Source organism: Nicotiana sylvestris, chromosome 2 (assembly GCF_000393655.2).
Source record: "Nicotiana sylvestris chromosome 2, ASM39365v2, whole genome shotgun sequence".
Lineage (NCBI taxonomy): Eukaryota > Viridiplantae > Streptophyta > Magnoliopsida > Solanales > Solanaceae > Nicotiana > Nicotiana sylvestris.
In genome coordinates this window covers 158,816,658-158,888,746 of record NC_091058.1, presented here as the reverse complement: position 1 = coordinate 158,888,746, position 72,089 = coordinate 158,816,658, and the positions used below count along the sequence as shown (strand labels likewise).

At 37.6% G+C, this 72,089-nt stretch overlaps 2 protein-coding genes across 2 annotated transcripts; both read right to left on the bottom strand.

Moving 5' to 3' along the window:
• Nucleotides 1-16,423: 16,423 nt before the first annotated feature.
• LOC138885862 (zinc finger BED domain-containing protein RICESLEEPER 2-like) lies at nt 16,424-44,820 on the bottom strand. Its single transcript, XM_070166850.1, has 6 exons — nt 44,716-44,820; nt 17,881-19,138; nt 17,087-17,764; nt 16,915-16,967; nt 16,720-16,786; nt 16,424-16,599 (listed from the first exon to the last, which is right to left on the bottom strand). The coding sequence occupies exons 1-6, from the start codon at nt 44,818-44,820 to the stop codon at nt 16,424-16,426; spliced, it is 2,337 nt and encodes a 778-aa protein (XP_070022951.1).
• A 16,716-nt stretch (nt 44,821-61,536) lies between these two features.
• On the bottom strand, nt 61,537-62,685 carry LOC138885861 (uncharacterized). Its single transcript, XM_070166849.1, has one exon. It carries the CDS (start codon nt 62,683-62,685, stop codon nt 61,537-61,539), a length of 1,149 nt encoding a protein of 382 aa, XP_070022950.1.
• Between the last annotated feature and the right edge of the window lie 9,404 nt (nt 62,686-72,089).

Below are 72,089 nucleotides of genomic sequence, written 5' to 3'. Positions count from 1 at the left end.
AAAACTTTAATTTTTCAATTTTTGCTAAAATGCACCGAATTGCCCTATGGACTTCCAAATCAAAATCCGGACATACACGTAAGTCCGAAACTACCATACGAAGCTATTGAAACCATAAAATTCTATTCCAGAGTTATTTGCTCAAAAGGTCAAACTCTGGTAAACTATTTTCATTTAAGCTTCAAACATAAGAATTGTTCTTCAATTTAATCCTGAATTATCTGAAAACCAATCTCGACCATGCATGTAAGTCATAATACATATTACAAAGCTGACCGGGACCTTAAGTCACTGAATGAGATGCTAATTCTCAAAACGACCGATCGGATCATTACAATTCTTGACTATATTTTAATATAATTAAGCCTTTTGATTCTCTATTTGTTCAACTATGTGCTTATCTTAGTTAATTGAAGGGAACTCGATTAATGGTGCCCATTTGGTATGTATTACTTGAGATTTAAATTTACAAAGCCGGTATGAAATAAATACACCATCTATTCGAAATGTACATAAACAGATATTTATGAATCTAAGGCTACCATGAACAAGAGGAAGCTACAATCGGAATATAGGTACGTCTTCAATTCTAGCTCCCGGCGATCACAGCAACATCATCATCTAACCTCTGCCCAGAAGGTGCAGAAGTGTAGTATGGATACAACCGACCCCATGTACTCAATAAGTAAGAAACCTAACCTTAGGTTGAAAGCAGTGACGAGTTGGAACATAGGTCGGAGTCCAACACCAATAGCCAACAACAGTTGATAATAACATGATAAAAGTAATAAAAGAAATAACTCAGAGATAAATGCTCAGCTCGTTCACAGTTCCAGAAAATAGGCATATTTTTCAAGTATATCAGTAAAAACCCAAATTTTTTACCGAAATCGCCAAAAATATAAGTAAGTTTGAAAACTGTGATTTTCCTAAAAATCTTTTCAACAAGATAGCAAGAGTAAAATACATCTCTATGCCTATATGTCAATATGTATGAGAAGTCATGAATGACGTGATACCGTACAACATGAGAAAAATACATCTCCATGCCTGTATTTCAAGTGTGTATGTCCAATGCAATGTATCTCAGAGATGAACTCATGTAATCACACTCTCAAAGTACTCAATTTCGTTGTCTCACACTTTTCACTCATCATGCTCAACCACTTGATAGGCTCAATCACTCAGTACTGTATAAGGTCAATCCAGCCTAGGGAAGATCCATCCCGAATATATACACATCAATTGTTAGTCAGTCACTCAGTACTATATAAGGCCAATCCAACCCGGGGAAGATCCATCCCCAAATATAAATGCTTCGGAAAAGATCCATGCCTAGGAAAGATCCATCCCTCAATATAAATCAACTGCATGCTCACTGGGGTGTATACAAACTCTAGAGCATCTCCTTCAACCCAAGCGCCATAATAAGCTAGATCCAGGCATAAATCAATATAACATGTTATGGCGTGCAACCTGATCCCATAATATCACTCACACTCAGGCCCTCGGCCTCACTCAGTGATATAAGATGCTCACAATGCCATGAAACTAATCCAAAATGATGATATGATGTGTCAATAAATAGCAACAGAGACTGACATATGATATGAAATGAATGAACATGACTGAGTATGAAATTGCAATTTAAACAAATAATTCAATAGCACTATGACCCCAGTGGGTCCCAACAGAATAAGCATGTAGCCTAGACATGGTTTCTAACATGAATTACAGGTCAATAGCTCTAGAACATAGAGATTTCATGGTTACAGATAAGATCAGGTAACTACACAGTACTACAAGAATGACGGAGTCACAACTCGCATGGTGCACGCCCACACGCCCATCACCTAGCATGTGCGTCACCTCAACACCAAACACATAACACGTAATTCAGGGTTTCATACCCTCAGCACCAAGTTTAGAAGGGTTACTTACCTTGAACAAGCCAAATCCAATATCGAGCAAGCCAAACAATGCTCTAAAGATGTCATCACGCGCGTACCGACCTCTGAGAAGCTCGAAACTAGCCAAAAGCAACTCAAATACATCAAATAATGCCCAAGAAAACAAACTCAATCAATAAAGGTTGAATCTTTAGTCAAAAACCCAAAATTGGCCAAGAAGCCCAACCCAGGCTCGCACCTCGAAACCTAACAAAACTCATAAAATCCGATAACTCATTCAATTATGAGTCCAACTATACTAGTTTCACCTACATCCGACTCCGAATCGATGTTCAAAACTCAAAAACTCATTCTATGAAACTTTAGGCTAAACCGCCCAACTTCCTCTTTAAAAGTCACCAACCAATTGCCAAAAATTTCACCATCGAACACCAGCTCGTCTGGAAAGAGAGAAGATATATTCATGAAATAAAATCAAAACCAAGTATAGAACACTTACCCCAATCCTTGTGATAATTTTTTTTTCAAAAGTCTCCTCAATCCGACTCTCACATCTCAAAATATGATAAAAGAACCATAACCTCGATTTTATAGTTTTTATTCAGTGGTTTCCGCGTATGCGGTCAAAATGTCGCATCTGCAACCTCCGTTTCTGCGGATAAAATCTTGCCTTTACGAATCCCCATGAAGAACGACCCTTCCGCACCTACGAAAATTATTTGCCTCTTCGCACGTGCAGGTGCGCCAACCAACTTGCGCTTCTGTGACACACGCCACTTATGCGGTTAGTCTTAATTTTCTGTGGACACGTAGATGCGCCCTTGCTTCCACTTATGCGGTCTTCCTTACCAGCTCACACCTCTCTTGTGTGACTCCTTTGTCGTTTGTGCGACCATCGCACCTGTGCAAACTAGCTGCAGGTGTGATCACACCAGATCTGCCACCAGTAAGTTTAGCCAGAAATGATCCCAACAAATCTGAACCTCGTCTGAAACTCACCCGAGCCTTCGGGACCACGTCCCAACATACCAAAAGGTCCCATAACATAATACGGACCTACTCAAGGCCTCAAATCACACATAACAACATCAAAACGATGAATTGCACCTCAAATCAAACTTAATGAACTTTGAACTTTTTAACTTCCAAAACTCGCGCCGAAATATATTAATCAACCTAGAATGAACCCAAATTTTGCACACAAGACCCAAATGACATAAAAAAGCTATTTTAATTCCCAGAACTACAATCCAAACCCAATATCATCAAAGTCAACTCTAGGTCAAACTTATGAACTTTCCAAACCTTCAAATTTTCAAATTTCGCCAATTTGTGTCGAAACCTTCTAGAAACATCCAAATGCATATCCAGGCATACGCTCAAGTCCAAAATCACCATCCGGAACAAACGAAACCATCAAAACTCCATTTCGGGGTTAAATTCATAAAAGTCAAACTTGGTCAACTCTTCCAACTTAAAGCTTCAATAGTGAAATTCATTCTTCCAATTCGATTCCGAATAACCACAAAACCAGAACCGATGATTCACATAAGTCATAATGTATCATACGGATCTACTCATGCCTGTAAACTACCAAAAAAGTGCAAATGCTCAAAACGATCGGTCGGGTCGTTATAAATAGCCAGAAAAATGATAACAACAATGTAAGAACTAGAAAAAATAGATGGAGGAAATTAATAGCACTAACAATAGAAACAAGTAGTAAGCACGACAGGGTACTAGAAAACTGAAGCGGAAGATAGTAAGAAGTAACCGTAATACTAGAAATCTAGGAACAATGACAAGATGCTACCAAAGTAACCCTAAACAACCCGGTAAGGATCAGAAAAATGCTCGACTACCTGCTACCCTTCTACCCTAATTCTTGACCTTCACACCCTCCTATTAAAGTCTATGTCCTTGGTGAGCTGAAGCCGCGCGATGTCTTACCTAATCACCTATCTCCAATACTTCTTAGGCCGCCCTCTACCTCTTCTCGTACTCGCCAAAGTCAATCATTCACACCTCCTAACAAGGGTATCTAGGCTTCTCATTTCACATGCATGAATGATCTAAGCCTCGCTTCTCGCATCTTGCCCTCTATGCAGGCCACGCTCATGTTCGTCTGAATATCTTCATTCCTGACCTTATCCAACCTAGTGTACCCGCATAGCCATCTCAACATCCTCATTTCAGTTATGTTCATCTTCTGGACATGGGAGTTCTTGACTGGCCAGCACTCAGCCCCATATAATATAGTCGGTATAACCACCTCTTTCTAGAACTTACCTTTTAGTTTTGGTGGCACATTCTGTTCACACAAGACGCCAGATGCTAACATCTATTTTATCCACTCAGCCCCTATACGGTGTGTGACATCCTCCTCAATTTCCCTATTCCCTCGGATAACTGGCCCAAGATACTTGAAGCTTCCTCTCTTGGGTATAGCTTATGAGTCAAGCCTCACATCCATGTATGCTCCTCCCTTCACATTATTGAATTTGCACTCTAAGTATTTTGTCTTAATCTTGCTAAAACTAAAATCTTTAGACTCTAGGTTCTTTATCTAAACCTCCAACTTATCGTTAACACCGTCTTGTATCTCATTAATCAGTATTATATCATCAGCGAATATTATACACCATGGCACATCCCCTTGAATATGATGTGTCAGTGCATCCATTGCCAAGTTTTGAGTCTTTGGATAAATTTGGATATTATATTTTGACTTGTTGGTATGATTGGACGGGGTCCCGAGGGGCTCAGGTATGATTCAGGGTGGTTCCAGACCATTTTGGTTGAGTTTGCATTACTAGTTTTCTGGTGCATCTGATGAGCTTTGGGATCACGGAAGAAACTTTGTGATCGCGTAAAGTGTTCTGGTCGTTGGTGATTTGTGCATCGCATTCGTGATGAAGGGCTCGCATTCGCGGAGAGTTATAGGATCTGGCTATCGCGTTCACACTTGTTGTTTCGTATTCGTGGAGCATTGGAGGGGGTCGGGCGGCAGAGGTTTGCATTCGAGTATGATCCTCGCGTTAGTGTAGTGGTGAGGCTAGTTTTCCTTCGCGTTGCACGTTCACGTATCAAATTTCAAGGGCAGTGACTATTTGTCCACGATTGCAATGGTTGTGCCACGATCATGATGAGTACTACTGGGCAGAGTATTTAAGAGGTTATTTCTGGTTTTTATCTATTCTTTCATATTTTGAGTACTAGACTTGGAGAGGGGCAATTTTTCATGGGGATTTTCATGTAAGGCAAGAGGTAAGTGATTTTCACCTATTTATATTTATACCTCAAGAATCTACATGGATTTATACACCTAAAATATAAAATTTTGAAAGAAAATTTGAGGTTTATACCTACACTTTAAGAGAGTGTATTTTGGGGTTTTGACCATGGACTTGGACCCATATTTAAAAATTAATTATATACTTGGATTCGGCATGTTATGGGTTTGATATTGGTTTTGGATTTCAGGCACGTGGACCTGAGTTGACTCTTGTTGACTTTTTGAGAATTCTTCAAAGATCGTAGCTTTATTGATTTGGATCACTTCCTATAATATTGTTTGACTTTCTTAGATAATGTTTGGCTTGTATTTACGTGATTGGAGGGCTTGAGCGAGGTTTTGATGTAATTTGTGGTTCAAGCTAGCCAGGGAAGAGGTAAATCTCTTGGCTAACCTTGTTAAGATAGAAACTCCTAGGATATAACTTGATTACTATGTGTTTAAGATATTGGGGGTGGTTTATATACGTAGTGGCAAGCGTATATGCACTTACCAAGTTTATATCATGTCCAGGGTAGAATTGAGAAACTTTATGCCTTATTTTAATTATGTGCTTATCTTGAATAATAATTTATTTGGCTTATATGACTATGTTCACTCTCTTATTCATATTAGAGATCATGCCTAGGTATATGATTATTCATGAAGGCATGAGAACTTGTTCTTGATATGTTGAATTTCTTGAATCATCCATAGTCATATAGAAATTTCATGAGCACATATTCACATGATTATTATTAAGTTTTTGTGCATCTTTTACCTATTAATTCTTGGACATATGCATATGTATTACATTTGGATATTTGATTTGGACTCAAATTGTGGCACGAGAGGCAAGGTCGTGCTGTTAAAATACAGTTATGGCACAAGACATGATAAGCAAATATTTGATTATGAGTTAAGCTATTAAGCTCTTCTTGCGCTTGGATTTCATTTTGTTCCTCTGGATTTAGGTGAGTACCGATATTACATTAGGCCCTGTGAGTATGATCGATACATGAATTGCTTATTGGGTCGATATATAGATTTTGTATCGGGATACATAGATTTTGTATCGGGTTATATGGATCTTGTACCGGTCATGGCATTAGATAGAGTTTTGAGCATGCATATACATCCTTGATTTTTAGAAGCATCTATTTAAATGCTAACTGTTGCATGTCATGTGTATATGCTAGTTGGGAGCCTCGACTCCGTTGAGTGAAGTATGCTATCTTTAAATATTATATCTAAACAATGTTATAATTATCGTTTGACTAAAAAGGCATGCTTTATATCTTTCGGCTATTGATACCTCCTGATCATGAGGATATTGATTGTTTCAACTCTATGATTGTTATTATTATATGCGTTGTAAGTATCTTGATGCATATAGCCTCATCATTATTTCTTCGAGGTTAGATTTGATACTTACTTGGTACCGACATTAGTATACTCATACTATGCTTCTGCACGTATTGTTCAGGTTCTTAGACTTGTATTATAGTACTCTTTGAGCTGAATAAAAGTGTGCTATTGGAGACTTCATGGTGAGTTGTCATGCTATTTCGATTCACAACACATGGAGTCTCCGTCCTTATTTATTTCCTGTTTATTTTCTTTTTCACATAAAGTTGTAATTATCATGTTCTCACATGTTGTGATTATATCAATATTATATTATATCGAGATATTTTACTTTTATTATGATATAACTTTGTTAATTAAATAAAATTAGATTTTATTCTATTTATTGTGATTGGCTTGCTTAGCAAGTACAACTAGGCGTCATTACGGCCCGACATAGAATTTTGGGTCATGGCACTCACTCTCGGCTTGTTGGAAGTATTTCTCCCAAACAACTTTATCCATCTTTTGGGGTGGGGGGTGGGGGGGAATGGGTGATACCCCTCTTCTAAATCAAATACATCACTGTATTGATCTTTTATGGGGCTGGACGTTCCATTCCCATCATCAACGTAACTAGTCTTGCAATCGACCTCTTCATTAAGTTTCTTCTGTTCCTTCTTCGTTGGGATCTCTGTTGCGTCAGTGAAATCTCTGCTTTGAACCTCCACTACTGACGAAAATTGCATATTTTACGAATATCCAATCAAGAAAAAAATTGGATTTGGATTTATGTTGATTTATCTTTGCATAATTTTTCAAATTGAATTGGAAACCTTGTTAATCCATTAAAAACTCTATTGACAGTCATTAAAAAGTTCCGAAGCTTTAAAATTCGAAAATCAAACATTGCAAAATTGTTATTGTTTGGATTAGGTGTGTGCATATGAATGAAAATATCCTTTGGGATTTATATACCAATTTTGAGAGAATTTTGTGAAGATTCAAGTTGGTTTTGGTTGGAATTTCATATTGAAACTCAAAGAAGAAGATATAAATAAATTGAATATATTTTGTATGTCGGATATACAAACGACATACAAAATATATACGACAAACATAATTATGTATGAGTTATATATAAATTATATGTAAATTGTAGCTTTTGACCGATTTCTGGACAACAAAAAATTGTATATAAATACAAAAAGATCCATATTAGTAATAGGACTAATTAGTGGATGATGACTTGTCATACCCAGGCCCCAGCCCATCGCTGCTATCCTGGAAAGCTAGCCATGCCAATTAAAGGGTTTCTCCAGTCTCCGGTTGTCTGGGCCATGGTTAATTAAGTAGCTTGATCTTATTAGTCCCACAAAATCTTGGAGAACTCAGTGTATATATGTGCTGGATGCCCTTGTATCCACATGCTTATAACAACAGTGAAACCAGATATCGACTAACACTACACACGTTCGTGTTGTTTACACTCTATTAATTAACTATAACTATATGTTCATATTACTTTTTCTGTTCCTGGTGGAATATAATGCAACCTAGCTTATCATTGGACATTCTGGCACTTTCTCCCTTCTATAATAAAAAAGTATTCCATTAAAGAAAGCCAGTAACAACTAAGGGTGTCTAACGGGTGGGCCGGGTTGGATTGGGTAGGAAAAATTTTGAACCGTATGGGTTTGGAACCGGGCCGATTACGGGTTAGAGGTTCTCGGGCTTAACTGGTTCGGATTCATCCGGGTAAAAAATGAACCGTAAGAGTTACGGGTACAAGGGGCCGGGCCGGGTTATTTTTTTATGTTTTTTTTGTTTTTGATTTTTTTATTTTTGTATTTTGTATAACTATTGTAATTTATATTAATATAAAGTAAAAATATAAAGAATACAATGAAGATGGAAAGAAATTGCATTTATAAATTGCAAGTGCTACATTTATTTCAAAATTCAAACTTACAAATTGAAAGGTTTACATTTAACAACAAGTAAACTAACAGAAAAAGAGTAAATTCAAAGGTTTTGCATTGCCTTAGACTCTAAAACCTTAAAAAAATAAAAAAAAATTGAAATCTAGCCTTACAACCGATCTGGGCCGGTTAACCGGTTCTACAAGGATTTTGGTTGATCGAGTTTGACCGGTCCGGTTAACCGGATAAATTAAAGTGAACGAACCAACCCTTAACCCTACTAACCCAGTCCACCCGGCCCCTAAGTACTGAGCCGGGCATGTCGGGGTTTCAACCGGTTTGGACCGGGCCTGTCCCGGATCAACCCGGCCCGTTTGACGCCTATAGTAACAACCATGCACATTTTTTTAAATTTTTCTTTTCGGTGAATGACAGTAAAAATGCATTAGAAACATCTTAATGATCACAAATAACTTATTGCGTAAGTCCTAGCCACTACTTTTGTTCCCCTACGTTAAATATCATTATTGTAATCACGTATCAAATGCTCATCCCAACGATATTTGCCCAACTCCCACCAAAAAAAGAAGAGGCTGAGAAAGTTGCATGTCTGAACAGAAAGATTCGAACACATTTAGTTCAAATATCCCCTTTAATTTGTCTCACTTTAATGTTACAATTTTATTTTGTGAGATCAAAACTTGTTAAAAGTGGAATTATTATTACTCCCTTGAGACGTTAAATGGCGTAGAAATTGTATTTTACTCTCTAATTATAGCACATGAAATGGAAAAAAATCTGATTCTCTCGTAAAAAGAAAATGCTTATTCCATTTGGACAAGTTTAAGGGGTAATAATGTTAAAAATAAATTACTTTAAAGATAAAATCTTTATCTTTTACCCAAGACCTCTCATGTCAAATCATCGAGAATAAAAATTATTAGATGCGGAAGCGTACCTAAATCCATAACTTGTCGTCTTTGCGGTTAATGGTCTTTCAAATCAAGACATAGGAATTGCACAGATAGCGGCTCACACTTTTCCAACGATGGATATTAGAAAAGAACCCTACGTCTGATTTGGGGACTATAACCCATTTATAGTTGCACATATTTATGTAATTCTAATTTAGCCCATCATTAAATTAGAAGTTACATCCGGATATCTACACATAAGACCTCATACTTTAGGAGGTGTCTTATAGACCCATTTAACTTTATACCTTAGGAGATCACTTTTAATTTGGGTTAACCTTTTAATAATAGCAACCAACATACAATTATTTTTAATACCATATATGTGCAAGCCAGTAAAAAGTTCTAACAATCTCCCACGTGGACTACACATATAACTCTATAATTGTATGTCACTTTATGAGCTCAAAATATTTGCTATCATAAACCAAAGTACCTCCGAACAATCTCTTCCATCAATCACGCCAATATTGAACCAAGGTGGCTTTTGTTACATTTATCGTAACTTTTGTTGATCACGAATACCAACATAACCAAATGACATAAATCAAGTATGGATGTGTAGCACGAAAATTACATGTAATGTGATCCAAGCATGCCTATTTTCAACTGGTCCAACTGAAAAATAAGTCAGAGTGAAAAATAACCTGAATACTTTATTTCTGCAGAAATAATGTCAAATGTCCTTAAACTGAAATCATAACCTGAAACCTTAAACTGAAATCAAATTGTGTCCATAAAGAACATTTAAGAGATTACAAACTCCCACTGAAACTGAAAATATCCTTAAATGACATAACACTCATATAAGCAATATGCTCATAAAAATCTTGGGTGATAGTCCCTTAGTAAGTGGATCCACAACCATGGAGTTAGTACTAATATGTTCTACAAACACCTAATCACTCTAAAATCTTTCTTTAACAACCATTTCTTATGTCAATGTGTTTTGACTTTTACCGAACTCCTTTGTTACTGGAATACAAGACTACTTACTTATTGTCATAAAGTAACTCAAGTGCGCTTCCAACTTTATCCATAAACTTGTAGCCAGTGACAAAATTCTCCAGTCATGTTCCATAATCAGATGCTATATAATATGTGATAAATTAACTACCATGGTGAAAAGAGTTATGAGTGTTTGTTTAACACTCTTCCTTATATAGCTCATCAACCAAGTATGTCATATAATATCAACATCTAGTGAAATCGATATCAGAATATTTGATTATCTTTAACTTTTTCGACTTCCTTTATGTAAGCATAAATATTTGTTCTCTATAATTACCTTTTGAATCTTTAACTTGCTTTTAAAAGATAAGTTTATAAATAGTTTAAATATCTGCCCAACATCCCTAAATTAAATGAGATATTCAGACACATACAAAGTTGATCATACATCACACAATAAAAAATTACTCACACTAAACTTGTGGTATACACAATAAATAACAAGATTTATCTCGAAACCAAATGAGACAATAACTTGATGAAATTAATAATACTATTAATGAGACACTTTCTTAAGTCCATAGATAATTTTTTTTTTATTGAAATTTATTCTTAAAGTTGTAAAGTTTGTTTTTTGGGAACTACTTTGAAGGACGGGTTAATGATATTGTCTTTGATCCGAATTTGCTTATTGAATAATGTCAGGTATAGAAAGTTATTCCTGGGCATTGACAATAACAACAAGAGGAATATCACTATGTTCCTGCTCAAAGACAAAATCCTTAACCCCTTCCTCCCGGCCTCCCCCACAAACTCAATATTCTCAAAAAATCTTATATTGTTGGAAAAAGTAGCCTTACTAGTGGGATAAAAATTCTAAAAATTGAGGGGTTAAAAAATATTATTGGACATAAGTCTCTTAATTCTTCTTTAGATATAAGATCTAATCTCTCGTGCCATAAAGAAGTTGTCTGCTGGATGGTTAATTTACCCTTATTACTAGTTATATTAACATGCAAGGTTCATTGAACGAAACAATCATATCAAGTAAGTATAGATTATTGTAACCTGATAAAGAACCGGGACCAACCAATTTTGAATTACGAAAGAGACTTTTTTATATCCAAATAAATAAAAATAACCAGACTTATCTAATATGGAACAAAAATCAAATTCCATACAAAACTGTGTAACATAAGTCTCGTTCAAATTCAAATAAAATCGGTTCTTAACAATAATCTAAAAGTTCTAATTGCTTCGACTTTCATCGACTTGTCGTCACCATCGTAGATGTATCTTTCACTATCATCAGGCTTTCGATACTTTTGGCAACCTTGCACAGACACAATGATGTGAATTGTTATATCGAAATATATCCACCATCTGTGTCTTGGTACCGAAGTCAAATTTACCTTAAAACAAACAAAATTTCCTTTCTTTGCATGCCATGGGTGATAGTTAGTACAATCCTTCTGTTTATGACCTTCAGCTTTACAAAAGAAACAACCATCTGTAGTTGGTTCCAGATGTTGTTTCTTTTGTATTGTTGTATCTGTAGCTTCCTTATTCTTTCTCTCCTTGTCCTTTCTTTTGTCCTTATCCACAACGGCTAAGTGAGCACTTTCTATCTTTTCCTACTTCAGTCTATCCTCTTCCTGAACACAGTGTGAGATGAGCTCATTCAGAGACCAAATCTCTTTCTGACAATTATACCTCACTTTAATCTGGCTAAACCGTGGTGGATGAGATATCAAAATCAAATGCACTAGCAAGTTCTCAGAGAGGTCCAACTTAAGTGCTTTCAACTTAGAAGCAAGATAAGACATTTGCATGATGTACTCCCTGATGTTACCTTTGCCTTAATACCTCATTGAAATTAGACTTGTTAAGAGTGTACCAATCTCAGCCTTTTCACTTTTGACAAATACTTTCTCAATTTCAGCCATAAATTCTTTAGACGTCTTAACCTTATCGGACATAGTACCCCCTGAATATTTCTAGAATGGCTTTTTTCATGATTATCATACACATGCGGTTTGATCTCTCCCATCTTTCCATCTCCCTCTTTTCATTAGAAGTACTCTTATCTGTAAGAGGTGGCGGAGAGTCAACCTTTAACGCAAGGTCGAGATCCACGATTCCGAGAACTATGTTGAGATTCTCTTGCCATGACTTGAAGTTAGTGTCATTCAACATAGAAATTGAATTAATGTTGGCAGTAATATTTACAGGAGTAATTTGAGCTGGATCAGAGATCAACAAACGACGAAATAAGCTCACATAAAACTTAAAACCAAAATGAAAATAAATTTGAATAAAGGTAGACCCCATCTCAAGGTACCGGTCATTCCATTAATATTTCATCTTTGGACAAAATATTAACTTGTAAGTAGTATCTTGGTGTAGTAATCAAACACTGATAATAAAGAACAGGTCGAATATTAAATCTTCCTTTGGGCCGATTTATTATTCACACGTAAAGCCAAATAACTATCACGTGTTTATTACTACAAGATACATATGTAATTCTGTTAAACATTGACCTTTCCTTTGGGCCGATCAATATTCATATAGATTAGACATACACAACATTTTATATTTTAAAATAAATAAATCTCCACGAGAGAGCGACGTCAAACTTCAGTTTATTCATCTTAAATTATATACTGTATTAATATACCAGTATTCAAATTTAAATACACCACAAGAACTATATAAGCTTCCAAGCCTTTCTGGATAATGGTGGGCCCGAACTTTATCCAAAATACTGTCAATAGTCAATTTTATTGGTTGAAATCAAACAAATAAATGAACTAATCATAGTAACTGAAATTAAAACCATTCTGACAGCTATTTGAAGTTGAGGTCAAAACCTCCCATATTTTTCTTTAAATCGAGCAAGCCGCAAATGGTTGCCAGAAACCAAGGCTTCAAGACTTTAACAAAAAATTGTTGACAATAAAACACAAGAATGAAATTAGGAAACGTGAAGGTCTTATTAATTTTCTACAAGATCACGTAATGGGGTATATACTCAAAATTTGCAACCTGAATTTCTGCTGCCAGCCAAAGTGAATTCTCTCCCTCTTTTATTTATTTTTTTTATTTTTTTTTTAAATTCATTAATGTGGCTGTAGGCGATTAGGGACATGTATGATGGGGCTAAGACTCGGGTTAGGACGGTAGGAGGCGACTCTGAGCACTTTCCGGTTGAAATGGGGTTACACCAAGGCTCTGCGCTCAGTCCATTCTTATTCGCCCAGGTGATGGATGCGTTAACAAACCATATACAGGGGGAGGTGCCATGGTGCATGCTATTTGCCGATGACATAGTTCTGATCGATGAGTCACGAACCGGTGTTAACGAGAGACTGGAAGTTTGGAAACATACTCTTGAGTCTAAAGGTTTCAAGCTGAGTAGAACGAAGACGGAATACTTGGAGTGTATTTTCAGCATTGAGCCAGGGGAAGTGGGCGTGGATGTGAGGCTTGAATCACATGTTATCCCAAGTAAAGGAAGCTTCAAGTACCTTGGGTCAGTTATCCATGGGGGAGGGGAGATTGATGAAGATGTCGCGCACCGTATTGGGGTAGGATGGATGAAGTGGAGGTTAGCATCCGGAGTTTTGTGTGACAAAAGAGTGCCAACAATACTCAAAGGTAAGTTCTATAAAGCGGTGGTTAGACCGGCCATGATGTATGGGGCATAGTGTTGGCTTGTTAAGATCTCACATATCCAAAAGATGAAAGTAGCTGAAATGAGAATGTTGAGGTGGATGTGCGGGCACACCAGGATGGACAAGATTAGAAATGATGATATTCGGGAGAAGGTGCACGTGGCTCCCATTGATGACAAGATGCGAGAAGCGCGGCTCAGATGGTTCGGGCATGTAATGAGGAGAAGCCCAGATGCTCCAGTGAGGAGGTGTGACCGGCTGGTTGTGGAGAGCACGAGAAGAGGTAGAGGGCGGCCTAAGAAGTATTGGGGAGAAGTGAACAGGCAGGATATGGCGAGACTTCAGATTTCCGAGGACATGACACTTGATAGAAATTTGTGGAGGTCGAGTATTACAGTTGTAGGCTAGGAGCTAGTTGAGTCTTGCGTTACTTTGTTCCATTGTGAGCCTAGTCTGGTAAGGTTTTAATCGAAAATTACTAGGGGCATTGTCGTGTCTTAATATTTTCTCTTTTCGGTGCTAGATCTATTTACTAGCCATCATTTCTGTCATGTATTTTTCTTATGCATTTTAGGTTCCTATTTTTCCTATGATCTTTATGGTGAAACTAATATTCTACCCTTTTGTTTTTCTGGTTTTTCTTATTATCTTGAGCCTAGGGTCTTTCGGAAACAGCCTTTCTACCCCTTTGGGGTAGGAGTAAGATCTGCGTACATACTACCCTCCTCATACCCCACTTATGAGATTTTCCTGGGTTGTTGTTGTTGTAATGTGGCTGTAAAAGAAAACTACCAATAATTCAAATAAATAAACTAAAGCCACTCCAATAGCCGATAATTAAAAGGGTACCAGCCTGGCAGCCTCCCAAGTCCCAACTAGTGAAATTTATGTGCCACAAGTCGGAAGTCCAAATCTTCATCTATTTATTTATTTTCCTTTTTTGTTTTTTAATTTTGAGCAACACAATAATATTAACAATAATTAATCAGAAGTATTTTTTTTTTGGCAGCAGATGTAGAAAAGGAGGTTAAATCCCAATTCCTTTTTACCGTTAAAAAGAACGGCGCTTCATGGGTTCTAATTCAACAATGATTTGTAATTCCTTTTCTTCCTTCCTCAATTGTCAAAAAAATAAAATAATGTACTGATACACCATAGGGGAAGAATGAATAGATAAACTCAAGGCTTCAATAGCCTTTTGCGAGAACAAATATCAGTTGAGTACAAACTCCCAGATTCTTAACTTGGCGTTAACCAAAAAACGTTCATAGTCAATATATATATATATATATATATATATATATATATATATATATATATATATATATATATATATATATATATATATATATATATTTGAACTTAAAAAAAAAACAAATCGAATAGATTGATCTAAATATGCCATGTTATAAGCCATAACTAACCTTTTCATGAATATGTGATGCCGCTTAGCGGCGTACCTTTTAAATCAACTATGTCAAAAAAATCCCAATGATTTAACATGATTAAGGCTCTGATATCAATTGTTAGAACTAAATTACTTTTAAAGATGAAATCCTTCATCTTTTACCCAAGACCTATTATGTCAAATCGTCGAAAATAAAAAAACTAGATGCAGAAGCGTACTTGAATCCATAATTTATCGTCTTTGCGGTTAGTGGTCTTCCAAATCAAGACGTAGGAATTGCACAGATGACGGCTCGTACTTTTCCAACGATGGATATTAGAAAAGAACCCTACGTCAGATTTGGGGACCATAACCCATTTATAATTGCACATATTTATTTAATTCTAATTTAGCTCATCACTAAATTAGAAGTTACATCCAAATATCTACACATAAGACCTTATACTTTAGGAGGTGTCTTATAGACTCATTTGACTTTATACCTTAGCAGATAACTTTTAATTTGGGTCAACTTTTTAATAATAGCAACCAACATACAATTATTTTTAATACCATATATGTGCAAGTAGGGTTGTGCACGGATCGGATCGGATTTAGCATATTTCGGATTCGGATTTCGGATTCTGAAAAGGGCAATCCAAATCCGATCCGAATTAACATTGGATCGGATCGGATTTTAAACTTTAGATCGGATAATTTTTCGGATTGTCAGATCGGATTGTCACTCATTGGAGTACTTGTTCGAAGTACATAAACAAATGCTCGGAATTACTTTCCAAATACAAATTGAGCAATCACTTTCCAAATACTTGTTCGAACTTAACATTGTTAACAATGTTCAATTTACACAACTGACTGAACTGAGTACTCATAAAAATTAATAATGCAACTGAGTTCAATTTACACAACTAGGTAACAATGTTCGAACTTAACATTTAACAATAATAAACAAAACATAATTCATATCCATTCATCTCCAGTTCTCCACACAACTGTTACTGGACAGTAAACATCATTCATCTCCAAACAAAACCACAATCTGAAATTTACATAATGCAACAATTGTCTTTCAAAGTTCAAACCAAACCAAACTGAAGACCCCAAACAAAACACAATCAATTGTCTTTCAAACCATACTGTCATAGCAAAATAAAACAAACCAAACCTCTAAAGTCCCAACAGTTCTTTAACATATTACACAAAACAAAAGAGTTCCAAGTTTCAACTTTTGGAAAGCCGCAACAGTCAACACAAACCAGCAACCAGGCCAAATGTAGCTCTCAATTTCAGATTCTCAGTAGGACTGTGAGACAAGTTAAAAATCTGCAATTTCAAACAATTCAAAGAGCATTTTCAGAGAAAGAAAAAGACAGCTCAAAGCTTCAAGCTATCTAGAATTCTAGATTCCAGAAACATACAACAAAACAAGGAGCAAGTGTATAATGAAATACCTGAGCTTGTACAACAAATGGAAAATCACTATATGTCGACAATGTAAGGCTCTCTTCCCGTATTCATAAATTCTGTATAATAAGATAGTAACACAAGAAATTAGTTTAGAAGTAATCTAAATAAACATACAAATAAAGTATACATTAAACACAAGTAATAAGATAGGCTTACCAGCTTCAAGTTGTTCAAGATTATCTAAATCTTCTTCAATTTTAACCGGAGTTGTTGATTCATTACGAATCCAATCTTGGACACACACAAGAGCTTTAACCAATCTAGGAGTCAATGAACTCCTAAATGGAACAAGTATGCGTCCGCCGGTGCTAAAGGCTGATTCTGAGGCAACACTAGAAATCGGAATGGCTAGCACATCACGTGCCATCTCAGTAAGAGTGGGAAATCTAAGTGAGTTCAACTTCCACCACCCCAGAATGTTAAACTTTTTATAGTCTTCCTCAACATCTTCACCCAAATATTTATCTAACTCCATTTTAGAATCAACTCCGCCACATTTCTTATGCTTCTTTAAATCTAGCTTGAATTTTGAGAGCAACGATGAAGAAGATAGAGAAGATGGACATGAACCAGAACCACCATTTTTCATTGCATACACATTAAACAAAGTATCCATGTATGTTTTCACATCCTCTTGTATTTTCAAACCTATTATTTCTCCAAACATAGCACCAAGTGCAAATGAAAGAGTATTAAACTTATGGCGTGGATCAAGCACACATGAGATAAAAATCATTTTGTTCATCTTATGTGGATCCCCCCAATACTTATCAAATTTCTCTTTCATATTCTTTGTCATTTCTCTTAAGAAAGCATCTTCATTTTGCATCAACTCTTTCAAAGAAGAATCAACAACACATATTTCAGAAATTGCACATCAGACGTAATATAAAGTGTACCTAATACTTTCAAGGTGAGTTCATAAAAAATTTCTAGAAACTTCACAATACGTCTTACACTATCCCAATCACTACTTAAAAGTGGACCTGCAGGTTGTCCATCCTCACAAATGCAGTTAGAAATACATGACATCAAACCATAATCAATATCACAATACTTTGTAAAGGCTTCCTCATAAACTGTAGCAACCTTCAACATCAAATATGTGGAGTTCCACCTAGTAGGAACATCCAAGCACAATGATTTTTTAGAAGTTATCCTATCAAGATCACAACATTCTTTAAACTTTTTCCATCTTGCGGGAGATTGTCTTATGTACCTAACAACTTGTCTTATTCGTTCAACAGACACACTCCCATCTCTCAACCCATCTTGAACAACTAGATTGATGATGTGAGCCATACATCTCACATGGACATGCTTACCTTCCATCAAGTTAGTGTTCCATCTAGTAAATTCCTTGGATAACTCTCTAACCATCACATCATTAGAACTCGCATTATCAACTGTCACAGTAAATACTTTATCCACTCCCCATTCAAGTAAACACTTTGCAATACCACTAGCTAAATCTTGACCTTTATGACTAGTAATTGGACAAAAATTCAATATCCTTTTATGTAATTTCCAATTATTGTCAATGTAATGGGCTGTAACACACATATAATTAATTCTTTGAATTGAAGTCCATGTATCAGTAGTAATACATATTCTCTGTTTTGATTCTTTAAGAATAGACTTCAAAGCAAGTCTCTCTTCATGGTACATCTCAAGACAATCCCTAGTCATAGTAGTACGAGATGGAATATGAAATAAAGGTTGAAGACTTCTCACAAAGTCTCTAAATCCATCTTTTTCAACAGATATAAAGGGAAGTTCATCTTTAATAATCATACGAGCTAAAGCCCTCATACATGCCTCTTGATCAAATTTCCAAGGGATAACTGAAACATCACCTGTTAGACCTTGCGGTTGAAAACCTATTGTTGTCTGGCTACCTTCTGCCTTGTAGGGATTGGTCAGACATTTGGGAATATGCAATAACAAATTGCTTGTGCCGCTATGCTTGGTATCAGCCACATATTCTTCTGAACAAAACTTGCATCTCGCTTTCTTCACACCCTCGGCATCAATGAACTTGTTGAAGTAGCGCCAAGCCATTGATCTTTCTTTAACCATTTTTCTTTTCTTCGAACCAGGTTCAGATTCACTGTTGTTGGTTAATGAATCTGAATCAGTTGAAGTATTACTTTCACCAACTTTTTCAACAATTTGAAGTTCATTCACTGTCTCTGTCTTGTTTTCCATCTACCAAAACAAACAAAAAAACCAAAATAAAATCAGAAATAGAAGAATAGAAAATGAAAGAGAGATAAAAACAGAACATAAAGACAAATCAATACATACATACAAATATTGAAAAAACAGTATGGAAATTCAAAATAAAGATGTTGTAATATCTCTCTAACACACACAAAAAAAGACACAAAAAACACACATTATTTGATTTCTGTCGTGAAATAAAAGGTGGAAAACATCACATTTGAGCTCTAAGAGAGAGGGGGAAAGCAACAATGAACCAATAATAACTAATAGTTAGAGAGAATGCCAGGCTTACCGTCTATTAGGGTTTTGCGTCGTTTGCTCTTGATTGGAAATTGAATGTGAAGACTTGAGAGTTGAGACTTCGAGATTAGTTTTCTACTTCGAGAGAACTTGGAGTTCACTGGCTTGAGACTTCGAGAGGACTAAGATAAAGAGTGAAGACGAGAGGTGGAAACTTGGTCGAACTGAGATGAAGAGTGAAGACTTCGAGTTCGAGAAGACTGAGTCACTAAGCTGTGAAGACTGAAGAGAGGCGGAAAAGAGAACTGAACATCGATATAACCTAGGGTATGTCTGATAAATGAATAAGTATACTTAACCCTAAAATTTTAGGGTAGTATTTATATATAGGCCCATATAATTTCGAATTTCGGATTGGATCGGATTAAAATCATGCCAATCCGAATCCAATCCAAAAATTCGAAATTTTATAAAACATAATCCGTATCCAATCCGAAAATCCGAAATCCGAAATTCGAAATAGAGCAGGCCGGATTGGATTTCGGATATCCGATCCAAATGCACAGCCTTATGTGCAAGTCCATAAAAAGTTCTAACAAATAAAACCACCATAAAGTTAAAATGCATGTATATAGGTATAAAAAGGAATCTATTTATTGTCCCATTTCTTTGAATATGAGTTACGAATATCCTCACCGTTACATGTTTCTTTTAATTTTAAACATGTAAAAAATGTGGTCCCGTCGATGTAAAAAGGTAGCAACTTTTAAAACCCAAAGAAATACTAGCAAAAATTATGGAAAAGAGAGTTTATATGACTATGCAAAACCTATTAAACTTTGAGAGAAAAATAATTTTTGCAAGACAAAAATATTTAAAGAGAGAATTTGTCTTTTTCAAGAGATGGTCGGCAAGAGGCATTCATATTGAGAAGCATAAGCGGAATCATACTAAGAGATTGTTGAATAGTCTACTATATAGGAATCTGAAGGTGTTGGTTTATGTTTAGTCAATAATGGCATGCCAATTGGAAGAGTTGGTGTGGATGCTAGGAGGAAGCTTCCTCCTTTGATGTCACCCATGACATCAAGAGGAGGTAGTTTGATGTCACCAATGACATCAAGAGGAGGTCTTTACCTCTATAAATAGATGCACTCCTTCATTTGTAGAAACCATCCCAAAAATAATACAACACATTGTAGTGAGTAGAGAGTTAAGAGAGAAATTCTCTTAAGTGTAATTGGGAACTCTCCCCTTCCTTTGTTAATATTAAAAAGGCAACTGTTCTCTGGTGGACGTAGGATTATTTTGATCCGAACCACGTTAAATCTTGTGTTCTTTCTTTTACGTTTCCTCTAACAATTGGTATCAGAGCAACAGGATTCTTTAACGATCCAAGGAGGAAGAACAAGCAAAGATGAGTTCCATGAAGTTTGAAATTGATAGATTCAGTGGACGCAACAACTTCAATATCTGGAAGATCCAGATGATGGCGTTACTGCGGAGGGAAGGTTCAATCCATGCTATTGACGGAAAGTATCCTAAGGATATATCAACTCCCGACAAGGAGAAGATTGAAGGGGATGCATTGAGTGCAATCCAGCTATCCCTTGTACCTAACATGCTTTGTGAAGTGAGTACGGGTACCGAAGAGACGGCCAAACAGTTATAGGAAAAGCTAGAAGGGCTATACCAAGACCGATCAGTGACAACAAGGATGTTGTTACAACGGCGTCTTCACACATTTAATATTAGGTCAGGTACTTCGTTACAAGATCATTTAGATGCGTTCAATAAACTTGTCATGGACTTACAGATTGCAAGAATTAAAAAGGAGGAGGAGACGCTTGCATGTGCTTTGCTATTTTCATTGACTTCAGGATATCGTGACATTGAGAATTCAATTATGTATAGTAAGGAGCCTATCAATATTGAGCAAGTGCGGCAGACACTTAATTCTAGTGATGTGCGGAGGCACATTGAAGGAGAGAGAGATGACCAGGCAAGTGGGCTCTTTGTGAGAGGCCGGACTAGCCAACAGGGAAAGAGCAAATCAAAGCACAGATCAAAGTCTCGTGTGAACAAGAAGAATACAGAGTGTTGGGGTTGTGGCAAGAAGGGGCACTTTGAACGAGACTGCCCAATGTCAAAGTCCAAGGAAAAGGCGAGTGCATCCACAGTTGAACAGGTACATGATTTTGATAATGATTATGTACTAACAACATCGTGTAATAATAATAGTAGTTATGGAAACAAATGGGTGTTAGACTCTGCTTGCACTCTGCATATGACGTTCCGAAAAGACTGGTTTAGCAGCTATGAGAAAAGTGGAGGAACCGTAGTAATGGGCAATAATGCAACTTGTGCAATAGTTGGCATTGGCTCAGTTCGGGTTCGCTGCCATGATGGAGTCGTGAGGAATATTACACAAGTCCGCCATGTTCCTGATCTGAAGAAGAATTTGATCTCCCTGAGTACTCTGGATGAACAAGGCTACAGGTACATAAGCGAAGCAGGAACTATAAAGGTTACTAAAAGTTCTTTAGTCATGCTGAAAGACAAGCTGGAGAACGGCCTTTACACATTGGCCGGAAGCACCATTGTTGGCTCTACAAATGCATCTACAGTGCAGTTATCTAATGATGACAAGGCAAGACTATGGCACATGAGACTGGGTCATATGAGCGCACGTGGACTGGAGATGTTGAGCAATTGTAACCTTTTGGAAGGTGAGAAGATCAGCACACTTGACTTCTGTGAGCACTGTGTTCTAGGGAAGCAAAAGAAGGCCAGCTTCAGCACTGGCAAACACAAGACAAGAGGAGTTCTAGACTACATCCATTCAGATTTATGGGGTCCCTCTAAACTTCCATCGAAGGGCAAAAAGAGGTATCTTCTCACTTTTATTGATGATTTCTCACGAAAGGTTTGGGTGCATTTTTTGAAGGCAAAAAGTGATGCTTTTGAAGCATTTAAAGAGTGGAAGATTTTGGTTGAAAATCAAATGGAGCGGAAAATCAAGTATCTTCGCACAGACAATGGCTTGGAGTTTTGCAATGAAGAGTTTAATGAATTCTGCAAGGTTCATGGGATCTCAAGACATAGGACTGTCAGGCATACCCCACAGCAGAATGGAGTTGCCGAGAGAATGAACAGAACTCTTCTTGAAAAGGCTCGTTGTATGCTCCTACAAGCCAAAATGTCCAAAGTATTTTGGGCTGAAGCAGTTCACACTGCTGCTCATATTGTCAATCGATCTCCAGCATCGGCAATTGACTTTAAGACTCCGAATGAGGTATGGTCAGGTGAACCCTCTAACTATTCATACTTACGAGTATTTGGGTGTCCAGCTTATTATCACGTTAATGAAGGAAAGCTTGAACCAAGGGCTAAGAAGGCCATATTCGTAGGGTATGTGGATGGAGTAAAAGGGTACAAACTTTGGTGTTTGTCTTTACTCAAATTTATAGTTAGTAGAGATGTCACCTTTGATGAATCCTCTATACTTGATCCCCGTAAAGTTTCCGTGGAGTTTTCAGGAAACAAGAACGACGAGCAGGTGGAGCTTCCGGTGGAGCTTGCCAAGGAAAAGGATCAAGAGACTCAGGTTAAAAATGAGTCAGAAGATGTAAACCTTGAAGAACTTGTTGTCAATGAACCATACACAATTGCAAAGGGGAGGGAGAAGAGGCAGACACGAGAACCGGAACGCCTTATAGATCAAGCAAACTTGATTGCATATGCGTTCGTAGCTGCACAAGAAGAGATTAAGGATCTGGAGCCCTCCTCGTATATTGAAGCAACTTCTTGCAAGGATGTTGTACAATGGCGGTTAGCCATGACTGAAGAGATGGAGTCTCTTCACAAGAATCAGACATGGGTCTTAGTGAAAAGACAAAAGGGGAAGAGGACAGTTGGATGCAAGTGGGTCTACCGAAAGAAAGAGGGAATTCCTGAAGTGGAAGATGCTAGGTTCAAGGCGAGATTGGTTGCAAAAGGATTCAGTCAGAAGGAGGGAATTGACTACAATGAGATTTTCTCTCCAGTCGTGAAGCATAGCTCAATTCGCGTGCTACTAGCATTGGTTGCCCAATTTGACTTGGAGCTTCAACAGCTTGATGTCAAAACTGCTTTCTTACATGGTGATCTAGAAGAGACAATCTATATGGATCAGCCTGAAGGTTTTCTAGCTGAGGGAAAAGAAGATCACGTATGCCAACTAAAGAAGTCTTTGTATGGTTTGAAGCAATCCCCTAGACAGTGGTACAAGAGGTTTGATGCATTCATGACTATACATGAATTCTCAAGGAGTGCATTTGATAGCTGTGTGTATCACAAGAAAATGTCTGGTAACTGTAAGCACGTGATTTTTGCCCTATATGAGAATTACTCCCAAAAAATTCAAAAATAAAATGATTTTTCTTTGGTGTACAATTTTGTGATATTTTGAAGAATTATTTGTATTTGTCTGTGCGTGTTTATTCGCTAAATTAATAAAAAATACAAAAATATGTCGCATTTTGCATGTAGGATTTAATTCTACAATTGTTAGTAATTAAAATTGTTTTACAAAAATTAAAAATTACAAAAATAGGCATCGTTTGCATTTTTAGCATTTAATGTCCAAATATACAATTTTATGCTTAATTAATACTTAATTGTGCGTTAATTGTTATTGGGAGTTAATTTGCGCCTTTATAACTTAATTTAGTTCTTAATAATAGTTTAAGTATTTTTATAATTTAGTTTTAGAAAAATAAAAGAAGAAAAGAGAGCGAAAATATAAAGAAAGTCGGAATTGGGCCTCTTCTTCAATTTCAAGCTATAGGCCCAAAAAATGGCCCAATCTTCCCTACGACCCAGTCCATTTCGAACTGGGTCGACCCAGTCCATTAACCCAACACCCCTTCTTCATTTTTGTCCAACACAAAACAAAACCAAAAAAAAAATAAAAAAATAAAAAGTGAATTATCACTATTAATAGTTTTATTTTTTGTTTTTTTATATATATAAAAAAATCCGAAAATATTTTATTTTATTTATTATTTTTATTTTAAAATATATATATATATATATATATATATATATATATATATATATATATATAGTAATTTCGGAAATGATTTTAAAAAAATAAAAAATAATAAAATTAAAAAATGTAAAAGAATGTAGAAAATTTAAAAAAAAAAGTAAAAAGTTTTAAAAAATTTAAAAGTAAAAGAAGGTTGGAATTAAAAAATAAATATAAAGATATCTGAAAATTTAAAAAATTTAAAGTAATTGAAAGTAGCATTTTTAAAAGAAAAAGAAAAGATAGTGGTTTATTTTTTAAAGAAAAGTTAAATAAAGTGAGATTCTCTTTTAAAAAAATAAAAAGTGGGATTTTAAATAAGATAAAGTAATTAAAGTTGGAATTTTAAAAATAAAAGTAAATAAAGGTGGGATTTCTTTTTCTAAAAAAATAAAAGCAATTTGTAAGTGGGATTTCTTTTAATTAAAAAAATAATAAAATAATAAAAAACAAATCTGAAAATTTCGAAAATTTTGCTATAAATAGAAGAGAAAATTTAGGAAGAAGGGTGGAAAAAAAGAGAGGAAAAACTAGATAGAGAGAAGAAAAAAAGAGGGGGCGGAGTGAGAAGTATACACCCGATATACATTCTGGATACACTGAATATACAGGGGCAGAATTCATTTTGGAGAGTTTTGAAGTTGAAAAAGAATAGTTACTGCTTCATTGCCTCGCTTAAGATCTGAAATAGTCAGAACCTTCCTACCTTTTACTTCTTCACTATACTTGGAGTCGTTTATAGTCTCCTGGGTTTTCTGCTATTCCTACTGTACTGGTTTGCGATGTTGCTGAATCTGCTGTTGCTGTGTTATTACTGCTGCTGACTTCTCCTTCTTTTGTTCTTGTACTGCTGTTTTCAGGTACACATTTGTACAATCTCGGCTTGAAGCAAAAAATGAAATATTAATCAGGCTTTGTTCCTGTTGAATTCCTCCTGTTTAGATTTGTGGTTGAATATAATTTTTCTTTCTTCGTATAAAGATGTAGTTGAATGATTAATGAATAATGAGGTTGCATATGTATACTTTCTTCATCTAATAATGTTAGTTTAAATTACGGAGAATAATTAATCTGTTTTGATATTATGGTCAATCTCATGTTCTAGTATTATTGAATAACAGAATATAAAATGAAAGCAGTTTTTCTTTGTACAAACTCGATCGCAATTTTCCATTCGCATTAGCCGTAAACTAATAACTAATAAGTTACGTTTTTCAGCATGTAAATAATTAAGAGATTTTCTTTTATTTTAGAGACGAACTTAATAGAAAATATAGTCATTGTAGGTTTATCCTTTAAAAATAAAAATGAGACGAGCCTCGCCAAATAAAACGTATAGATTGCGGGGCCCTCACAAAATGTATGGTTTAATTAGAATTCGGAAGGACCGTTTAGCGAATTTCACGGTCTTCCCCAAAATAATAACGCGATAGTCTCTTTAGGCGCGTGTTTAATATTTTACTTTCTTAAGCCTGGGTGTGCATTTCATGCGACCCGAATCCAAATCCCAAAACATCAAATAAAACGTGTTCCGGATTGTGGGTGCATTTCATGTAACGCAGTCCAAAGACGTGTTTTAAGCGATGTTCATATTTCTTTTAAAAACAATAATAATAAAGCGGTTAAAAGATAAAATTTGCACATAAGTTCATATTTGTATAAAATCAGATAATCAAGCCGAATATAACAGTTGAGCGACCGTGCTAGAACCACGGAACTCGGGAATGCCTAACACCTTCTCCCGGGTTAACAGAATTCCTTATCCGGATTTCTGGTACGCAGACTGTAATATGGAGTCATTCTTTTCCTCGATTCGGGATTAAAATTGGTGACTTGGGACACCCTAAATCTCCCAAGTGGCGACTCTGAAATAAATAAACCAATCCCGTCTCGATTGTCCTTTAATTGGAAAAACTCCCACGCACCCTCGCGGGTGCGGAAAAAGGAGGTGTGACAGCTCTGGCGACTCTGCTGGGGATCATAACCCAGAACCACTGGTTCAGGGTTCAAGAATTCGAGCTTAAAATAATTGTTATAGTTGGTTTTATTTATTATCTGATTTTTTTACATGATATATGCCCAATGTGCTAAATGACACTTTTACCGCTTTAATATTATTTGAATTATGAATATATACAACTGCTACGAAACCCCCTTCTTTCTGAGTCTTCTAAATTTATGGTGCACACGTGCGCGTGGCCCACCTTTCTGTTAAAGTCATACCAAATAAGACGAAGTTGGGACAAGTAACTAGGCCGGGTAGACTTTCGTGCTCCCGGTACGTTGCCCCCGCTTCGGCTCAAACTGTCCGTTTGGGTAAGCCAGGGCTAGATCAATATGCCTCAGGTTTTTTCACTTAGAATAACTCAGCTTCATGCCGGATCCCTAGTAGGAGCGATTGTTTGCATCACGTGCATTTGACTTTGGAGACTCAACACAGGGGTTGGGTCTGTCTAGGACAGGTGTACCAAAAAAAAAATGACCATCCTGATGCATCTTACTTGCTGCTACTTGCGCATTTATTTGATCCGGATTTGTGTGTTGACTGACTTTTGAATATCATGAATAATATTTTAAAATTGAAAAAAAGTAATAGCGGTTAGGGAATTGACTGTTTATTTTTGAAAAAAAAAACCAATGCCCAAATACTGTCAAAACTCTGCCGAAATTTTGAGAAAATGAAAAAAAATGTCTTATTAGTTTGTTTTATTAAAACCAAAGAAAAAATAGAAAGAAAAAAAATCGTTGTTTTGTCTTATTTTTCAAAAAAATAAAAAATAAAAAAAAGAAATATATATATATATATATATATATATAAAAATAGTTTGTCTTCCCCTGAAAATGACAATGAAAAAGAGTCTTACTTTTAAAATAGTTTTTTTTTATTCGTTTCTGAAAAATTCAAAATAATAAAATAAAAAGAGTCGCGTTGAAAGTGGTTTTATTATTTGTTGCAAATATATATATAAATCCAAAAAGTTTTTCTTTATTTCCAAAAATGTATATATATCTTTATTTGTTGCAAAAATATTTGTCCTGCCGAAAAGTCTAGAAAAGTTTTTTTTAGACTCCCAATTTTCAAAACAAAAAATCCAAAAATATTTTCCATTATTGACTTCTTTAAGAAAGTTTTTTTAATTATTAAATATATATATATATATATATATATATATATATATATAATAAAATAAAACAAATTCGAAAATATTTTCCTTCTTCTTTAAAAATTGAAAAGAAAATTCAAAATTCAAAAAAAAAATATTTTTTTTAGAAATCATTTCATTTATTAAAGGTAAAATTCCAAAAAAATATTTTCTTTCTTCTTAGAATAAGAAAGAACAAAAAAAATCTTCCTTTTACTTTTGAAATTCTCAAAGTTTAAATCAAAAGAAAAGGAATTCTTAGAAGTCTTTCTTTCAAAAAGAAAATCAATCAAAAATTCAAAAAAAAATATATATATATACTTCATTTCTTCTTTCAAAGCAGTTCTTTTACAAATTCAAAATAATAATAATTTAAAATTAGTTTACTTACTTTATTCATGACCTGCCCGAACTACGCGGGTTTGATTCTCACTGGATGTGAGATACGTAGGCAACCCTCATCGGGTCCAACCCCCTTTTTGCTAAAATAGCCAAAAACCAATAAATAAATAAAAACGTGTCAAAATTTTAATTTTGTCATAAATAAGTCGAATGGTGTCTAACCTCCCCTTTTGCTAAAAATAGCCGGAAAAAAAAATATGTCAAATTTTAATTTAGTCATAAAGAAGTCGGGTGACGCTGTTTTATCAAGACATAGTCGAATGTTCCCGAAAAGGACGCCGGAAGGCTGACTTTGCATAAACAGCCACCTTTTGGGTCATGTTTAGGATTTTGGTCCAGTTGACCCCCACAGCCTTAAAAATCTTCGTCCCCGAGGCGCTGAAGGGCCGTGTTTGCAACACCACGTTTTCATTGTAATTTGAAAAAAAAAACAAAGAGTCAACGGTCGGGTGAATTTTTTTTTAGTCAAAAACAAGCCGAGCTAGCTTCGACAGTGTCTTAAACCGTTCTTGCCAAAATAGCCTTAGAGTATCTTTCAGTTGTCGAAAGGCTATTTTCGTAAAAGAACGAACAAGTTTGTAAAGTGTCAAAATAATCCTCCCCGGCCTTAAAATTCATGTGAGATTTGGAAGGGGCCACATTTGCAAAAATAGCCATTTGGTTGCATTTGTCAAACGGGGAAAGGAAGCCGACCTTTTTGTTTCGAGGTTATAAATCTTTAATTAGAATATGTGGGTTGTTTGATTTTCGAGTTTGTAGGTCATCTTCAAACCTTTAAAACCCAGTTTATTTTAATATGAAAATTGAAAAAAAAATGATTAATATTGTTTATCTTTTATTGGTCCGAACTACGCAAGGTCTGATTCATGCGGGGTCATGATACGTAGGCAATCTCCATAAGATTCGACCACCACTGAAAAAGAAAATGAAAAAAAAATGTTGCTAGTAATAAGAACCGACTGAGTCCATTCTAACATGTTTTATTTTGAATTGTGAAGAAAGTTGAGTTGGTCGGTTTGTTCAGAGGGTTCAACAAGAGCAGTACCACTCTCCTAAGTACCACCCGTACTCGTTTGATCTTCCTTCAAAGATTGAAGAGCCTGCCCGAAAGATGGTACAAGAAGAAATGACCCAAAGAGTGAAAAACTTAGAACAATGGTTGAAAAACAGGCAAGGGTTGTCTGGTCAAAAGAGTGTTGCCTTCAAAGATCTATGTATGTTCCCCGATGTCCACTTGCCGCCTGGTTTCAAGACTCCCAAATTTGAAAAGTACGATGGACATGGAGATCCCATTGCCCACTTGAAAAGGTATTGCAATCAACTGAGAGATGCGGGAAGAAATGAAGAATTGCTGATGGCTTATTTTGTGGAAAGCCTTACAGGAGTAGCTTCCGAATGGTTTATGGATCAAGACACGTCTCGCTGGTATGTCTGGGACGACATGGCACAAGCATTTGTCAAACAGTTCCAATACAGCATTGACATTGCCCCAGATCGCATCTCCCTTTCAAACCTGAAGAAGAAACCAAGTGAAAGTTTCAGGGAATATGCCATTAAATGGAGAGAGCAAGCGGCTCGAGTTAAGCCACCCATGGATGACCACGAGCTAATAAATGTCTTCCTTCAAGCGCAAGAGCCAGATTACTTTCAGAACATGATGTCCGCAGTTGGCAAATCCTTCTCGGAAGCAATCAAAATGGGAGAAATAATAGAGAATGGTCTTAAGACAGGAAAAATTATAAGTCAAGCAGTTTTTAAAGCTGCAACTCACGCTGTCCGGGTTGAGTCTGATAATTTTTGCGACACAAATGAGAAGATTGAAGAAATCATGATGACATCAGGGTCAAGAAGAGGTCCTATGAGAACATCTCGAAGGTATGAGCAGCCTCCTAAAGTTATCTATAAATCCCCTGAGCAATATTATCCCCCTCAAAACCCACAGCCGTCTATTGTTCCACCTCAGTATGTTGCCCGGCCACAAAAACGCCCCAGAAGGCGAGCACGAGCGTCACAAAATCTCCAGAAGCCTCCACATAACTTTCAGGTGCCCTATAACCCACATCCAAGCCAGAAGTATAAAGGGGAACGAAGGTTGAAAGATAATTTTACACCAATAGGAGAGTCCTATGAAAGCTTATTCGAGAGGTTAAAGCATCACGACATGATTGCATCTATTCCTCCAAATCATCTGGACCCACGTGCAAGAAGCTTTGACCCTTCTAAAAGGTGTGAATACCATTCCAATGCCCAGGGGCATAATGTTGAAAGTTGTCGGGATTTGAAAAGAGAAATAGAAAGGATGATCCAGGAAAATCTGATTGTGATCCAAGGTAATGACGCCCAGAATATCACGCAGAATCCTTTACCTGCACATCATGATGCACACTTTATGGGGAGGATGCCTGGTAACATGGGATTTTAGAGTCATCCCGGGAAGCCGCTAACTGATGATAATGATATTGAAGTTGGTAACGTCCTTGGCAATGATGATGCAGAACTTAATGGCTAAAACACCGTATTGAGCAATTGGAAAGGCGCTCCATCTCCTGGTCAGCCAGAGAGGATTTTTGGTGGTTTATTTTGTTGTCATTTCATTCATCCGGATTATTTTAGGGTTGTAATTCGGATATTGTCTTGTGGTCAAACCCCCTTATCCTTTTATTTGTCTAGTACCTAATGTGGTGTTATCTGGTTTAGTTTTAGGGTTGTAACTGTTTATTTTGTCGTAAACGGTTCTACCTTTTGTCTAAAAGCAAATTCCAGTCTTTTTCATCTTCTTTGTTTAGTTTTCTTTACCCTTTTGTTTTGCTTCTATTCAATGCCGATTCTAGGGACATGACATGCGCACACAGTTTGGGCCTAGTCTTAAAAGTTAATCAGACCATTTAAAGGAAATAAGAACGGTGTGAGATTATTTGAAGCCCGAGTCATGTGGAATTAGGGCAAGTAAAACACAAAGAAAACCGCTAAATGCAAGATTCGCCGAATTGGCATGAGGGTCGTTCATGAGAGTGAGAGTGTCGCCCAGCAGTGCTTTAGAAATGACAAATGAAAAAGCAAGTGTTTAACATAATTGTCAAGTCCAGCACCATCGGAAGAAACTATAAATCTATGTTCAATTGTGTTGTTTGCACTTGGCATGTTTTGAAGACTGGAATGACGAAGGCATTTTGTTCTGCTACCTAAACACTTTATCCTTCGTTACCCCTTTTGAGCCTTATATATTTTCTTTCATACCCCTCGTTCGGAATCAATAGCAACGACTAGGAAATACGAGCCTGGAAGGTAAAGAAAAAATCAAAAATCAAAAAAAAAACGAAAAAAAAGAAAAGAAAAGAAAAATGATAACAAAAAAAAACACAAAAACAAAAGAAAGTCAGAAGAAAACAGAGGAATTGGGAACTACGTTTGACCTGATTCCTCAAAGAGGATACGTAAGCGCCTTACGGCTCGGTCATAGGGTGCACAGTGTGCATAGTGTGCATGGTGTGCATGGTGTAATAAAAAGAAAAAAAATTAATTAATTTTAAATAAATAATCCCCAAGCAAGAAACTGGGGCAAGAGTTGTGCTCGTTGTAAGCAAAATTGGTTCCGAAGGTTGTAATTTTGAACCCCAAATTGATTTGTTTTTGAGCCTTTAATACCCTTTCTTTCTAAGCCTATCCAAAAAACCCACATTACGGTCCAAAGAAAGACCTTCTGATCAGTCTGCAAAAGATGCCAAGTCAGACAAATGAGAATCTTACCAGCGAACATAACATTCTGTTCCACAACAGAAAGGACTCTAATCTCCAGCAGAGAGAGTCATACCGGCAACACTCCAAATCCCCAGCTAGAAAGTGATATAAATGAGAGAGTCTTATCGGTGAAAATCTTCACGGACACCATAAGGCGATGAAAGCTGAGAGAAAAACCCAAAATGAGAGAGGCTTGATAGTGAAAACCCTTCGGGCACTACAAGTCGAATAAGATTGGGAATCAGATGGGGGATAGTCAAGGGAAGACCTTGAAAGACGATTGATGACGAAGGATAGGCCACATATGCATGTCATGACCATTAGAGTCAGTGTTTTCATTTGATAGGTTTTTATTTATAGTTTCTTTTGTTAAAGAGTCATTTTTTCCTTTGTCTTTTATTCTGTTCCCTTTTATCTTTTCCTTTCATAGAAATTTCCCCAGTAGAGTCTGTTTGGTCAAGACCAGTGGGAAATGACTTCAAAGTAGACCATCAGCTTTCCAAGATAAGATCTGACTAGTACATCCAAGTGATATAGTCAGGAAGGAACAAGCGCGAGGCCAGTGTCAAGAAAGATATCCCCAGCAAAAGGATTGACGAGTGTCAAGAGGGATATCCTTGCCGAAATCAAAGGTTATTAAACCTCAAGACCAGAGCCCGTGGACAAAACAAGAAAAACAATAAGCATGATTTGGGAAATTCATGCGAGACTAAAAGGTCGGGAAAATGCAAGTTTCCGAGCCATGCCACGAAAGAAGAGGGATATCCCCAGCAGAAAAGGATTATCCCCAGCAAATAATATCATCCCCAACAAGTTGTGGAACGCAGAGCAAGGAAGGGAAAAGGGAAAACCATCCCAGTGGGAGTATCACAACCAACCACCGCGTTTTAAACTAACAAATTTTGTTTAAATTGAAACAGGTAAAGGAAGTGGCATTGATGACAGAAATACAGGCCATAAGGGAGACTGTCAAACTGGGGCAGAAAATTTTCCTTTCATTTGGAAATTTTTCTGGAAGTCAGATACCCATTCAGGGTAAAATGAATATAGCACCAGTCTCAAGGGAAGTGGTCTTTGAACCAGTTTTACCCCCAGCATAACAAGTTTTAATAAAAGAAGTTGTTCCCCAACAGACAGAACAAAGGGATGACATTTGTGCTCATAAGAGCAAAAACCATTATCATCCCCAGCAGCTTCCAGAAGAATGATGCATCAATTTGAAGGGATAAAATTCTCCAGCAGCATTATCCTCAACAACGTTATCCCAAGAAGATAACACTTTTATCCCCAGCAGTGTTGAGAGAAAATAAATTCTGGAAAAAAAAATGAATTTGAAGGAGGGGAAGAAAGGAGACTCCCACAGTGGTATTATCCCCAGCAAGCAAGAACAAAGCAGAGCGGAGGATAAAAAATTGAAGAAGAAGTCAGGCGTCCACCTGGAGAATGAGGATGAAAAATTGAAGAAGAAATCAGGCGTCCACCTGGAGAACAAGGAAGAGAAATGGAAGTATTAGTAGTCAGGCGTCCACCTGGAGAACAAGGAAGAACAGTTGAAGTATCAGCAATCAGGCATCCACCTAGAGAACAAGGAAGAACAGTTGAAATATCAGAAGTCAGGCGTCCACCTGGAGAACAAGGAAAAGCACCAAAACTGGGGCAGAAGATTTTCTGCCATTGTCGAAAATTTTCTCGGAAGAACGAGGAAATCAATTCAAGTTTTAAGAGATAGCAAGACAACAAGATTTGGAGAAAAACAGTCGGAGGTAAGACAATTCCAAGATGTTGAAAATGGGATCATCCGCCCTCGAATAGGATATTTGGGTTCATCCACCCTCGAATAGGATATTTTGGGATCATCCGCCCTCGAATAGGATATTCTGGGTTCATCCGCCCTCGAATAGGATATTCTGGGTTCATCCGCCCTCGAATAGGATATTCTGGGTTCATCCGCCCTCGAATAGGATATTTTGGGTTCATCCGCCCTCGAATAGGATATATTGGGTTCATCCGCCCTCGAATAGGATATTTGGGTTCATCCGCCCTCGAATAGGATATTTTGGGTTCATCCGCCCTCGAATAGGATATTCTGGGTTCATCCGCCCTCGAATAGGATATTCTGGGTTCATCCGCCCTCGAATAGGATATTTTGGGTTCATCCGCCCTCGAATAGGATATTTTGGGTTCATCCGCCCTCGAATAGGATATTTTGGGTTCATCCGCCCTCGAATAGGATATTTTGGGTTCATCCGCCATCGAATAGGATATTTGGGTTCATCCGCCCTCGAATAGGATATTTGGGTTCATCCGCCCTCGAATAGGATATTTGGGTTCATCCGCCCTCGAATAGGATATTTTGGGTTCATCCGCCCTCGAATAGGATATTTTGGGTTCATCCGCCCTCGAATAGGATATTTTGGGTTCATCCGCCCTCGAATAGGATATTTGGGTTCATCCGCCCTCGAATAGGATATTTGGGTTCATCCGCCCTCGAATAGGATATTTGGGTTCATCCGCCCTCGAATAGGATATTTTGGGTTCATCCGCCCTCGAACAGGATATTTTGGGTTCATCCGCCCTCGAAGAGGATATTTGGGTTCATCCGCCCTCGAATAGGATATTTTGGGTTCATCCGCCCTCGAATAGGATATATGGGTTCATCCACCCTCGAATAGGATATTTGGGTTCATCCGCCCTCGAATAGGATATTTGGGTTCATCCGCCCTCGAATAGGATATTTGGGTTCATCCGCCCTCGAATAGGATATTTTGGGTTCATCCGCCCTCGAATAGGATATTCTGGGTTCATCCGCCCTCGAATAGGATATTCTGGGTTCATCCGCCCTCGAATAGGATATTCTGGGTTCATCCGCCCTCGAATAGGATATTTTGGGTTCATCCGCCCTCGAATAGGATATATTGGGTTCATCCGCCCTCGAATAGGATATTTGGGTTCATCCGCCCTCGAATAGGATATTTGGGTTCATCCGCCCTCAAATAGGATATCTGGGTTCATCCGCCCTCGAATAGGATATTCTGGGTTCATCCGCCCTCGAATAGGATATATTGGGTTCATCCGCCCTCGAATAGGATATTTGGGTTCATCCGCCATCGAATAGGATTTTTGGGTTCATCCGCCCTCGAATAGGATATTTTGGGTTCATCCGCCCTCGAATAGGATATTTTGGGTTCATCCGCCCTCGAATAGGATATTTTGGGTTCATCCGCCCTCGAATAGGATATTCTGGGTTCATCCGCCCTCGAATAGGATATTTTGGGTTCATCCGCCCTCGAATAGGATATTTTGGGTTCATCCGCCCTCGAATAGGATATTTTGGGTTCATCCGCCCTCGAATAGGATATTTGGGTTCATCCGCCCTCGAATAGGATATTTTGGGTTCATCCGCCCTCGAATAGGATATTTCGGGTTCATCCGCCCTCGAATAGGATTTTATTTTTTAAAGTTGTTGAAATCAGGAGCCCCCTCTGAAGAACAGAATGGCGATGTATTGGTTGAAGAGAGGAATGACATTCATTTTTAAAGTTGTTGTTGAAGTTGGGAGCCCGCCCATAGAACAGAGGCATACATTTCAGTCTTTAATTTTCAAGCATTGAACTTGGGAGCCCGCCCAGATAACAGAGGCATACATTTCAAGTCTTTAATTTTCAAGTATTAAAATTGGGAGCCCGCCCAGATAACAGAGGCATACATTTCAAAATCAAGTCAGAGGACAATAAAACAGAGGGTTACAATAGGAATCCCCAGCAGGAAACAATAAAATTCCCCGGCACCGGGAAACAGAAGGTTGCAACAAGAGGTCACAGTACAAACTCAAGTACATGTGTCAAAAGAAGTAAAGCACCGAAAGAAATGCAAGCAGACAAGGAAGCAAGGCAACAAAAACAAATTGTACTCTAGCCTAGCTTCTTGTTTTTTTAAGCACGGTGTAACAAGGAGATCGGTAAGCAGTAGTAATAACATGCAACAACAGTAACATTGCAGTCCAACGGTAGTCCCAGCTACCAAAATTTCTCGAACTACATTGACCTGATTCCTGTTTAGCCCAGGATATGTAGGAAACCTTTGAAGCAAAGGTTCGGTCAAATCTTTTTCAAAAAATGCTTCAACGGAGTACTCGGATGGGCAAAAATCGCTCGCTTTATCTTTGCACGAAAACCCTTCGTGTCTCCGGGCAAAGAGGGGCAGCTGTAAGCACGTGATTTTTGCCCTATATGAGAATTACTCCCAAAAAATTCAAAAATAAAATGATTTTTCTTTGGTGTACAATTTTGTGATATTTTGAAGAATTATTTGTATTTGTCTGTGCGTGTTTATTCGCTAAATTAATAAAAAATACAAAAATATGTCGCATTTTGCATGTAGGATTTAATTCTACAATTGTTAGTAATTAAAATTGTTTTACAAAAACTAAAAATTACAAAAATAGGCATCGTTTGCATTTTTAGCATTTAATGTCCAAATATACAATTTTATGCTTAATTAATACTTAATTGTGCGTTAATTGTTATTGGGAGTTAATTTGCGCCTTTATAACTTAATTTAGTTCTTAATAATAGTTTAAGTATTTTTATAATTTAGTTTTAGAAAAATAAAAGAAGAAAAGAGAGCGAAAATATAAAGAAAGTCGGAATTGGGCCTCTTCTTCAATTTCAAGCTATAGGCCCAAAAAATGGCCCAATCTTCCCTACGACCCAGTCCATTTCGAACTGGGTCGACCCAGTCCATTAACCCAACACCCCTTCTTCATTTTTGTCCAACACAAAACAAAACCAAAAAAAAAAATAAAAAAATAAAAAGTGAATTATCACTATTAATAGTTTTATTTTTTGTTTTTTATATATATAAAAAAAATCCGAAAATATTTTATTTTATTTATTATTTTTATTTTAAAAATATATATATATATATATATATATATATATATATATATATATATATATATATATATATATATATATATATATATATAGTAATTTCGGAAATGATTTTAAAAAAATAAAAAATAATAAAATTAAAAAATGTAAAAGAATGTAGAAAATTTAAAAAAAAAGTAAAAAGTTTTAAAAAATTTAAAAGTAAAAGAAGGTTGGAATTAAAAAATAAATATAAAGATATCTGAAAATTTAAAAAATTTAAAGTAATTGAAAGTAGCATTTTTAAAAGAAAAAGAAAAGATAGTGGTTTATTTTTTAAAGAAAAGTTAAATAAAGTGAGATTCTCTTTTAAAAAAATAAAAAGTGGGATTTTAAATAAGATAAAGTAATTAAAGTTGGAATTTTAAAAATAAAAGTAAATAAAGGTGGGATTTCTTTTTCTAAAAAAATAAAAGCAATTTGTAAGTGGGATTTCTTTTAATTAAAAAAATAATAAAATAATAAAAAACAAATCTGAAAATTTCGAAAATTTTGCTATAAATAGAAGAGAAAATTTAGGAAGAAGGGTGGAAAAAAAGAGAGGAAAAACTAGATAGAGAGAAGAAAAAAAGAGGGGGCGGAGTGAGAAGTATACACCCGATATACATTCTGGATACACTGAATATACAGGGGCAGAATTCATTTTGGAGAGTTTTGAAGTTGAAAAAGAATAGTTACTGCTTCATTGCCTCGCTTAAGATCTGAAATAGTCAGAACCTTCCTACCTTTTACTTCTTCACTATACTTGGAGTCGTTTATAGTCTCCTGGGTTTTCTGCTATTCCTACTGTACTGGTTTGCGATGTTGCTGAATCTGCTGTTGCTGTGTTATTACTGCTGCTGACTTCTCCTTCTTTTGTTCTTGTACTGCTGTTTTCAGGTACACATTTGTACAATCTCGGCTTGAAGCAAAAAATGAAATATTAATCAGGCTTTGTTCCTGTTGAATTCCTCCTGTTTAGATTTGTGGTTGAATATAATTTTTCTTTCTTCGTATAAAGATGTAGTTGAATGATTAATGAATAATGAGGTTGCATATGTATACTTTCTTCATCTAATAATGTTAGTTTAAATTACGGAGAATAATTAATCTGTTTTGATATTATGGTCAATCTCATGTTCTAGTATTATTGAATAACAGAATATAAAATGAAAGCAGTTTTTCTTTGTACAAACTCGATCGCAATTTTCCATTCGCATTAGCCGTAAACTAATAACTAATAAGTTACGTTTTTCAGCATGTAAATAATTAAGAGATTTTCTTTTATTTTAGAGACGAACTTAATAGAAAATATAGTCATTGTAGGTTTATCCTTTAAAAATAAAAATGAGACGAGCCTCGCCAAATAAAACGTATAGATTGCGGGGCCCTCACAAAATGTATGGTTTAATTAGAATTCGGAAGGACCGTTTAGCGAATTTCACGGTCTTCCCCAAAATAATAACGCGATAGTCTCTTTAGGCGCGTGTTTAATATTTTACTTTCTTAAGCCTGGGTGTGCATTTCATGCGACCCGAATCCAAATCCCAAAACATCAAATAAAACGTGTTCCGGATTGTGGGTGCATTTCATGTAACGCAGTCCAAAGACGTGTTTTAAGCGATGTTCATATTTCTTTTAAAAACAATAATAATAAAGCGGTTAAAAGATAAAATTTGCACATAAGTTCATATTTGTATAAAATCAGATAATCAAGCCGAATATAACAGTTGAGCGACCGTGCTAGAACCACGGAACTCGGGAATGCCTAACACCTTCTCCCGGGTTAACAGAATTCCTTATCCGGATTTCTGGTACGCAGACTGTAATATGGAGTCATTCTTTTCCTCGATTCGGGATTAAAATTGGTGACTTGGGACACCCTAAATCTCCCAAGTGGCGACTCTGAAATAAATAAACCAATCCCGTCTCGATTGTCCTTTAATTGGAAAAACTCCCACGCACCCTCGCGGGTGCGGAAAAAGGAGGTGTGACAGTAACTCAATGATTTATTTACTGTTGTATGTTGATGATATGCTTATTGCTGCTAACAACATTACAGAGATAAATGCTTTGAAGAAACTGTTGAGTAAGGAATTTGACATGAAGGATTTAGGAGCTGCAAAGAAAATCCTTGGTATGGAGATTTCAAGAGAAGACGGTGTTGTACATCTTTCTCAGAAGAGGTATATTGAAAGGGTTCTCAAGAGATTCAATATGCATACGTGCAAGCCTGTAAGTACACCATTAGCTCCTCATTTTAAACTTTCAGAGTTACAAATGCCTCAGTCCGAGGATGAGGTGGAGCATATGTCAAAGATTCCTTATGCCAGTGCAGTTGGTAGCATTATGTATGCTATGGTATGCACACGTCCAGATATTGCTCAATCTGTAAGTGTGGTAAGTAGATACATGTCCAGCCCAGGAAAGAGGCATTGGGAAGCTGTCAAGTGGATATTGAGATATCTCAAAGGAGCTTCTGGTGTTGGTCTGACCTTTCGAAAAAGTGGTGGAGGTATTTCAATTCTCGGTTATGTAGATTCTGACTATGCAGGAGATCTTGACAGAAGAAGGTCCACAACTGGATACATCTTTACCCTCGTTGGCAGTGCCGTTAGTTGGAAGTCGACTCTGCAGTCGATTGCCGCTTTGTCTACGACAGAAGCAGAATACATGGCAGCAGCGGAGGCGGTGAAGGAAGCTATCTGGTTGAAAGGTTTAGTAGCGGAATTGAGTTTGGTTCAGCTGGAATCAACTCTTAGATGTGATAGTCAGAGTGCTATTCATCTAATGAAAAATCAGAGATTTCATGAGCGCACTAAACACATTGATGTCAGATTTCATTTTATTCGAGATGTTGTTGAAGAGGGAACTATCAAGGTCGTGAAGGTTATCACAGACGATAATGCTGCAGATATGTTGACCAAGATAGTCCCACTCGCTAAGTTTGCACACTGCAAGGACTTGGCGGGGGTGTGCATCAACTGATGCAACTCCGAAGAGAACAGTTGTTAGGTGGAGGTGGTATGTTCAACAATGGTTTGATTCTTCTTGTTTCTTACAACGGGGTTGCCCAGTAAGCTTAGAAGTTTTGGCCAGAGTTGTTCACACACACGCTCAAAACGCAAACCAAGGTGGAGATTGAAGGTGTTGGTTTATGTTTAGTCAACAATGTCATGCCAATTGGAAGAATTGGTGGAAAGAGTTGGTGTGGATGCTAGGAGGAAGCTTCCTCCTTTGATGTCACTCATGACATCAAGAGGAGGTAGTTTGATGTCACCAATGACATCAAGAGGAGGTCTTTACTTCTATAAATAGATGCACTCCTTCATTTGTAGAAACTATCCCAAAACTAATACAACACATTGTAGTGAGTAGAGAGTTAAGAGAGAAATTCTCTTAAGTGTAATTGGGAACTCTCCCCTTCCTTTGTTAATATTAAAAAGGCAACTGTTCTCGGTGGACATAGGATTATTTTGATCCGAACCACGTTAAATCTTGTGTTCTTTCTTTTATGTTTCCGCTAACAAAATCAAATATTTATAAGATACTAGTCTCAATGTACGTGCATTGCGCGTGTACCTTTTTTCAATGACTATAAACTTTTTGGAAAATAGAATAAATATTATAATAAATTTTTAACTTCTCAAATGAAAGAATAAATTCCTGAAGATGTGAGAACTGATCCTATACAGCTAACAAAAAAAAAGAAATTGTAAAATGGAACTCCTCAATCTTTAGTTATTAGATTAAACTAAATTTTTTCTAATTTTATAATTTCATCATTATGATTCCACAAATTATCAGGCTTCCTTTTTAGTTAACATATTTGTGTGAGCACGTGATTTTTTCCCTACATGAATTACTCCCATAAATTCAAAACAAAATAACTTCCTTTGATTTGGAACCTTTCGAGGATTTCGTGGCATTTTTCTGTTAATTATTTGCATTTGTCTGTGCATTTTATTTTTGTTTAATTAATGGAAAAATACAAAAATATGCTGCATTTGCATTTAGGATTTAATTTTTGCATTTTTGAATTGGAAAAATCACAAAATAGTTTATTTTGGCACTTTAATTTTAATTTTTCGAATTTTGGTAATTTTTTCTTTAATTTTGCATTTAATTAGTGGTGGTAATTATTAATTAATTCAATTTGATCAGATAATCTGATTAGGAATTAATTTAGGTTTTATTCTTAATTTTAATTTTATTTAAAAGAATTAAAATGAATAATTGAAAAAAAAGAAAGAAAGAAGAAGGAAACAAAAGAAGATCAGATTTTTGGGCCTGTTGTTTAAATTTTTCTCCAAGCCCAATTGACTTATACACAGATACTCGGTTGGCCCAGCCCAAACCCGCTCCAAAAAACCGGTCCGCCCCATCCTTAAGGCCAAACAACGTCGTTTCGTTGAGCTCAATCTGAGCCGTCGAGATTGGCTAATCGGACGGTCGAGAACTAAGGGGTCGGTTAATATAAGTGTCCTAAATGAGACCCCTACCCCCCCCCCCCCCCCCCCTTTCGCCTCACACCCAGAGACCCCTTCTTCTCCCTAATCACCATCGCTAACCAACCGCCTGAAATCGCCCACGGTGGCGGCCGGCCACCAAATTCCCCAAAACTCACACCAGAGCTCCCTTTCCCCTTCCTCATCATGAATCCACCATCAGCTCCTTTTGAATCCCACCGGAATCCCTCAAAACTCTGAAACCCTAGCCGCCGCCCTTATTTTCTCCGGTGGCGGCGCTGCCACCAACCACCACCAAATTTACACCTCATTACCGACTTCATCTCCTCTACCCTATCCCGTAGTCAGTTTTCCCCAAACATGGCTTGAGCCCTTCGAATTTCAAAAATAGGGTTCTAGTTCAGAAGCCAAATTGGAGGTCATGCATGCAAGTTCAGTCCTCCGCGTTTCTCTGAGTGTCCAAGTCTGTTTCATCTCAGAGTGGTGTTATTCGTGTGTTCTTACCGAAGAACAGGCGAGTTGTACTATTTTGAGGTTAAATCAGAATTGTTCGATGTCTTCAAGTCTAAATCGGTAAGTTTTCTCTTTCTTTCTTCATTTTGTTTGTTATTTTTGCCCCGTCTTTTCGTTTTCTCCCTTCTCTAGCATGTTCTGAGTGAAATCAGTGTCGGAGTCCAGTTTTCCTTCCCAAATTTTAGCCAAATGTCCTTTGTTATCTTCTTGGTTTCATGTTATTTTTCCTGATAATAGTTTAGGTTGGATTGTTAATTAATTGGTTAATTAGTGTTATTTTAAAAATTTCGTTTGTTTTAACTTTTGGGCCATTGGGGTTTTCTCTGTTCACATTTTGTTTGGGAATCTCATGATTGGCAAGGTTGGACCTGGGCCCAAAGAGAGGGTTCAGCCCAGGTCTCGCCAGAAATAACTTGTGTGGAGCCTTTGGGGTCCAACCGGACCCATTCAGGGCTGATAGGATGGGGTAAAAACAAGGAACTTGAAGGGTAATTTAGGAAATTAGGGTAAGGAATCTTGTTCTAACTAACTAGGAAGCTTCTAGGAAGCTGGGGAGGGGGGCTAGTTTGAAGTTCTGAGATTTAAAAGAATGATACCTAAGCAAAAATGAAAATTTCTGAAGGTTTGAAATGCAATTGTGAATTTATTAAAGCTGCCCTAGTGGCTAGCCTATAAAGGCATAAGTTACTTGCAGCTCAAGAGATTTTTTCGAGAGCTGAAAATCCAGAAAAAATACAGAAGCTGCATAAATTTACACTTTCATTGACTTCAAGAGCTAGCAAAAAAAGGGGTTCTGAGCAGCTGAAGGTTTTAAAAAAGAAGCCGAATCTGTTTGGTATTCCAGTTTTGGTTCACTCTTGAGTGGATTTTAGTTATGAGATTTATGTGATATCATTGTGAATACAAAGCTGGGTTAAAGTGGTCTTTTCTCAATCATTTCTGGGCTGATTTTGTTTCTGATCCTTGTTCCTGCTACTGATTCCATTACTGATTCTTCATTTCTCTGTTTTGCTTTTCCACTTCCAGGTATTTCCTTCAAACCTTGAATGGAAATGAAGCTTGTTATGGCAATTGTGCTTGAATTATATGATACGAGTCGAAGAAATTGATCGTTGCCTTTTCCTGTTACCTTACCAGCTTTGATGTTTATTATAAGTCGTTTCACGTTCCTCTTAGGCTCATATAAGTTATTTAGTTTATGGTCATTATCATTTGGATTTTTTATGGTGATGTATAAATGTTTCCCCTTCACTCGCTTAGCTTGAATGTTTTAAGGTTCTTGATCATGTGTAGGAGCAACAAAGAATTATTGCAAAGAAATTTTAGTAGTATTCAGTGTATTTCAGGTCTGTTTGGGATCTGTTGAGACCTATGTTGTTTGATTGAATGCATGTTGCTCAGCTTTCTTTAGTTTAGCTATACGCTTGCAGATTGAGGCTTGTTTATTAGACATACATTGTTTGCTGCTGAGGAGACTCGATATCGAGTCTTAAGGCTCCCGGCGAGTTACCTTGAAATCTGGCTTGGGCTCGCTTGGGCCCAAAGTTCATTTTTCTTGCGATGTGGCCTTGTGAATCCAAGGCAAATATGGGACTGAGGTGCAGACAGGATTAGAATTATAATTTTAGTTGCTCTATGTTTGAATAAGTAAGAAAGCAAAGATGTTGGTTTAATCGCTGCTCAACATAGCTTTAGCTGATTGGTATTCAATAAAAATATGTACAATGCTGAGTTCTTGGGTATGATCTGGCATTGGAGCATGCAATTGGGCCTTTAACGTTGGCCCCGTGCCTTCGACGCGCTGCAAATTTCGTTCCAAGACTTCTGTTATCTTTTGTGATTTAGGCCAGTGACTGATTTGGGCTGGTTGTTTGTTGGGTTCTATATTGATGAAATGTTGTTCCATTTCATTAAGTCACTTATTTGCTTTAGACGGAATTCAAATTACCTTAGACCTTTTAAAAATGGGTCGAGGCCCGCCCGATTAGTTAAATGTATAACTTATGGCCTTCAAAAGCTCAATCTCGAACTTCCTTTAAAAATTGGGAACGAGGTGCGCCGTGTCAAATAAAATCTTAAAATGCATGGCCCTCTACTAGTTTCTTATGATTTAGATATAAAATAACAAATGTTCATAGTTTACTTTAGGCCCGTTTAATATACCACCGTAATCGTGGCCACATTCGCGTGACATGATTACGGTTTCTAAAAACAAAATCGGAGTATGCGTTCGCGCAACTTCGGTTAAACTTTCTTAATAATAATAATGCGTTATTAATTGTGGACACGTTCGCCTGACATGATTTCGACACGCCAAACAGACAGGTACACGTACGCGTGACCCGTTTCAAGATAATTTTCTTAATTAAAAAGTGGTAAAAGGTAAATGCACATGGGTTCTAAAATTAGTAGTTAAATAATTTTAGTAAGCCAAGTATGATCAAAGTGACCGTGATAGAACCACGGAATTCGGAAGTGCCTAACACCTTCTCCCGGGTTAATAGAATTCCTTACTCGGATTTTTGGTTCGCGGATTCTTAAACAGAGTCAATCTTTCCTCGATTCGGGATTCAATCGGTGACTTGGGACACAGTAAATCTCCCAAGTGGTGACTCTGATTTTTAATAAATAAACAATCCTATTTCGATTGTCACTTAAATTGGAAAAAACTCCCTTATACCTTCGGGGTGTAGTAAAAAGGAGGTGTGACAATTTGTATGGGTCCAGAATTGACCGACCTTAACCTTTTGATGAGTGTGACCAACGACCGAGTACTAACGAATTGGCGTCCCGAGTGAGACGACCTCAAGGCAAAAATAGAAACTGTACGACCCTTGTAAGAATGTAAGCCCATTAGGGGACATTAAGAATATTCCGCCGAATATTCCTTATATTGTATTTCTTACATTTCGGAAAGGTTTTATCCCTAGTATATAAGGAGGAAAGAAGGACCTTGTAAAGTGTGGTGAAATATTCTGGGAAACTTGTGAATCTTGGATAAAAAGAAAACTTGCTGCTCTCTTCTCTTTACTCATTATCATTCTAGAGATTATTATATTCAGCTACGATTTACCCTCTCATCTTTGATTGATTTGCTCAAATAGGTCTTAACATCTTTTGAGTCAAACAATTTGGCGCCGTCTGTGGGGATTTCTATAGTTGAAACCATAGTTCTCATCTATATCCCTGAAGGTGATATTCGCTTTTCTTTGAACTCCGTATAAACCAACAATGGCGAGAAAGGAAGCGAGGCTAAATGCAATCACAGATGTCTCGAATAATCTCCTAAACTCCCTCAACGAAGCTGGTAGAGAAGATAATGAGAACACAACACCAAGCGCTACACCGGAGGGAGAGATCTCGCCTCTACCACACGGAGATCTAACGATCTTACGCGAAAGAGGAACCTCAACCTCCACGGCGGGGGAAGCCCCACCAACAATCAAAAGACTACTAGAAGAATGGCTAAGGAGTGCTTTGAGCAACATGCTCGAGAAGCCCACTCAAGGAGATGTCGAAGACGTGCCACCTACAGAAATCACAGCTGCCATCGATGAACCAGTCACTACACGAGCAGGTAACACCCGTACTATTACTAATGCAGGTGACGATGCGTTCATGGCCATCTTGAAGAAAATGGAAGACATGGAAAATGAGAATAAAATGCTTCGTGACCAAATGAAGGAACGTTAGGAGGGGGTTGATAAAATACCGAGTGCTCCGAAGCTATTACCAAAACGCGACGTGAGCCAATTCGTCGAACAACCATACAGCGAAGGGGTTGCTCCTCATCCTATTCCAAAGACCTTCAAAAAGCCGCCATACTTGAAAATATATGACGAGACCACGGACCTAGAGGATCACCTAATCCGCTATGTTACTGCAGTAAAGGGCAATGATCTGTCAAAAGAACAGGTACCATCTGTGCTATTAAAAAAGTTAGGCGAAACTCTGACAGGGGGAGCATTGACATGGTACTCCTAGCTACCTGCGCGATCAATATCGACATTCGAAGAGATGGTAGATACGTTTGCCACCGCCCATGCAGGAGCGAAGAAGGCTGAAGCTAGGGTCAATGATATCTTCGTCGTCAGCAAACGACGGGCGAGGGACTTCGGGATTTCCTGGCCTGATTCAACAGAGTAAGGATGAGTCTGCCGAACGTGTCAGAATGGATGGAAGTACCAGCCTTTCAAAATGGGTTAAACAAGAACGGATCAAAGGCGACCAAAAACTGCTCTGCAGACTCATGAAGTACCCCTACCACATGGGAAGAAATCCACAACGCCTAGTGCATCGAGGTAAGGGCAGATGAAAATGACCTGAACGGGCTGCTTCAGTGACTAACATCGATTCAGAACGAGACAAAGAAAGATCAACATAACGATGGGCGAAGAGATCAACCACCACGTTTCAACCGGGAAAGGCATCAGTCCTATATCCGTACACCCAACCCGCCCCCTCCACGACACGCGGACGTCATGCCACGGCACATTGCACCTCTCCGAAGCGAAATAGGTATGCCTCCACTACTATCTGCTCATAATTTTTTTGTTTCCCCTTCATAGATAGTGTACGCACTGGAGAAGCTGGGCACGAAGTTACAGTGGCCGAAAAAAATGAAATTGGACCCAAGCACCAGGAGGTCCAACGTCCTCTGCGAATTCCACCAAAAAAGAGGCCATAAGACCGAGGATTGCATAGGTATGCGGCAAGAAGTAGTTAGGATGCTGAACCAAGGGTACCTAAAAGAACTGTTGAGCGATAAAGGAAGAGCCAACTTCGCTCGAGGACAAGACCCATCTCAAGGACCTCCAAAGCCACCATCGCCGACGCGAACCATACAAATAATCATTGGCGGTGGAGATGATATGGTAATCAACCATGTGAAGTTCACCACCATGCACAAACTCAAATGGACGGTCGCCCACAAACGGAATGATGACCTCAAAGATAGTATCATTTTCGATAAGTCAGATACCGGCGGTTTGTCTTTCCCTCACTATGGTGCTTTGGTTATAACTTTACGCATTGCTGACACCGATGTAAAAAGAATCATGGTGGACAACGGAAGCGGCACGTGTATTGTTCACCCGCGAGTTCTCATGCAAATGAGGCTCGAGGATAAAATAATACCGCGTTGCATAACACTAACGGGTTTTAATAATGCAGTAGAGTGGACATTCGGAGAAATAGTACTACCTGCCCTAGCAGGAGGGGTCACCTTGGAAACAACATTCCACGCCATGAACCAGGAAATAACCTATAACGCCATCATAAGGCGACCATGGATACACGCCATGCGAGCCATACCCTCAAGCTTCTATCAAGTGATCAAATTTCCCACCCCATGGGAAATATTCAGCATCCGAGGCGAGCCACGCACCGCCCAAGAATGCTACTGGATTGCCCAAGATTGCACACACGCCAAACAACTAAAAGGAGCAAGTGTAGAGGCATAGCAATCAGCCGTGTCGGGAGCTAAACCCGACCTCCAAACATAGGCCATCAAAGACCCGAATGCTGTAAAAGCTTGCAAGGCAACTATAGAGGATCTCGACCCCGTCCAATTGGATGACACGGACAGTACAAAAAAGGCTTACATAGGGCACAACCTCTCAGAACCAGGTAAGTATCGTGAATTTTTAACTAACAATGTCGATTTATTTGCTTTCTCCCACTCAGATATGCCAAGAATACCAAAGGACATCGCCACTCATAGACTGAATGTCGACCCGCTCTACTCACCGGTACGGTAAATGAGGAGAAAGTTCAATGCCGCAATCAACGAGGTGGTCAGCGAGGAGGTGGATAAATTACTCACCAACGGTTCCATCAGAGAATCGAAATACCCCTAATGGGTGGCCAATATGGCCATGGTCAAAAAGAGGAACAGGAACTTCTTGCGCCTTCGCCGTTACCACAGAAAAATTCCTTGGCTTCCTCGTGTCGCAAAGGGAAATCGAAGTCAACCCGGATCAAATCAAAGCCATCGACGCAATACCAGAGGAACTGACCAGCAAAAAGTAGGTGCAGAAGCTAAGAAGACGAATAGCCACCTTATCAAGGTTCATATCACGATCCTCGGACAGATGCCACAAATTCTTCAATGTGCTGAGAAAAGACCACGGGCTACAATGGAACGAGGAATGTATCGACGCCCTGAGAAAACTAAAAGCATATCTGTCCTCGCCACCATTGCTCATCAAAGCGGACCCAGGTGAGTGTCTACTTGTGTATTTAGCAGTTTCTGAGGTCGCAGTAAGTGCAGTCTTGGTCCGTGAAAATAAAGGTACGCAATCTCCAATTTATTATATCAACAAAACTTTAATCGATGCCGAGACAAGGTACCCTCACCTTGAAAAGCTAGCTTTGGAACTGGTCGTGGCTTTACGGAAGCTTAGACCATATTTTCAGTGTCACCCCATAAAAGTGGTAACGACCTTCACCCTGAGGGGTATCCTACACAAACCCGAACTATCGGGTAGACTTGCCAAATGGGACATAGAATTAAGCGAGCACGACATAACGTACCAACTGCGAACTGCTATTAAGTCGTAGGTGCTCGCCGACTTCGTCGCTGATTTCAGCACAGAGATATTGCCCGAGGTAGAACAAGAAGCACTCCGCACTTCTACACACACCGACCTCTGGGTCCTCTACACCGATGGTGCCTCTAATGCCTCGGGATCAGGACTAAGACTCGTCCTCGAGGTCCCTACGGGCGAAGTAATTCGCCAGTCCATACAATGGCCCGAGATGACATACAACGAGGCCGAGTATGAAGCTATGATTGCAGGTTTGAAGTTAGCCCTCAAATACGGCACCCGACGACTCGTCCTCCACTGTGACTCTCAACTCGTTGTGAATTAAGTCACCAGGACTTTCCAAATCAAAGAACAGAGGCTACAAAGATACTAGTCAGAAATCCACAAACTACTGCCAGAATTCGATGAATGCCGCTTCGACCAAGTACCCAGGGCGCAGAATATTGAAGCAGATGGCCTCGCCAAACAAGCTGCGGCCACTAGGAATATCAACAAAGAAAATGTGGTCACCCTCCTTCATTCTACAATAGACCACACCGAGGTACATTCTATAAACTTAATTTGGGACTGGCGTAACCGCTTCATAGCCTATTTGCAGGATGGAATGCTCCCGCAAGGTAAGAAAAGAAGCCAAAAAACATCGGGTACAGGCAGCCCGGTACAGCCTAGTAAACGGTGATCTCTACAAAAGAACATTCGGTGGCCCCCTAGCAAAATGTCTTGGACCACATCAAACAAGAAGAGTACTGGAAGAAGTACACGAAGGGCACTGCGGCTCCCATACGGGAAACTACGCCCTCGTTCGATGCCTTATCCGCGCTGGCTACTACTGGCCACCATGAAAAAAGAAGCGGCCGACTATGTCAGGAGATGTGAACAATGTCAGAAGTACGCCCCTATGATACATCAAGAAGGGGAACTCCTTCACTTTGTTACTTCGCCATGGCCATTCATAAAATGAGGAATGGACATAGTCAGCTCCCTCCCAGCAGGACGATGTAAGGTACGCTTCCTTTTGGTTTTAACTGACTATTTCTCTAAATGGGTGGAAGCAGGTGCATACACTCAGATAAGCGAGCAGGAGGTCATCGCCTTCATATGGAAAAACATTATATGTCATTTTGGCATCCCCAAAGAAATCAGCTATGACAACAGACCTCGGTTCGACGGAAAAAGAACGACTGAGTTTTTCGAAAAGCGACATATATATATATACACACACACATCAAGCGAATACTCTCCACGCCATACCACTCTGCCGCCAATGGTCAAGCCGAATCCTCCAATAAGGTAATATTGAACATACTAAAGAAGAAGCTCGAGGAAGCTAAAGGGCTATGGCCTGAGCTATTACCAAAAGTATTATGGGCATACCACACTACATCAAAAACCAGCATAGGAGAAACACCATATTCACTGGTCTATGGGACCAACGCAGTTATACCCGTCGAGGTCGGGGAGCCTAGTTTGAGATACTCCAACAAGAGCGGAACAGGTAATGACGAAAGCATGCTACATGACCTGGACGAAGTTGAAGAATGAAAAGACATAACCTACAAAATAATGGTAGCCCAGAAGCAGCAAGTATAAAGATACTACAATAAGAGAGCCAAGGTACAACCACTCAAAGTCGGAGACTACGTCCTCAAGGCTAAGACACAAGCTTCAAAAGACCCTAATGAGGGAAAATTGGGAACAAACTGGGACGGACCACACAAGATCGTAGCGGCAGAAAACAAAGTAGCATTCCAGCTAGAAACAATGGAGGGAAAACTACTCCAAAACAACTGGAACGTTGCCCATCTCAAGTACTTCCACTTCTAAAAGAAGGCATCACCTAAGTCGTACTCTTTTTCCCTTACCCGGGTTTTGTCCCAATTGGGTTTTCCTAAGGAGGTTTTTGATGAGGCGGCAAGGGGAACGCTTTAGGGATCGACACGTTGTTCATTACCTCACCCCGTCGATGTGACCTCCGGATCAAAGCAATGAAGGGACTACATATAGATAATCAAATCTCCATTATATGTATAGAATCGAATGTCCATTGTATGAACGGAAGCAAATCTCCATTGAATTTACGGAACCAAATCTCCATTGTATGTGCAGAACCAGATCTCCATTAGTTGACATGTGACGTCTTCCTACGGGAATACGATCAAATCTCCACAATATAGGTTCGACTTCGTTCGAACTACGACGGGATTCTACTTCGACAACAGTACGAAGCAACATCCCAATGGCTAAGGCCATCAATGACAATATAGGTTCGACTTCGTTCGAACTACGATGGGATTCTACTTCGACGATAATTCAAAGCAATATCCCAATGGCCAAGGCCATCATCGACAATATAGGCTCGACTTCGTTCGAACTACGACGGGATTCTACTTTGATGACAGTTCGAAGCAACATCCCAATGGCCAAGGCCATTGACAACAATATAGGTTCGACTTCATTCGAACTACGACGAGATTCTACTTTGATGATAGTACGAAGCAACATCCCAATGGCCAAGGCCATCGACGACAATATAGGTTCGACTTCATTCTAACTACGACGAGATTCTACTTCGACGACAGTACGAAGAAACATTCCAATGGCCAAGGCCATCGACAACAATATAAGTTCGACTTCATTTGAACTACGATGGGATTCTACTTCGATGACAGTTCGAAGCAACATCCCAATGGCCAAGGCCATCGACGACAATATAAGTTCGACATCGTTCAAACTACGATGGGATTCTACTTCAACGACAGTTCGAAGCAACATCCCAATGGCCAAGGCCATCGATGACAATACAAGTTCAACCTCGTTCGAACTACGATGAGATTCTACTTCAACGACAGTTCGAAGCAACATCCCGATAGCCAAAGGCATCAACAACATCATATGTACGATAAATGCAAGAAAAAATGAACCAACAAAAGTAAATTTTACATTATAGCAAAAGATCATTTACATTCGCCCCTTCAAACAGGCCCAAGTACGGCCCGTGCAAAAATTCCTAGACAAAAGCAAATACAAACTAAGTCTACACATCACCCCCAGCGGGATAAACGTCTTCATACCACGAATCTGAAGCGAGGTAATTCACATCATCAGAGTTGATACCACCCCCGTTAGGTGTGAGGGGGTTGTACCCGCATGATTCACGAGTTGCACGAGCTTCGGCGTGCACAGCCTGAACCTCTACCTTAGTAGCCCTTCCCTCAGCGTGAAAGGCCTTATACACATCAAGCCGAGCCTCCGCATGGACCCACAACTCATACAGACAGCGAGGCACGACCGGATCAGCCGAGTTATGAGATGTAGAAGGCTGAGACCGTCGACTCGCCTCTTCCTCCCTCAGCGAGGCCATTTTCCCCTTCAATGCAGCCAACTCCGCCTCTAGCTCTTTAACACGCCCTTCGAGCCCTGCAACCTATCGACCAGAGGCTTCCCTCTCCCCAGTCAATTCCGACCTAGAAATACAGAGGGCATCTTCCAAAGATACCGATTCAGAAATAACTGCCGCCAGTTTATCGACAATAACGTCCAGCTCGCCCTTGAGCCCCTCAATCTCCGCCACCTTAGTACTCAGCTCAGTGGTTAAATCATCCACCTTCGCCTATAAGCCGACATTCTCAGCCGCCACCCCTTGCTCAATTCGACCTCGTCCTCCTTCGCCTTAAGAGAGGCCTCCAGTTTACTGTTGTGGGCCACAACCTTCATGAGCTCCTCGTCCCTCTCCCTTAACTCCTCTATATTTCACTCCAATTGATCTTCCCGCTGCTTAAGCCCCTCGTGAAACACCTGGAACTCAGGATCCTGATGATAAATGTCAGACATCGCCTGATGCTTAGCATGATACTGGTGATACTTGGACGACATCTTCTCATAAAAGCCCGTCCTTCTTCTCTGTCGACGCTCTCTTTCCACCTCCATGACGAGGGTCTGACAAAAGAGGACAGAAGTTAGGAACAAAATACAGAACGACGATTACCGCACCAATCCAACGACAAAAAGAGAAGGAAAAACACCTACCTGCAGGGCCATACCGGCGACCTTCTGAGATAACTCCACATCGCTCATCACCCCAAGCATCTCGGTTTCAGGAGCGGCATATAGAGGAGCTAGGGCCGATGACATCTGCTCGCTATTCAGCAATAAGTTGTAACACCCCGGAACAACCACATGACGGTCGGATCCGTCCATCCTGACCTCCACATGGGTATGGCAACCCACAAATTCATTAACGTCCTCCAGGTCGATATCCGAACCCGAGCCTTCACTCTCGGCATGATGCCCTCCAATGTTAGACAACGCCCCGCCCTCAACAGAGTGCGCTGAACCGGCCCCTGGGCCAACTCCTTCCACTTGGGGAGATCTCCCCAACAAAATGGCATCAGCCATGAATATAGGCACCGGGGCTGTCTGGGACGTCCTGCTGCCGTCGGCATCTGTAGCCACGCCCTTCCCCAGCTCTAGCCTCCTCCTTTTTCTCTCCAACGGCTCGTCCCCGTTAGAAGATTCATCCAAAGGATGTGGGGCCGGTACCGAAGAGGCCTCTTCCCTCGTGGCCACAACTCGGGCGGATCTCCCAATTGAACGGGTTGAGGACGACCTTCTCGAACAGACTCACTCAAGATAAACTGCGTATTTGCAATAGCAACGACTTGTCTAAAGGCGGGAACTGACGCCCTCTGCCTAGAAGCTCCTCGACCTGTCACCACAAAGGGGCGTACCATTAATCAAGGTCGCACGGCCGAAGAAATAGTAAGTAAGATATTTACCTGAGGAAACTTTAGGGCCATAACACTGCATGAAGGGGGCCAAGTTCGAGTTTCTGTTGCATAAGGAAACAGGCGGGCTACCCAATCCTTAATACCCGCAATGGGGCGAGGCGGACGGCCCATAGCTGCAAAACGGAAAGTAAGTAAACGTTACAGTAAAAACAGAAGAGAGGGGAACAAAATGAATGACGACACTTACGAGTTCTGTTCCACCGCTCCGAAAATCTGGCGGAGTCAGAAACGACATGTTCGGTCTTGATATAGAAGTACTTGTGCCAAAACTTGCGGCTCGCCCAGTCATCCGTTCCAACCACAGCCCTTTCATACCATGAAGCCTCAGATACACCATGGTACCCCTAAGGAAGCCCGGTGTGAACAAGTGCAAAAGGTGGTGGACAGAAACGCTACACTCCGCCAACTCTGCGTACTTAGTAAATAGCAAAAGCACCTTGAGCGTGTATGGCGAAAGTTGTGCTGGGCAAACTTGATAAAATCTACAGAATTCTTCCGCTAAAAGTAAGAGAGGAAGGGTGAAGCCGATCATGAACGGGTACTCGTAGAAAGCACAGTACCCAGGTCTGTGGACGTCTATGTAGTCTCTCCCAACTGGAACCATTTCTATATGAGTAGGAATGCCATATTTTATGCGAAGGGCATCAATATGGACCTGCTCCGTCTCAGAAAAAACGGGGTTCGGGGTAGGAGGTGGATCTTTAAGGAAGTCACTCCGGGATAAAGGATGCCTAGGCAGCAGCTCCTCCACCGTAGGAGGTCTATCATTCTCCTCTACCATCGCATCCCCATTATCAGAGGGAGGCACCATTGATGATGGGGTGGTTTTAGGAACCTCCTCGCGAGAACGATGTGACCTCAGCATAATATCGTTTGAAGTAATATCAATGTGTGGGGAGGAAGGAAGAAGTTTCAGGTGATGAATGAAAGCGGAACGAAAGGACGAGGAAGCCAGAAATAGAGAATGAAAAAGGTCTTCAAGGGAGGAATGGCTAAAGTTTTTAATAAAAATCAAATCCTTCACCTATTTATAGGATTGGGAGGCGCCAAAATCGAGACGATAGATCTCAAAACAGCGCAAGAATCGAAGCATCAAACCGTCAGTCCCCGCCTCGAAAACCTGCGTAATGATGACGCACGTAAAGCTGACATCATTTCCCGGAGGAGTGTACCACATGATGTTTTGCTGAACATGATGACCAACTCCCATCAACCATGTCGTAACGTTCCCACAGGTCAAATTTCTCCAAAAGATTGCACGAAGTCCGCTCATCGAGGACGCATCCGACCGCGACCCCGACAAGCGGAGGGACTAACTGTATGGGTCCAAATTTGACCGACCTTAACCTAAGAGTGCGACCAACGACCGAGTACTGACTAATCGGCGTCCCGAGTGAGACGACCTCAAGGCAAAAATAGAAGTTGTACGACCCTTGTAAGAATGTAAGCCCATTAGGGGACATTAAGAATATTCCGCCGAATATTCCTTATATTGTATTTCTTACATTTCGGAAGGGTTTTCTCCCTAGTATATAAGGGGGAAAGAAGGACCCTGTAAAGTGTGGTGAAATATTCTGGAAAACTTGTGAATCTTGGATAAAAAGAAAACTTGCTGCTGTCTTCTCTTTACTCATTATCATTGTAGAGATTATTATATTCAGCTACGATTTACCCTCATCTTTGATTGATTTGTTCAAATAGGTCTTAACATCTTTTGAGTCAAACAATATTCATGCACTCATCACTACCAAAAATATATGTTTAAAATGTACAGAACTTTTTTATTAAAAATCTGTTCAATTAATAATTAGGAGTGTTGTACTTAATCTATTTGTTCTCGCAGGATTTATATAAGTAACTCCAAATTACGATGAATTAGAAAATTTATATAAGCAAAATCGTACTTAATATTAACTTTTTAAATATCAGGAATTCTGCATAGTTCGAATAGAGAGAGATTTAATAGCTAAAAAAATTCATTAATATCAAAATTCAAAATATTAGAAAATTAATTTAAATAACGATTTTAACTAATAGCACAACCTAAAGGCGTCATTATATCTTTTTAAAGTAAGACTTGTTCGACAAATAATTTTGTTGAATCATTGATTACGATATTTGTGATTCTTTTCCTGTGTTAACCATTTAGCCTAACCCTAAATTATGCTTCCAGCCGTCTCAGAAGAATCTCAAAAATTTAGCTTAATAATCTCACGCTCCCATCAAGCCAATGACTAAATCTTATCTGTGAAAGATTTTAATTACAATATATTGACAATAATATTGGAAGCTTGTGGTCAGTAAGGACCTTGATATATATAAAGTGACTGTTAAATATATTCAACGTAATAATTTAAAAATTAAACTTTAAAACATATGGACTAAAAACACAAAGAATTCTATATTGCCAAAATATTTAGAGGCAAAATATCTCTTTCCAAATTTAGTTAGGAAGAATGATTATGTTACCTAGTTTATATAATTAAAAAAGTATTCTTTTCACAATTGGCACAACGTATGTGGATACATCGGAAGGGCTTCAAAGTAGATTGTTTATCACTGCCTTAAAAAAAATTGAGCACTAACACGTTAATTATAGAAGAAAGGGAAAAAATTGTATAAGGTAAATCATAATTAATTTTATTAGGAATTTCTATATATTTCAAATAAGGAAAGATTTAATTATTGAATAAAATTTTCGTTGATTACTTCAAATAAGGAAAAACTTAATTATTAAATAAAATTTTAGTTGATTTTTAAATCCTAAATATTAGGAAAATAATTAAATGTCTATTTTGTCCACTGTAAACTCTATATATTTAAAGGGTAAAAAAACGAACGATATTTTACTAAGGGGCTTCGTGCTTTTAATATAGTATAAATAGATATAAATAGATATATATATATCATCAAATATTTTCATGATTGATAATGTGAGGGGCATTAGATTTTTAAGGAAGTGATATTCAATCTTATAACAAGAGACAATTCTAATTGTATGACAACTTATCTAAACTACCTCTTTAGGTGCAAAGGGGAGAATTGTCAAGTCTAATCCTAAAAGATAGAAAAGCAAAAAAAGTCGAAGTGATGGTACAAAAATTGCTAAATTTGAGAAATAGAAATTTTTACGAGGAAAGAAATTAAAAAGGCAGAAGAATATTTTCTTTTTTCGTGGCACGACTTTTTTGGAGGACACATTTTTTTCTTCTTCTTCTGTGCCGTAAATAAATAGTGACAACTGAGAGACTTAATTCTTATGTGAAAAAACAAGAAATCAGACTGCGCGCTATTAAGGACCCGTTTGTCCATACAAAAAATTCGATTTTTTTTTAAAAATATGTTTTTGTCCATGAAATTTTATAAATTTTTGAAAATATTTTGAAAATGAGTTTTTCACACTTTGACCACTTTTTCAAAATTTTAAAAAAAAAATCCACTCACAAAACTATAATATTTTTTCAAGTGAAATGCATATCCAAACATAATTTCAAATTCTAAATACCATTTTTTAGTTTAACTCCAAATACTATTTTTTTCCAAAATTACAATTTTTATGTCCAAACACCTACTAAATTTCTCAAAAAGAAGATGCATTTTAACTTTTGAGAGTTGGTGGATATTTCTTGTTATGAATAGTGCTCTCTCAAGAACTTTGTGTCTCAAGAGTGCTCAAAGTAAAGTCGACTACTTTAATGATACTATTGTACAAAAATCCCGTTCAAAATGTAAAATTTAATTTCTTTCATTATTTTTGTATCGCAATTATTGTTCACGTAAAGATTCTGCGGATCTCCATTAAATTATTAGTGTGTTTGATCCAGCTTTCACAAGGCAAAAACATTTTTTTAGGAGAAAAACATATTTTGAGTAAAAGCAAAAGCTACTTTTGAGTAGCTAAAAGTAGGTTCTCATCAAAAGCGGAAGCAAAAGATATTTTTAATTATTCTTTGGGCAAAAATACCCTTAGCAAAAAATTATATATACTAAAATGACCCTACTTAATTTAATGAAATATTTAGCTATTCTAAACATAATTCTCCTAATGTATAAGTATTGTTTTTTATTTTTTGGATAAATTTCTAAGATATGGTGACTTTTGGGTGAATACTTTATATTTGTTTAATGATGTTTAGAAATATTTAAACTATTGAAAGAGTAAACTACTTTTTAAATTTTATTTTCATACTTTACTTAATAAACTAGTATTAGCACTCGCGCAGATGTGCGGACACTAACCATATTAAATATTTGAGTTATTTGGATTATACGTAAAAAATCTTAAAATTTAAACCTTCTCGATAAATATAGATAATCATTGGATATTAATTAAGACATGAAAATGATTAAACATTTCTCAAATCTCCTAGTTATAATTCTATTTTTCTTTTTTTGGTACCATTCTCGCCGGTGTCATTGGATCAAAAAAAAAATAGTTAGAAAGCAAAATAATAACTCATATTTATGGCAAAACAATCAAAGGTTGAGACTATGAAGGACTCTTTGGATACGACTTGACTCTTTTACTACTGCTTGAACTCTTAAGTGTGTTGATATATTCTAAATTTATTTCTGTTTTAAATTTTCAGTTTCTAAAATTTTATTTTTCAATAATAGTTATATGAACAACGTAAGTGAAAATATTATCCTTAATTCAAAACTCATTTTAGTCGGTTATCTAAAATTTAAAAAGTTCTTTAGCCAGTAATTTTCTTTCTAGTATGACTCCATTTTGATATTTGACATTAACCATGTTAAATATGTGAGTTATTTGAATTATATATAAAATAACCATAAAATTTAAACGATCTAGGTAATTATAGATAATCGTTAGATATTGTTTATGAAACACTACATGAAAAAAGGCTAATATTTTCTCAAATCTCGTAGTGATAATTTTATTTTTGCACCATTCTTATTGGTGTCATTGGAACCTAAAAATAGTCACGAAATAATAACTCGTATTTATGAGCTCTGGAAAAGCACAAAGGTTGACACAATATGAACGATTCTTTGGTTACGGCGTGACTCTTTTACTACTACTTAAATTCTTATTTGGTATGCTATTATATTTTAAAAAAATATTTCTATTTTAAAATTTCAATTTCTACAACATTATATATATTTCAATAAAATAATTATTTTTATAATGATGCTAGTGAAGATATTATCCTTAATTTAAAATTTACTTTAATCGGCTAGCAAAAAATTTAAATGATTCTTTAGTCTATAAATTTTATTTCAGTATGACTCCATTTTGAGTTTATCGATATCTCTAGCCACAAATTTCAAATTTTGAATACCCTTACATATACAAATTTTTTGTTCTTTGAATCATTAAATGTTAGATTAATTGATTGTTATTATATAACATTGCATATATTGTCTTAAAATTGCTAAGCAATTTTTTCACCATGCTTGGCTTAACCTCAATGCAAATTACTTAAATTATAATTAAATTCAAATTCGAATATCATATCACTTTGTTAGCAATAGTGATTTTTTTAAAAACGACACACAATGTAAATAAAAAAATATTCTAAGATATCCTTATCTTATAATCTATGTATTTGAGTTGAAAAATATATTTGAAATCGATGAGATCATCTTCCAAATTTTTTACACTCAACAAAGATGAAACAGAAGAAGAAATTCGTTGTCGTCTCTTATTTCTGGTTTTTAAATTTTTCATACATTTTTTCTATATTTATTTTCTTTTATCCTATTTTTTTATGTTTTCTTTCTTTTGTTACACAAAATTAAGTTATTTCGTAATAAAATGATGAGTTTTAATAGAAATTGTCTACATAAGAACTCTATTTATATTTTTAATCTTTGGTTAAAATTTTGTAATATTTTTCTTTTGGCTTTATCTTATCAATCTAAACAGGAGCTCACCCAACCACTTAAACTAAAAAATTAAGGATGTGTAATTTATTTATAATTCATATGTAACATGTGTATAATCGTGTGTAATAGGTATATCATCTATGTTAGCTATAAAAAGTAAATAATAAATCTGGCCGGATATTTATGTAATAATATATAAGATTTTGGTTTCTTGATTTTATCCATGATATGACTTCTATTATAATTATTTTAAAAACTCTCTACTAAAATTTAAAAATATCTTATCTTTTATTTTAAAAATTATATTATAATTTAAAAAATAATCCCATTTCGAAATAATTTGTTTATATTTTAAAAATAACTATTTCACGTCATACCAATTTTTTTTAAAATATACTTTTCGTTACACTTGAAAATTGCTATAGAAACTATCAATTAGAAACCAATATCCCTCCTTTTGAATTCGAGAAAAAAAACTTTCACATAATCTAATGATTCAAAACTAATATTTTTCAATGAAAAAAATACTACACCCTTGCAATGTTGGTTTGACTGCAGCTAAATGAAGAGGTCGGCTTATATCCTTCAATTCCTAGAAGGTGTTAAATAGAAATTAATCAATTATATAGTCAAAGTTTTGTTATTTGTTTGATGTCCTTTATATAAATTGACTCTTCAAACAAATATTTTTCAAAAAGAAAAAAAATAATTTGTGTTGAATATTGATTGATTTTTGTAATGTTTCTTTCTCCAGCATTTAGGTTTACTTCATTATATATGCAAGTAAATTTTTATCAACTTTTAAACTTTTTTTTTGTTATAAACATAGACGTGTACCTTATACATTATATCTATTTTAAAAGAAATTCGCTTTATTCAAATCTAGATATAGTGTTTTAAAGAATTATAATTATAAGATTTTAAATGTAAAAGAGTTTATAGTTATATGGAGTATTATTTATTTATTTTTGCTAGAGGCGAAGTGGAATTTACATAATCTGAATTAAGATAACAAAAGTTCCTAATATAATTGCATATGATCACTAACCGAATTAAGTATGATAACATGGTAATAAAAGATTTTTTTTTTATGTTAATTCAAATTTAAAATTTATATATATAAATTCAAAATTATATATATATATATATATATATATATATATATATATATTTGACTAACATAGTCAAATATAGAATAAATTTACCATATACTATTGATATTTATTAGTTTGCCACTTGGCTTAACTACATAATCAATTATTTATGGCAACTTTATAGCTTTAATATATATATATAGATATGAGAAATTAATTATATTCTTTCATAATAAACATTTAGAATTATCTATCTACTTTAATATATCAACTATTAAGTAAATATTTTAATGTTCTTATTCGTAATTTGACACTTAAAATTACTCTCTGGAAAGTTTGGCCAAAAAAATAAATTGTTGACCAAAAGTATTTTTGTTTACCGTGAAAATGGTAACAACTATTAAATTTGTAAATGAGATTCTAAAAATACGTGATTTATTTTTATGCTAGTTGTTAGAGCATATGATGCTAAGAAGATGAAGTTCAATGATGAAATGAAAGCTTAAACGAGGCAGTGATCGAACCGATAGGTCGACTGCCGAGGTGTAGGACTGGTCGATGGGGGACCTTGGGGTCGACGACTGGGCCGAGCTCGAGCTATCGGGGGCAGTCGGAAATGGGATAACAGTTAAGATATGATTAAACAAGGCAATTTATGGCCAATACCAAGCGATAGAATGAAGAACAAGTAAGAAAGTGATAAATATTAAAGTGGCCTCGAACCAGTGAGAGCGAGCAAGTTAGAGAGAAGAGAGAGAGATATTATTGCACTTGTGGAGAAATAATTGGAGCAACATCAGCCCATTACAATGTAGTATGGGTTCCCTTTATATAGGAGGGGAACCTGGCTATAGTACATGGGCATTAATTATAAAGTATGGAGATGTGACGGCTAGATGCGACGCTTCGGCGTAGGCTCTAGATGGGCCGGCCCTGTCAGACTTAGTCGTATGCCTTGGGAGTTTCCTCTTCTGTTCTGGACTCATCCTTCATCTTCTTTGAGTCGGGCCCTGTCGAACCCCGAGGGAGGGAACTCGGTCGTGGCTTCACGTCCTCAGGGTCTCGAGGAATTCTTCTGAAGTGGCTCTATAGCGAGAAATCGAGTCTTCTGATTTCGCCACATACAGATAGTCTCTGCATTTCCCAGAACAAAGCGATGGGAAATGATTCTGTCACCTGACTCCTCGAGCTTCTTACGGTGACGTCGCACCAATGATGCAACCTGTGGCGCGAGCTTTTGTGACAATCGGGGTGCCCTGTGGACTTGTGCATTTTGACATCATTTAACGCGCTGTCAATTCCCGTTCTCCAAGGTGAGTGTACCGCCGTTGATTTAATTTTTCAAGAGCACACTAATTGCATCCGCCGGTCAATCTTCTAAAGCCTTGATGATCGTGTCGTTACCCCCTATAAATGGGGGTGCCTTGGCGCTAATTTTTCTATCCTAGTACCTTCGTTGGCTCATTTGACCATTTCTTCTTATCATCTTCTTTTATCTCTGAACATCATGCTTGGGACTCGTGGCCTCGAGTCCATTTGGCGGAGCTCCCATAGATTGCATTGTGGACTCTTGACGGGGCTTCCCTTTATTGAGCATGATCATGCTGTCTTGTCACTACGGTGGGTCTCGTGGGTGTGGATCATATGGCAGTGCATTGTGGATATGGTACTGGGAAGGTGAGGTATGACTTTGGGGATTTTGTGGAGGAAAGTAGCACTGGGAAGGATTATCTGGAGTATGAGGATATTCATAGGGTTGGTATTGAGGCTGAAAGCATTTAGCAGGAATGCCCACTGGATCTCGTCGTTGGCGGGACTCATCAACATCTTTTTTATCAATTGGAGGACTCACTCGAGCAACTTGTTCGTTCCATTTGAGCCAAAACTCCCCAAAACTTTCCTCGGGTTTCTTTTCTATCTGAGATGTGGAAGAGCAGTCTGGGATAATGTCTAGATTGTACTGATAGTGCCGAACAAAATCTTGAGCCATGTCACCCCATGCATGCCATTTACTGACATCTTGACGAGTATACCACTCCAAGGCTTCCCCACTCAAACTCTTACTGAAATAGGCCATCAACAGTTCATCTTTCCCGCAAACACTTCTCATTTCACTACAATAACCCCTCAGATGTGCTACTGGGTCTCCACGCCCATCATACAAATCAAACTTTGGCATCTTAAACCCAGCAGACAGTTGGATGTCAGGAAACAAGCACAAGTCTTTGTAAGGCACGCTCACCTGGTTCTCTATCCCTTGTATGTTTCCTAAAAACTGCTCTAAGATTTTCACCTTCCTGGATATCTCATCTTGCTCCACTGTTTTAGCATGCTTTTCAATTTCACCGGGAGGCTCAAAATTAGGAGCGTGAGAAGTTGGTTCTAGAGCATAGTGTTGGGCATTGGGGACTTTGAACACAATCTCGTTAGAGGATCGAGGAAAAGTAGCTTTTGGAGGAGCTACAAAGGCATGAGTGGAAAAAGGAGCGGGATATGAGGTGGTTTTGGCGGGTGGAGTGTGAAAAGGTTGCAGGTAGATATCAACAGCAGTAAGGGGCTGGATTTGTAACAGTGGTGGGATAGTTGTAGGGTTTTCAATGTAGTTAACGGAGAATGAAGGTGCAGGATGCCCCCTAATCCAAGACTGATACATTTCTGCGATCTGTTGTTTCAACCTTTGGACCTCCTCTTTCAATTCAGACTCCGACTCCACAAACTCCCTCGACGGGTCAACAACTCTTGTGTCCAGGTCTTTGCTAGTCATGACTACTTTGCTCTTTGAACTTGTGTTGTATGGATGAGCTACCTTAAGAACCATAAACCAACCACCCTTCTGCTCAATGAAGATAACAAAAAGGAACAAGATGAGGTCATCACGTTAGCGTTAGGGCATTTAACAGCTAAAAATATCACATTGCGTGCAACGCATCTAGCAACAATTAACGGCTCAAGAATGACTTCGAGGGTCACAAGGTCACTTGTCATCATCCCAATTTGTCCATTTGAATGTTCTCTTTTCTTTTCTTTTCTTGCACTTTTTGGCTTGCTCATTTTCCTTCCTTTTTTTTCTTTCTAATTATCACTATTTTCTTTCCTCTCATTTCTCGCATCCCACAATTTCATCTCTTTTTTTCTTTTTTTTTTCCTTTTCTTTTAATTTAAAAAAATGATTCGATCGAACCCTATGTAGGTTGCTTACGTATCATGACGCCACATGAATCAGACCAAGCGTAGTTTTGGAAAATCGAGAATAGACTAAACAAACTAACATTTTCTTTTTTTTTGTTTTTTTTGTTTTTTTAACCTTAATGACTACTCTGATGAGAAAAGAGAAATAAAAGAAGCAAATTCATTTTTTTGAATTTTCTAGACTTAATATTTTATAACCTATTCTAAACTCAAGCTTAACGAGCATATATATATATATATATTGAAACAAATACTCTATGGAAAATTATTAAGGAAAAAAACCCAAGAAGAGAAAAAATATTTTTTGATCCTTTTTTTAGGAAGGAAATCTAAAGAATGAACCAAAGAAAAATATTTTGAATTTTCATTTGATATCCTGAAAGAAAGATTTCGAACCAAGAAATGAAAAAGATAAAAAATATTTTTGGATTTCAGTTTTGATTATCTGAGGGAGAAGCTCTGAAGATAAACTAAAGATAAAGTATGTTTTTTTTCTATGTACAATGTCCTAAAGTTCTAGTAAGTAATCTTTTTTTCTATTCATTTTTCATTAATTTCCCAAAGAAGGACCTCAAAAGAAAATTCTTTTTATTTTTATTTTTGGAATTAATATCTTAAGGAAAACTTTTAAAGAAGTACTAAAAGAAAATTCTCTTTTTTTTTTGTTTTTGTTTTTTTCTTTTTCTTTTTTTATTTTTAGTCTCAATATACTAAAGGAAATATAAAAATAATTTTTATTTATTTTAGAGTTCTAGATATTAATTTAATAAAGGAAAACCACCTCAAATGAATTTTTTTTAGTATTCTAAAGAAAACTTCTAACAGTATAAAAACGCAAAATTTCTTCTTTTTTTTTGGATTTTTGATTTATAACACACTTTTTCAAATACAAAATAGGAAATACAATAACAAAAAAAACTCGACAAACTTGCTAGACTATGACAGACTTCAACATCCCTTACAAGACTTGATATTACTGTACAGAACCTAAAGGTAAAAGATGGCATAAAAAGGAAACAAACTCAAATCATTAAAAAATAAAAAATAAAAAAAATCTCCTTAAGCAAATTCCTAAATGAGCGATCCTGACTGGACAGTCCTGGAACATCTGTCATGCTCAACTCCGTTAAGTAGACCCATACCGATAGGAAAAAATTAAGACTAAATAAAGTTAAAGACCAAGAACACTATGTGAGATAATAACACTCCTTATTGGAGCATGCAAGACATGATTGAGGCTATTTTTGCAAAATGACTTATGTGGCCAAAAGGTGACTAGAAGTGCAAAATTTGGCTAAGACCCCGCAAGGCCAAGAACTTACTATTTACTATGAAGACCGGAACCTATGTGGGTTGCCTACGTATCACGCCCCGAAAGGCGAGAATCAGATATGCGTAGTTCGGGTGGGGACGAGAATTAAAAAAATAACTAATTTAGAGAAAATATATTTTTTGTCTTCTTTTTTTTTTTGAAAAATAATGAAACAATGTAAACTCTTTTTTGGATTTTCTTTTCCCTTTTTTTGATTTTTGGAAAATGATGGGAAAGTGCAAAATCTTTATGGCTTTTTCATATATATATATTTCTGGTTTTTTTCTTAAAAAAATGTGAAAGAAGAACATAACTAGGCCTTACTTGCTTTATTTTCACACTTCACCCTTTCTTTTTTCTTTTTTTTTTTCATTTGCCCTCAACTAACATTGGTCAGCCAAATGACCCTTTTACTCTTGAAGAAATGCAACATGTAGCACATAGGATACATTAGGATGATCTTTTAATTTCGGGTGCACTTGTCCTAGATGGACCCAACCCCTGTGTTGAGTCTCCAAAGTCAAATGCACGTGATGCAAACAAATGTTCCTACTAGGGATCCGGCATGAGGTTGTGTTATTCTAAGTTTAAACCTGGGGTTGTGTTCTTGACCTGGCTTACCCGAGCGGACAACTCGAGCCGAAGAGGGGGCAACGTACCGGGAGCACTAAAGTCTACCCGATCTTGTTGCTAGCCCAACCTCGTTCTATTTAGTATAATTTCTATAGAAAAAGCGGGTCATGCGAACGTGTGCACCATTTTTAGAAGACTCAGAGGAGTGGCGTAGGAAGGCATTTTAATACAATTTAAACAATATCAAAGCGGTAAATAAACAACAATTAGCATATTATGTTCACAAATATACAGTAGTATTAACAATAAATAAAGCCAAATAAAATCATATTGACAAGCTCGAATTCTTGAACCCTAAACCAGAGATTCTGGGTTCTCGTTCCCCAGCAGAGTCGTCAGAGCTGTCATACCTCCTTTTTTCTACCCCCGGAAAGGGTATATAAGGGAGTTTATTCTAATTTAAGTGACAGTTGAAACGGGATTATTTATATTAAATTCAGAGTCGTCACTTGGGATAATTTATGGTGTCCCAAGTCACCGGTTTAAAATCCCGAATCGAGAAAATTGACTCTTATTTATGGTATGCGAAGACAGAAATTTGGGTAAGGAATTCTGTTAACCCGGGAGAAGGTGTTAGGTATTCCCGGGTTCCGTGGTTTTAGCACGGTTGCTTTGATCATACTTGGCTTAATCAAATTGTCTAATTACTCATTTTTAGAACCTATGTGCATTTGCCTCTTTTAATTAAGAAATTATCTTAAAACATGTCACGCGTACGTGTACCTATTTGTTTGGCGCGTCAAAAATCATATCACGCAAAACGTGTCCACAAGCTTTGTTATTATTAAGAAAGTTTAGCCGAAGTTGCACGAACGCATACCCCGATTTTATTTTTAGGATCGCAATTATGTCACGCGAACGTGTACACAATCACGATGAATCAATTAATCTATATTAAGACAAGAACGCGAATTTAATCCCAATTCTACTTTACTTCATCTAAAATCCAAGTCCAATTTTTCAAGTGAATCACATTAAGGAAATTCAAATAAGCAACTGATTTTCTTTTCAACATAACGATCCAGCACTAGAAGAGATTAGTAGAACTTGATTGTTCCATATCACTAGAATGTGAATTCTAAAGATTTAAAACCTTAATCTCCTAATGAGTTATTGCAATAGAATTCAAAATTCAAATCAGCTATTAAATTCATCCAAATGAGAATAGAGCTAAATAACATACAGATAATAGTCAAGAGCACAAAATATCATCTAAATAAAGACAAATGTAATTTGTATTCCAGACATAATGGAATTTTAGGTTTTTCGTCATAGATAATTTCATAGGCGATTCACTGATTTTGGCCATTTAGCTCAAACTTTCATAATACATAGATCATCACTAGAAAATTCATTAACAGCCACCAACGCAAACAAGACCTTAATAAAGCAAGAGATGAAAATTGACCTCAAAAACAGAATCTGAGATGTGAACAAGACCTCGACGAAAAATTTCTACCTCGAACAGTCACCACCGAACCAATAAAGCAGCAATAAAACTCAAACAAAACTCCATGACCGAAATTGAGTCAATTTCCATTGAAATCAGAAGAAGCGAAACTCTAAAATTTACATGAACTCCATAACAAATCTGAAAATCGAAATCATTATAACGAGATTGAAGCAACTATATCTCTGTGTGCTTTCGTGTGTGTGTGTGTGTGTGTGTTTATGATGAAGATCATTGCCTGATTTCCGGCGAGCTTGGTGAATGAGATGAAGGGTCGCCGATTTTGGTGGGGGTGACAGCTCTAGGTGTTCTAGGTTCCTTGAGGGGTGTTCAAGGCTAGAGAGATGTTGGCCAGCGATGGTTGTGGGGATCGATGAGGGGGTGACCGGCGATGGGGTCGGAGATGGTCAATCTCTGTTGAAGAAACCGACGTCAGGGGGGGTCCTTTTTGAGTTTTTGCTGGTTGAAGAAGATGAATGGAAAGGAGTCCCTCTTTGGTCCTTTGCCGTTGATCCTCTGTTAGGTCTCTAGGTTAGTGATATTTTTGTTAAAGAAGAAGAAGCCATCTACAGGGGAGGGGTCATTTTTGTTCAGTGTCTGAAGAAGATGAAGAACGGTGGCGGGGGGGGGGGGTCTGTTTTTAATAAAAACGGCGGATCTCCTAGCTCTTACGGATCTTAGGCGTTAGGTCTAGTCTAGGGGTCTATTAGGTTCCTTTTTGTAGTGTCTATTAAAGGTGAGGAAGTAGGGTTTTTTAAGGTATTGGGTTTAATAGGTATTGGGCCTGTCTTGTTTAGGCAAGTCCGAATTGGGTCCTAAAATTGGGCTCTAAGATTTTTGAAATTGTGGTCCAACACCTTAATTAATTCCCTTTATTATAAGATAAAAATACTACACAATGCAAAAAATAATCCTAATTAATTAAACTAAACTATATTAAAATATGAAACTATTTTTTGTATTTTCAAGATTATATAAAAATAAAAATAAGGTACTATTTTTGTATATAATTTTTATTTAAATTTATGAAAGATACATAAACTAAAATATTTTTTGTAATTTTTATTTTTGTGACGAAATAAAATAAAAGAGTCAAAATTAGTTGAAATAGCGATACTAGGCCTAAACTAAATATTTTCATGCTAAAATATAAAAAATCTTGGGGAGGGTCAAAAATCACATGTCTACAGGCGACCAACCGGTGGCTAGGGAGATGAATGCCATTTCGGTCTCCAATATCAAAAGAAATGAGCACGCGGCATAGCAACTACAGGAACCGATGCCCACTCCCGAATCGGATGAAGTTAGCCCAGCGGTAGAAGTGTCGAAATCTTATCAGGTGCCAAGGTAATTCCAGGTACCAGAAGAGACATATGCAACAAAATCTACGGTGGAAGAGCTCGAGCAAGTTGCATTGTTCGAAGAGTTCTTAGAAAGGAAATTCCACTTGGGGACAAGACTGCACCCCGAGCTCAGGTCTGGCTTCATTGAATTTCTTAAATATAATGCCGATTGTTTTGCATGGTTGTATGCAGACATGACAGGTATCTCAACGGAGGTAGCCGTGCACAAGTGAAGTTTGGATCCCAAGATACCTTCGGTAAGACAAAAGAAGCTCCCTATTGCGGAGGCCAGGAATAAATTTTCCAAAGAAGACGTAACTCGCTTACTTGATATCGGTTCAATCCGAGAGGTAAAGTATCCAGACTAGCTAGCTAATGTAGTAGTAGTTCTTAAGAAGAAGAACAAATTTTGCGTGTGCATAGACTATAAGGACTTGAATAAGGCATGCCCGAAAGACTCGTTCCCACTGTCAAACATCGATCAAATGATCGATATGACGACCGGGCACGAGTTAATGAGTTTCCTCAATACTTACTCCAGGTACAACCAAATTAAGATAAACCCTAAGGATCAGGAAAAAAAATTAATTCATAACGAATTTCAGCACATATTGCTATAATGTGATGCCAACGGGTTGAAGAACACGCAGCCACTTATCAACGGCTTGTAAACAAGATGTTTGAAAAAAAAGAAGGGAAAACTATGGAAGTTTATATAGATGATATGCTCGTTAAGTCTTTGAATGCAGGTGACCATCTTAAGCATTTGTGAGAAACCTTCGACATCCTAAGGAAGCATAACATGAAGCTTAACTCCGAGAAATGCGTGTTCGGGGTCAGTTCCGACAAATCCCTAGGATTTTTGGTATCGCAAATGGGGATTGAGGTAAATCTCAATAAGATCAAAGCCATCGAAGACATCCCGGATCAGTTGTCAAGCATGAAAAAGTCCAAAGGCTCACGGGAAGATTGGCAGCTTTGAGCAGGTTTATTTCTCGGTCATGAGAGAAAAGCCATTATTTCTTCACACTGCTCAAAAAGAAAAATAACTTCGAATAGACCCTGAAATGCCAGCAGGCTTTGCGAGATTTAAAAGGTTACTTGTCTTGTCCTCCGTTACTTTGAAACCAAAGGAAGGCAAAACACTATTGGTCTACCTCACAGTCTCGGAAGTAGCAGTAAGTGCAGTTTTAGTCCATGAAGACGAAGGTACGCAATCTCTCATTTATTACGTTAGTAAGATTTTAATGGGAGCATAAACTCGCTACCCGCACTTGGAGAAGTTGGCCTTAGCTCTCGTAGTCGCCACTCGGAAGTTGAGGCCCTACTTCTAATGTCGCCCGATAGCTGTGGTGACCACGTTTCCCCTGCAGAACATCCTTCACAAACCTGAACTCTCTGGTAGGTTGGCCAAATGGGTAGTTGAAATAAGTGAATTTGACATAGAATATAAACCAAGGACTACGATTAAGTAACAAGTCTTGGCTGACTTTGTGGCCGATTTCAGCTTGGGATTTCTGCCTCTAACAACCAATAACCAGTAATGGTGTCAGAATCAACATAGGGAGTTTGGACCTTATTTACAGATGGAGCCTCCAACCTAAAAAGGTCCGGGCTTGGCATACTATTAACCATACCTTCGGGAGAAACCCTAAGGTGAGCCATCAGAACGGTCCCTTTAACTAACAGTGAAGCAGAGTATGAGGCTTTAATTGCAGGACTCGAACTAGCTCGGGGACTGGACTTCGAGGTCATAGAAATCAAGTGTGACTCACAACTGGTGGTAAACCAAGTCTACTAGATCTTCGAAACCTAAGAGTTGCGCATGCAACAATACGTGGTAAAGGTCCAGGCTCTGCTGGCTCGATTTAGGGAGTGGGCGATTACTCATATCCCCAGGGAAGAAAATGCAGAAGCAGATGCACTAGCTAACCTCGGTTCATCAACAAAAATGAAGGGATTAGAGTCCTGGACGGTAGTACAATTGATGCACTCGGTCTTAAATGTAGATAGCGACTACGAGGTAAATATGATTAATTTGGTCAGGGATTGGAGGAATGAGATCATCGATTATCTTGAACACGGGAAATTTCCCAAAGATTCCAAGGCATCTCGGGCACTGCGTGTCAAAGCAGCATGGTATAGCTTCAAAAGAGGCCAATTGTACAAAAACTCTTTCCAAGTCCCACTGGATCGATGTTTGGGAGCATCCGAAGCTAATTATGTTATGCGAGAACTCCACGAAGGGATATGCGGAAACCATTCGAGCACAGATTCTTTAGTGTTAAAGCTGGTAAGGGTTGGATATTGTTGGCCCCGCACGGGGTAAGATGCCAAAGATTTCGTACAAAAATGCGATAAATGCAAAAGTTATTCACTGTTGGTACATCGAGCGGCAGAACCACTATATTTGGTTTTATCTACGTGGTCATTTATGAAATAGGGGATAGACTGCCACCGGCTATCGTAAGGTAAGATGTCTTTTGATTTAACTGACTATTATTCTAAGTGGGTGGAAATAGGTCCTTATCAGAAGATCGACGAATGTGAAATGGTGGATTTCTTATAGGAAAACATAATCTACAGGTTCAGAATACCAAAAGAGATAGCATGCGACAATGGGCTGCATTTTATCGGCGCAAAGATCACAAAGTTTTTTGAAAATTTGCAAATAAAGAGGATCTCATCTTCACCCTATCATCCGAGCGCAAATGGTAAAGCGGAGTCAACGAATAAAGTGATTATACAAAATCTAAAAGGTTGGAAGCGGCTAAAGGTAAAGTGCCCGAGGAACTACCCGGAGTTTTATGGGCATACAAAACAACGGCCAAATCGAGAATAGGAAAAACTCGTTTTTCTCCTGTGTACGGAGCAGAAGCCTTAATCACAGTGGAAGTAGGGGAGCCACCTTGAGATATTTCCAAGCAAATGAAAAGTCAAACAACGAAGCAATGTTAGTCAATTTGGAGCTACTCGATGAGTGCAGGGACTTGGTGCATATAAGAATGGCATCCCAGAAGCAGAGAATGGAATGATATTATAATCAAAGATCCAACCTCCGTTATTTCAAATTAGGAGACTTGGTCCTAAGGAAAGTAACTCTAAACACCTGGAGCTCAACGCAGGGAAGCTAGGTCCAACATGAGAAGGCCCTTACCGGGTTTCAGCTATCATTGGGAAAGATTTGTACGAATTGGAGAATCAAGATGGAGAAAAATTGCCTAGAAACTGGAACATGTCACACCTCAAAAGATATTATTGCTGATGAACATCACCTGTACTGAAAGTATGTGCTGCACTCTTTTTCCCTCCATCCAGTTTTTGTACCAATTGAGTTTTTCTGGCAAGGTTTTTAACGAGCCAGAAACGAAAAGAATACTACGAAGAAAGCTTCAACAACAACAATAAAACCTTCTAATAACAAGGCATATAAGAGACGAACCATGCGGACTATTAGTTAATCTTTTGCTCAATAGAAAATTTCCTACTAGGAAGTTAAATTTGCTATAGAACAAATATCACCTGACCATTCGCAAGTGCAAACCACTAAAGGATTATTATATAGCATAAATTCCTAAGGGGAAACGAAGTGTGTTATCGAGTTAAAGATTGTCTAGCAATTTATTAGTGGGGTCCTCGAAGGTGTTTCACATTCGAACATGGGGGGGGGAATGATATGAGGATACGACAACAATAACTTCCATGTCGACCAGGAAACGAAAACCAAAAATATAGTTATATCATCGGGACTGGGGACTACGTGGCCAGCCTAGTAGAAATAATTTGTATAAGTTAGCCACAAGTAATGGCAATTTCTTTCTAGCATTATGTACTTTTTGAAAATGGAAGGAATAAAGTGAAGTTCTTTTATCTCTATCTTGTTTCTTGTCTGAGCGATGAATTGACTTTGTTATTTGAAAGTTAAAGAAGTACTTCAAAAGCTAGTGTCGTAATAAACATGAGACGTCCTTTACAAGAGCACTATAAACATAAGAGGGCTCTCTCTTATGAAAACCCTCACGTTAAAGGGTTTATTTCGGAAGAACTTATGCCCGGAATCAAAATGCCTTCGGGGAAAAATACACCCGAAGCCTTGCACAAAAAAATGTAAAAAGCAAACTTGCGCAAATACTTACGAAAACCCTCACGTTAAAGGGTTTATTTCGGACGAGTTTGTGCCCAAAATACATATGCTTTGGGGGGAAATACACCCAAGGCCTTACATAATCAGACACAAATAG

Coding starts and splice junctions, on each gene's coding strand:
- LOC138885862 (XM_070166850.1), bottom strand. CDS start 44,820: ATGAGAACTATGGTTTCAACTATAGAAATCCCCACAGACGGCGCCAAA. Junction 17,765..17,880: donor TGATTGGGATAGTGTAAGAC/GTATTGTGAAGT, acceptor CTTCTTTGAAAG/AGTTGATGCAAAATGAAGAT. Junction 16,600..16,719: donor TACATTTGGCCTGGTTGCTG/GTTTGTGTTGAC, acceptor TTGCTATGACAG/TATGGTTTGAAAGACAATTG.
- LOC138885861 (XM_070166849.1), bottom strand. CDS start 62,685: ATGACTAGCAAAGACCTGGACACAAGAGTTGTTGACCCGTCGAGGGAG.